A 60,948-nucleotide genomic window follows, 5' to 3' on the forward strand; every position below is an offset into this window, starting at 1 on the left:
GAAACCAGCACTAATTTCCTCCGCCCTCAGATTGCGCTGGTGGGTCCGGTGAATCCTGGGAGCCAGAAGACTCCGGCCTCAGATGGGCACAGCGGGTCAGGAGCATCGCAATCGGATGGGCACCCAGCACAAAACCCACTTTTCAGATTGCCCCTATTCACCGGGAATAGTGGGACTGGAGTCAGACACAAAGTTGCCAGAAAATCGTACCCAACTTGTGCCATCTCTGTTTCTTTCTCTTTGCAGCTACAACAAAGAATATAACAAAAGCAAAACGGCTGATGAGATCTGGGCTATAATCAAAAAAAAGGGAGAAAAATAACTTTTGATGATGATTTTGTGAGCCAGAAGAAAGAATCATTGACAGAGATCCAGACCCATTCACCATCGGGAGTGAGGTCGGAAGAAATATTGTCAACTTCCAAGGCAAAATCATCATTGTGGCAAGTAAAAATAACTTTCAAGTAAATATTTGGAACCATACAGTTTGTAACGGGGTATCGGCGACAGCCGCTAGTGCAAGTAAAAGGGTTTTCAAAAAAAGCTATCGGACAATTACTGAGCGCTTACTTCAAAGGAAAGATGGAAGTTTTCGGTACACATACCATTGTAGAGGCAAGTACTTTGGAGACTGCGCATGAGGCACTGAAACAGGCGCAAACCTACAGGACTGCTGGCTCTGCAGCCTACTGCCCGGGAATCAATAATAAGGCACAGAAACAGTCAGCTGCTTGTGCGCTGTGAGTTTGCTTTAATCAGAGAGAAAGAAAATGGCAGGGAAGACTAGCTGAAGGCTGAGTTGCACAGGTAAGGGAGTTGTAATCCAAAAATGATGGGAAGAAAATGCGGCATGGACGCGTTTGATGAGAAAGAGGAGACATGGAATTCCTTAAAGCCAATCAGACACCAGCAGACCTGCACACTGCAACCTTTCGCAGCTTAGTTGGGAGGAAAACATTCATGTTGCTACAGAATTTAGTACGCCCAGCTCAACCTGGAGACAAGTCATATGATGAGTTAATGACTGTCTTGCAAGAATATTTCTCTCCCCATCCACTATTAATAGCTGAACGATTCCATTCTCATCGTCACGCACAGGAGGAAGGGGAAACATTTCACAATTTGTTGTATCACTGCAAACACTAACAAAGTATTGTGAACTTGGCCAGACTTTGGATGATACACTTCATGACCAAGGGCCTCAGGAATAGATCCATCTAAAGGAAATTGTTGACTTAAAGTGCATTAACCCTAGAATAGAAATAGCACTGTCTATGGAACTTGCTGCAAGAGAAGCTTTGCCGATTGGAGTTTGAGTTAAAGTCCATAAGATAGAGTCTGTGAGAAGCAGGTCCACCAAGAACTTCCAATGTCATTGCTACAACCAAGTGGGACATATAGCTGGACAATGTTGGAGCCGGGAGAAAATTGTGGTAAAGTTGGTTACATTGATAAAGCATGTTGGTCACCCCAACCTTAATCAGCACAAAAGAAGTGCACCAAGAAAGATATTGCAAAGTCTACAGGGCGGGCTAACCAGTTAAGAAATCCAATGAAGACTCACCAAGTACCAAAGTGTAAAGTCATCTTAAGGAATCAAAGCTCGGCATTCTAGCAGGAGACCAGCAATGATTTTGGGTCTATCCAAAATTAAATGGGAACGCTATTAAGATGGAAGTGAATACAGGTGCTGCAGTATCCTTTATACCTCAATCGATATACCATCAGAAATTTAAGTATCTGCCATTGCAACTATCTGATCTGATCTTGAGGACATATACAGAGGAGGTCGTGCCACTGAAGGGCTTCATCAAGGTGACTGTGGACATTAATGAGCAGAACGTTTCAGGGAAACTTTCCAGCATTTTGTGGGAGATCTTGCCTCAAGTTCAAGGAAACTTTCCAGCATTGTTTGGGAGATCTTGCCTCAAGTACAAGGAAACTTTCCAACATTGTTTGGGAGATCTTGGTTAAGGAAAATTAAGCTAAACTGGGTCATCGTGAACCAACTTGTTTTGTAAAAATATTTTTATTCTTCTCCTTTTTCACATTTTCTCCAAAATTTACTCCCACCAATAATAAACACGAAGCAGTAATGAATCCAATGTCAATCCCCATATCAACAACAACAATCCGATCCTCCCACCAAACCCCCAAATAGCAACCCGCAAGGTTTGGGTCTCCATCCCAACAGGATCCGCCTTCGGGCGATCAACGAGGCGAAGGCTACAACATCTGTCTCCGCACCTGATTCCAACCCCGGCTGGTCCGACACCCCGAATCTGGCCTCCGTGAACCAACTTGTTGATTCTACGAACGATCTTCAACCACTTCTGAGAAAGTCTTCAAAGGTATTCGAGGAGTCACTTGGATCCATGGCTGGGAAAACTCAAGAAAAAGGCAGACATTGTGCCTAACTGTTTGAAAGCATTTACCATACCCTAAGCTATTCGACCTAATGTGGAAGAAGAACTCGAGAGGTTACTGAAGATAGGAGTCATTGAGCCTGCTTCCACCAGCAATCAGGAAGCCCCAATTGTCCCAGTCTTAAAGGAGGATGGTTCAATATGAATATGCAGGGTTTCAAAATGACTATCAGCCCTGTATTATGTGCTGATCACGATCCTTGACCACGTATCTAAGATCTTTTTTGCAGGCCTCTCAGCAGCCAAATGTTTACCAAAATTGATCTCTCCCAAGTCGATCTGCAAATGAAGGTAGCTATTGAGTCTCAACCGATACTGACCACAGTAACACACAAGGTTCTGTTTTGGTATTGGAGTATTCCATTCGGGATAACATCAGCACCGGCTCTCTTACAACGATCTATAGATCAGATCTTGAGTGGGCTATCGGATGTGCAATGCTACCTGGGCAATATTTTGCTTACAGGTTTGAACAATGTAGAGCAGGTAAATAATCCAGGAAGTTACTCTTATAAGGCAGCAACTATAGAATCTCAAAAAGAGAAGTGCAAGTGTTTCAAATTTTCCATTCACTATCTTGGACACATCATCGACCAAGGCAGTCTTCTCAAAGAACCGAAGAAGATGTTGGAGATCCTAGATGCTCCACAACCACAGAATGTGATTCAGTTAAGGTTGCTTCTAGGACGGTAGTACAGTGGTTAGCATTGTTGCTTCACAGCACCAGGGTCCCAGGTTCGATTCCCGGCTTGGGTCACTGTCTGTGCGGAGTCTGCACATTCTCCCCGTGTCTGCGTGGGTTTCCTCCGGGTGCTCCAGTTTCCTCCCACAAGTTCCGAAGACGTGCTTGTTAGGTGAATTGGATATTCTGAATTCTCCCTCTGTGTACCCGAACAGGCGCCAGAGTGTGGCGACTGGGGGCTTTTCACAGTAACTTAATTGCAGTGTTAATGTAAGCCTACTTGTGACACTAATAAAGATTATTATTATTAAATTACTATGGAAAGTTTATACCGCACTTAGCAACAAGGCTGAAGCCTTTACACACATTGATTTGTAACAAACAAGTTTGGCTCTGAAGGAGAGATTGTGAGGATGCTTACCAAAATGTCAGAACAGTTACAGGAATCTGAATTATTGATTCATTATTACCCAAAACTGAAGCTGCAGCTTGCTTGTGATGCATCATCTTATGGGGTGGGAGCAGTTGCATATATTCAAACAAAGAGTGACTAATAGCATTTTCTTCCAGGACGTTGACTAGCACTGTGTCTAACTGCCCACCTTGAGAAATAAGCTCTCAGCATTATTATTGCTATTCAAAGGTTCCACCATTATTTGTTTGACTGTCAATTTACTTTATTGACCGACCATGTCCTTAACAACTATTTTTGGGCCTCATAAAGAGATCCATTCATTCGCTGCTAGTCAATTACAAATTTGGGCGTTAATCTTGTTGGCACACAATTATGCTGTCGAATATCGTAGGTGTAAACAGCATGCGAACGTGAATGCTTTGTCTAGACAGCTACTGCAAGATCAACAAGACAAAAAGATAAGCATGAATCTGATGAACACTTCAACGACATATCTTATCTGTGGAAAATTTTCAGGTAAAGTCTTCTCAGGTGCGGAAGTTTACCCGATCAGATCTGATGACGGGGAAGATGTTGGACATGATGCAAAAAAAACATTCTTATACAAGAGCACAGGAAGAATTCGGACCTTAAACCCTATCTTATTAAGCATCTTGAGTTGACAGTACAAACGTGAGTATTGTTGTGGGGTTTTAGAGTCTTCAGCACGCCATATCTACAAGGTAGAATCCTGGAACAGCTGCATGAGGGCCATCCCAGTGTAGTTAGCATGAAGAAATTGGCAAGAAGCTACTTCTGGTGGCCTGGGTTGGATGCCTAAATAGAGGAAAATGTGGGGTTATGCCAATCCTGCGCTGCATTGAGAAATGTGCCTCCACTAGAACATTTGCATTCAAGAAATGGCCTATCACACCATGGCAAAGAATCCATGTTGATTGTGCGACACCATCAAAGGACACACGTTTTTGGTCATGGTCGATGCATAATGTGTTGGATCTGTTAAAGTGTTTGATTAAGTAAAAATGCCGAGGACACTAAAGGTGTAAAGCGGAAGGGGTGTTATTTCTCAGAGTAACACCATTGGCTGGTCCACAGCAACGGCACTTGGATGACTTTCAGTGCCATTCCTGCCCCCTTCCCGATGCATGTCCTTCAGTCACCACTGAGTGTCTGACAATAAGGGAGACAAACCTAACAGCATTTTGCCTTTTGGGCTTCTCGCATGGCGTGCCCTGCCAGTCACTGGATAAATGTATGAAGAGATTGGAGAAGTTGGGACGGTTTTCCTTGGAGAAGAGAAGGTTGAGAGCAAAGGCTATAGCCCGTAACATACTCCAGGCATGATACTGACAGTTGGCACACCAGAACAAGCCACTTATCTAGCCAAACCATTCATGTACGGCACGGTAGCATAGTGGTTAGCACAGTTGCTTCACAGCTCCAGGGTCCCAGGTTTGATTCCCGGCTTGGGTCACTGTTTGTGTGGAGGCTGCACATTCACCCTGTGTATGCGTGGGTTTCCTCCGGGTATTCCGGTTTCCTCCCACAGTCCAAAGATGTGCAGGTTAGGTGGATTGGCCATGATAAGTTGCCCTTCGGTTAGGTGGGGTTACGGGGATAGGGTGGAGGCTTAATAAGGGTGCTCTTTCCAAGAGCCGGTGCAGACTTGATTGGCCAAATGGCCTCCTTCTGCAAGTAAATTCTATGATCCATGTAAAACAATAATGCTGGCATTTCATTGGAAGATTCCCTAGGTAAATATTGGCGATTAAAAAAACAAGATAAATCTAACCCAGCCAACTACAGCCCAATCAGCTTTCTTCCATTATCAGAAAAGCTATGAAAGAAGCTGCCAGTAGTGCCATCCCCGAAACTCTAAACCACACCCCTCTCCTGCTTACCAGCACACAAATTAACTTATGTCAATACTATTTGACTCCAGGCCACACTACAGCTTTGGTACCAGTGTGGATGCAAGGATTGCGTAAGAGAATCTGCCTTCAATACTAAGACCTCATTCAACTACGTACTGCAGCAAAAGAACATGAGATTAATGACGAGGCCAGTCATAGTAACCAGGCATGCAGCTCTCCTCACACCCCTTTGTGGACCTGCTATGGTGCCTGCTCTCTGTTGTTTTTTGTTATTCTTTCATGGAATGTGGGCTTCGCTGAACTGGTTGGTTTGTTAGGCCATTTCAGATTTCAGAGGGCAGTTAAGGGTCAACCATATTGCTGTGGATCTGGGGTCACATATAGGCCAGACAGGGTGAGGACAGCAGACTCCCTCATCCTAAAGGACATCAGTGAACCAGATGGGTTTTCATTATAATTAACAATGGTTTTGTGGTTACTATTACTGAGACCAGCTTTAAATTCCAGATTTATTCATTGAATTTTAATTCCACCAGCTGCCATGGTGGGATATGAACCCACATACCCAAACCCTAGGCCTCTGGATTATTAGTCCAGTGACATTACCATGTCTCCACCATCTCCTCATTGTAATAAATTAAAAACGCATGACATCTACCACCTAGAAAGTCAAGGGCAGCAGCAAGTTCCTCTCCAAGCCACTCATAATCCTGACTGTTCCTTCACTGTCACTGGGTCAAAACCTGGGAACTCCCTCACTAACATCACTGTGGGTGTACCTACACCACATGGACTGCAACAGTTCAAGAAGGCAGCTCACCACCACTTTCTCAAGGGCAATTAGGGATGTGTAATAAATGCTGGCCAACAACACCCACATCCTGTGAAGGAACTTTTTTAAATCTTCACTTTTGTCCTCAAATTCTTCCAGGCCTTGCTTTTTATTTTGCTGCAAGCTTTTCAGGTTTACTTTCTCTCCCACCCCCTTCAGTCTTCTGATGTTGGCATCCCACGACCCTCTGAGAGAAAAATGTTCTCCTCATCTCTGTCTTAAATGAGCGACCCCTTATTTTTAAATAGTGACCCCTAGTTCTAGATTCTCCAACAAGTGGAAACATATTCTCTACATCCACCCTGACATCACCGTAGTGATATCATGGTTGTGTTGTAATTCATCGATTGACCATCAGGAGTCTCATTAATATATAAATGGATGTTAGTGTCAGGTGACCTCAGACTGTCTAGGGAGCTGGGAGAGAGGTTGCTTGTGCACGTTCATACTATTATTCATCTGTTGTCATCTGTTGTTTTTATATATTTGGCCCACAGTTAATGTTAATAATTTGTTTATAGCTTTAGCTACAGGTGTTCTTGTAATATACATCCAGCCATCTGACAAGAACATTGCAATTACCCCTCAGGATCTTAAAGATTTAGATCAAGCTGCCTCTTAATCCATTCCATAGGGCAGGTATCTGGGGGTGCAGATTGCCCGGGAGTGTGGGGGGCTCCGCAGGTACAACATTTCTAGTTTGGCTGGGCGAGTGAAAGCTGATCTGGCAAGGTGGGATGGTCTCCCTCTGTCAACTGGTGGGTCGGGTACAGGCGGTTAAAATGAACGTGTTGCCGCGATTTCTGTTTATTTTCCAATGCCTGCTGATTTTCCTGCCAAAGGCATTTTTCAGAGAGATTGAGGGAATGATTACTTTGTTCATATGGGGAAGGAAAGTGGCCAGAGTTAGAAAGGTGCTGCTACAGAGGGGAAGGGAGGCAGAGGGTTTGGGTCTTCCGAACCTGATGTATTACTACTGGGCGGCGAATGTGGAGAAGGTGCAAAGCTGGGTCAGAGGGGTTGATTCCCAGTGGGTCAGAACGGAGGAGAGTTTATTCAGAGGGTTGGGATTGAAAGCACTAGCAACAGCGCCGCTCCCGATAGCCCTGGGGAAATATTCAGGGAGTCCAGTAATAATAGCTTCATTGAGAATTTGGAGGCAGTTTCGCCAACACTTCGGGTTGGGGGCAGGGTCAAGGGAAATGCCGATTCAGGGGAAACCACAGATTTGTGCCAGCGAAGTGGGACGGAAATTTTTGGAAATGGAGGAGAAGGGGATTAAGACACTAAAAGATTTGTTTCTAAGGGGTCGGTTTGCAGGATTGAAGGAGCTGGAAGCGAAGTATGGACTGGAGCAGGGGGAAATTAGATACATTCAGGCTCAAGATTTAGCCAGTAAGGAGATACTGAGTTTCCCGGTGGAGCCGGCCTCCACATTGCTGGAGGAGGTGCTGACGACAGGGGGACTGGAGAAGGGGGTAGTGTCGGGGTTTACGGAGCTATTTTGGAAGAGGAGAAGGCACCACTGGAAGGGATCAAAGCAAAGTGTGAGGAAGAGTAGGGAGAGGATATGGAGGAGGGGGTCTGGTGTGAGGTGCTCCGGAGAGTGAACGCCTCCGCCTCGTGCGCGAGGTTGGGGCTGATACAGCTGAAGGTTGTATACAGAGCACACCTCACGAGGGCGAGAATGAGTCGATTCTTTGAAGGAGTAGAAGATGTGTGTGAACGTTGCTGGGGGGCCCCCGCTAGTCACGTTCATATGTTTTGGTCCTGTCCAAAGCTGGAGGATTACTAGAAGGAGGTTTTTAGGGTAATCTCTAAAGTGGTGCACGTGAAACTGGACCCGGGCCCCCGGGGGGCCATATTCGGGGTGTCGGACCAGCCGTTGTTGGAAACCGGTGTGGAAGCAGATGTTGTAGCCTTTGCCTCGTTGATCGCCCAAAGGCTGATCCTGATGGGTTGGAGAGCAACATATCCACCCTGTGCCCTGGCGTGGCGGGGGGACTTGTTGGAATTCTTGACTCTTGAGAAGGTTAAGTTTGAACTGAGGAGAAGGATGGAGGTGTTCTACAATTCATGGGCATTATTTACTATGCACTTTCAAGAACTGGATAACATTGAACATTAATTGGGGGAGTGAGTGGGAGGGTTGGGGGGTGGGGGACTGTGTGTGTTAATGGTGACTATGGGTGATTCCTGATTCCTCTTTGTCATTTGTTTATGTGAACATACAGGCTAATGTTTGGGGTTTGGTGGGAGGATGGGATCGTTGTTATTGATATAGGGATTGACATATTTGTTACTGATTGTTGTTTACTGTTGGTGGGTGTAAATTTGGGAGAAAATGTGAAAAAGGAGGAGAATAAAAATATTTTTAAAAATAAAGTTGCCTCTTACTCTTCTAAATTCTAATGGATACAAACCTAATCTCTCCACCCTTTCCTCATCAGACAACTTTATGGCATAAAGTGTCCTTGGAACATTTGTTTGATAATGGCACCAGATAAGTTGTTGTTGCAACTGCGAAACCAGTAGAAAACAGAAATAGCTGAATGTGTCCCAAGTGGCATTGCTAAAGTGACCTTTACTCTTAAATCTGCAATTGACGTGCCACAATTTTTAAAATGATGCACTTGCTGAAGGACATTCAGAGATCATTACAGGCAATGAAATAATTCAGTTCTTTGTTTATACATCGTACATTTTGTAGCCATCTCAGATGGCCACCTGCAAAGGACCATGGGAATTATGGCCAACCCAGGACTCAGACACACTCAGAGCTTGTGTGTTTATTTGCAACCCAGATAGTTAGACTCAATCAAAACCCCCGCTCGTTTGCATTCTAATGGTCCATTTTCCCAGAACACACCCAGCCATCAAGGCACCCGCCCCTTTATTGGCCAAAATCGAAGGCAGTGATCGAAGCCTGTCGAATTATTGGGTCCAAAGCTAAGGACCGCTCCAAAGAGCGCAAAATCCCAGAAGCCTACGCCTAAAACCAAGTGTAGCATTACGACCAGAAGACAAGTTCAAGACCAACGATTGCTACCAGACGGATGAGCCCAGCAGAAACTAAGCCACCTCTTCTCCCCAGCCACGCAAGATCCGAACAAAGGCCTTGTTCATCTGCAAAGAGCCGGTTGCCCTGAAGTTAAGTATAGGTTGTTGTCGTTGTTAGGTGTAGTTTAACTTGTAGTATTTTATGTTGCATGTCAAAGTAATCCTTGTGTGTAAATAAACTATCTTTGAACTTGAACTGACTAACTGGTTGTGTAGTCCTTTGATCGATATCCGGTAAAGCCTTGTGGTCGTATCAATTGATACCTGGGGAAGGAGCAGTGCTCTGAAAGCTAGTGATTTGAAACAAACCTGTTGGACTTTAACCTGGTGTTGTAAGACTTCTTACTGTGCTCATCCCAATCCAACGCCGGCATCTCCACATCATCATAAATTTAGGTAGTTCTGGACTTGAGGTTTATTAGTGCCAAATCTGTCCAGGCTGAACTATGCGGCATGGTAGCACAGTGGCTAGCACTATTGTGTCACAGCTCCAGGGATCTGGATTCAATTCCTGGCTGGTCACTGACTGTGTCGGTGTCTGCATGTTCTCCCCTTGTCAGCGTGGGTTTCCTCCGGGTGCTCCAGTTTCCTCCCGCAAGTCCCCAAAAATGTGCCACTAGGTGAATTGGACATTCTGAATTCTCCCTCAGTCTATCCAATAAGTGCTGGACTGAGGCGACTAGGGGATTTTCACAGTAACTTCATTGCTGTGTTAATGTAAGCCTACTTGTGACACTAATAAAGATTATTATGTAATTTTGACATTCCATTGATACTTTACATTGGGCTCAAGTGTATTTTTTACTGTGAACAGTTATATCATTTTACTGAAGTTTTAACTGGAGACTAATAGATTAATTTAAATTGAATTTCTTGAGCTTGAACTTTCCTTACTCGAAATTGTTCTTTTTGAGACTTCTCCATTTACATTAAATTTACAGATTTCTGAGAAGTGAGAATATATCTGTTGCATTTCACATTTTGTCACAGTTTTTAGTTGATGTTTTTATATATAATGTGGACAGGGCAGCATGGTGGCACAGTGGGTTAGCCCTACTGCCTCATGGCGCTGAGGTCCCAGGTTCGATCCTGGCTCTGGATCACTGTCCGTGTGGAGTTTGCACATTCTCCCTGTGTTTGCGTGCGTTTCGCCGCCACAACCCAAAGATGTGCAGGCTAGATGGATTGGCCACGTTAAATTGCCCCTTAATTGGAAAAAAATTAATTGGGTACTCTAAATTTTTAAAAAAATATCTATATAATGTGTACAGTACAAATTCAGCAATTTAATTTCGCAAACAATTGATTTTCCTGCGAATCAACTGCTTGCTCAACTTGTCCGTAAGTCTGTCTAAAATCTGGTGAGAGGATTTGTGTCTCCCAACTTTATTATAATATGTTAGGAGCTATGCAGTGACCTTTAATGCGCTGCATAATGTCTCACAAGCATGGGAAAGGAACAGCTGGCAGTGAATAGAACACCAAGTGATACTTCTGTAGCTAGCAGCTGATTTCTAGAATGGTTGATAATTGTTAAATTTTGATGCTCTGAATGATTATTTTGGGATTAGCCAGGATTAAACCCTTCTTTAACATTGCATCTTTTATTTCAGTCTGATCTCTATGATCAATTCTTCTCGGTTAATAATTAACTAGCTTCCCAAGGCATGGATACAATGATCAAAGGGGCCCTGCATATCAGTTACCATCACTAATTTTGCTGCTCTAATTGATTAGCGTGGTAACAGTTAATGCCACTTACCAGTCATTCTGTCTTTCCTGCTAAAGCTGTGGAATCGAAAATCCATGGCCTTTCTGGTACGTCTCACCATAAGTCTGCAGAATCACTCCTCAAGAGCTGCACATCTTTCAGGGATCAAACATACCAGGACCTGGCCTCAGACTGGATTCAACAGGCCTTGTAAGAAACAGAGCCTCTGCCCACCCCACAGAAGGCCACGTGTATGAGAGTGTGGAATGGGGAGGTGGCGACCGACTCAAATACCATGAGCGTCTATTCTCCCATCTTCTCAAGGCCAAGAATTGAGTACAAACTCTAGGCTGACACTCCAGTACTTAGGGACTGGCTGCTCTGCCAGGGGTGTCATTGTTTGGATGAGATGTTAAATCCAGACCCAGCTGGACCTCTCATGTGGTTGACTATTTCAAAGAAGAGCAAGGTACGTTATCTGCTGTGTCCTACCCAATATTTATCCCTCAATCACACATCACAGCACGGTTCTTTGTGGGAGCTGTCTACATGCAGATTGACCGCTATGTTTCCTACATTATAACAGTGACTACATTCGGGAGTGGCATGGTTAGCACTGCTGCCTACATGCTGATTGACCGCTATCATATCATAGAATTTACAGTGCAGAAGGAGGCCACTCGCCCCATCGAGTCTGCACCGGCCCTTGAAAGAGCACCCTACACAAGCCCACACCTCCACCCTATCCCCACAACCAAGTTATCCCACCCAACACTAAGGGCAATTTTGGACACTAAGGGCAATTTAGCATGGTCAATCCACCTAACCTACACATCTTTGGACTGTGGGAGGAAACCGGAGCACCCGGAGGAAACCCACGCACACACGGGGAGAACGTGCAGACTCCGAACAGACAGTGAACCAAGCCGGGAATCAAACCTGGGACCCTGGAGCTGTGAAGCAATTGTGCTAACCACCATGCTACCGTGCTGCCCACATGTTTCCTACATTACAAAAGTGACTACATTCGAGACTGGCATGGTTAGCACTGCTGCCTCACGGCGCTGAGGACCCGGTCTCAATCCCAGCCCCGGGTCACTGTCCGTGTGGAGTTTGAACATTCTCCCCGTGTTTGCGTGGGTCACAGCCCAAAGATGTGCAGGCTAGGAGAATTGGCCATGCTAAATTACCCTTTAGTTGGAAAAAAAGAATTGGGTACTCTACAATTATATTTTAAAAGAACAACAGTGACTATATTTCAAAAGTACTTCCTTAAGTGTAAAGTGCTTTGGGACATCATGAGATTATGAAATGTGTATAAATGCCTTTCTTTTGTTTTTGTTCTTTCATTTTCTTTCTTTCTAGAAGTACAAAGTAAGTATTTATAAATTAGATGGTGTGTTGATGTACTTACTAAGCACTGACACACTCAAAGAATATATTGTTCACGCATGCTTACCCTAACTAACATCGAAAGGGGCAAAAGGACAAATTTCTGCTGTTACAATCCCAGTGGGACTCCTTGCCAGTCAAGAGTGCAGAACAGAAATTCTAGCACACGCGCAATGCACCAGATATTCTGAGTTGAACACTCAATAGGCAAAGCACCCCTTAGGAATGCAAAATGGCAAACTCTAAAATATGAACAGATTGCTGACATTGACTCTTCTGCTTCCACACATAAGAATGGATCATGTAGGGTAAAGAATGGTGAACAGGTGAATGGACTTATTGCCCCAGTAAAACACAGCATAATCAGAAGAAGTTATTAAATTTGGAAAGAAATGAAGCAAACTAACAGGCAAGAATTGAAATGCTGAAAGAGCAAATCATTACAAATATAGGACAGCCAAATGCCAATTTTATAAATTTTCTACACTTTTCTATCCTTCTCTTTTATGCCCAGATGCAGTATCACAGGCGCATTGGCTAGGTGACATTTTTTTATGCATGGATGTCGGTGTAAATGCTGCCTGGGAAAGGGGAGTATCGCAACTAAACCTAATCTTATAATTTTATAATAATAATCTTTATTGTCACAAGTAGGCTTACATTAACACTGCAATGAAGTTACTGTGAAAAGTTGCTCGTCGCCACATTCCGGCACCTGTTCGGGTACACAGAGGAAGAATTCAGAATGTCCAATTCACCTAACAGCACATCTTTTGGGACTTGTGGGAGGAAACCGGAGCACCCGGAGGTAACCCACGCAGACATTGGGAGAACATGCAGACACCGCACAGACAGTGATCCAAGCTGGGAATCGAACCTGGGACCCTGGCGCTGTGAAGCCATAGTGTTTACCACTATGCTACGGTGCTGCCAATGTAACCTTGAACTTGTCCAATGTAATTTTCAGCAGGTGTCATCATGTAACAACAAATGGAAAGATTTTTTTGTGCACTATGCATAGCAAAATAATTTTTCATCACAGGTTTACAATGTTGAAACTTATAGTGTACAGACAGCACCGTCCTCCAAGGGAAGGAACCCTGCCTGAATTGCACATTCCTCCCCATCAAGTGGTACTGGTTCACGTTGCAATGCTGCTAGTATCAGCAATGTCCCTTTTAATTGTCTTTACCAAATAAACATTAAAGAACAAATCCAACTCTTGTTGGGTTTTTCATCTGAATCCCTATTTGCACATTGCTCATTAAATCTCACTCTTAGCTCCTATACAGAGATTGGTATCATTGCTTGTTCTCAGTCCTTTGACATCACCAAGATGTTGCTCGTAGGTAAGAATAACCCGGAATAACTTTCCCTCTGAATTTTTCTTTCAATGGAGAGGATGCTCCGTAACATTGCAATATTATCATGATTAAGGCTCCTGAGCCATCGACATGAGGATTATAGACATGAACCTACACCCTGTATACGATTGATGCTCTGATGCACAAGTATCTAGTTTCAGCCAGAATTCAACCCATTTTGTCACTTCGACTGACTGGCTGAGTAACATGTGGTGAAGAAAAACGTATCAACAGAAACAGCTGATCCTCACAATGGCGAATAAAACACCAGTCAGTTAGTATTGCTGGCTCTCACAAGAAGAGGGTACTGGACTGACATCTGCTTCCTTCTTTCAATATCGCAACTATTCCCCTCTGATCACACCTCTCTCAGGAATTCTTGATAGTGGAGGACCTGACTGCTGGAGAGCAGCGGTATTGCTGGGCACAGGGGTACTCCTGTCAAAGGCAGATGCCAGGGTTATTTTTGTTCCCCAATTAATGGATTAAATGTGTTTATTGGTAGGTTTTATGAAGGTGCAGCACACCTCACTCATATAGCTCTGTATGGTGAACAGGAGGGAGAGCTGTTATCAGAGTTTAATGAAACTGCACTTGTAGAATTCGCTAAAGCAGCACACATGGATCAGCCAGGTATAAAACAAAGATTCTATTTATTCACAATATCACTCCACTCCCCAAAGGGCCTCCCTCCCAACCTGCTGTCAGGCCGGGTTTTTACACTGGAGAGCTGAGCTCTCAGTTAAGCAGGAAACCCCGCCCCCTCGTTACCAGGGGAACTCATATTCAGAACAGGTCACCTGTGTCGTGTTGGGTGCTCTGCTACACAGACGAACCAACACGGTTGCGGATGGTACAACTCTGTTTTATTACTATCAATAACAACATCTGTAAACTTGTTACTGTGGTTCGTTCATTACCCTTTAACCTGTGGACCCAGCCCTAACACTATCTTGGAGAGGCACTCAGCACATGGTGAATGTCTGAGTGGCTTGCTGTGAGCTCTGTGCCCTGAGCTGTCTGCTGCTGGAATGAGCGGGAACTGTGGTGTTCCCCGTTTTATAGTGCGTGTGCCCTTGCTTGTGAGTGGCTGTGATGTTGCGTGTGTGTTGATTGGTCCGTTGATCTGTCCATCAGTGTATATGTGTGTTTGCACCATGATGTTTACCAGAATATCATGACAACCTGGACCTCCTCTTATCTTGTTACCTCCCTACCCCCCCCACCCCTCCTCCCACCACCAGGTCCGGAAATGCATCCATGTCCATGTCTGCGACCGGGACCACTGGCTCTTTAGGCGTCCTAGCCGGGTACGGCCGTCGAGGATCAAGCGTGTAGCAGCCAGTAGTGTATACCTGACTGGGGAGCATCGCTTTCTCGTGGAGGGTCTGAGCGGGGTCGTAGGCGCAGCACCGGCCAGGGTCGTGGACACTGCTGGCTCAGGCGTTGGCAGCTTCTTCCCCACTGTCACCAGACTCCTAAATGACCCTCTTATGGACTGATTTCATTAACACTACACCCTGTATGCTTCATCCGATGCCAGTGCTTTTATAGTTACATTGTATATGATTTGTTGCCCTATTATGTATTTTCTTTTGTTCCCTTTTCTTCTCATGTACTTAATGATCTGTTGAGCTGCTCGCAGAAAAATACTTTTCACTGTACCTCGGTACACGTGACAATAAACAAATACAATCCAATTCAATCCAATATGTCCATGTCAATCTCGGAATCAGTGTCCAGTGGATCCTCATCCAGCATTTCGCTGTCCTCTACATCCGAGATTAGTTTCTCTATGGTAGGTACGTCTGGGACCAACAGCGGTGACTGGGGTGGAGGTGACTTTTCGAGCTGGGGGCAGTTTTGGTCCGAAACCTCCGTAATCGGATCCGGCATATCTTGGATGCATCCATTGAGGTGGTCCATGTGCCGGTTCAATTCACATCCTTGTGCCCATACTTATGGAAGCATAGAATTTACAGTGCAGAAGGAAGCCATTCGGTCAATCGAGTCTGCACCGGCCCTTGGAAAGAGCACCCTACTTAAGCCCACACCTCCACCCTGTCCCGTAACCTAGTAACCCCAACTAACCTTTTTGGACACTAAGGGCAATTTAGCATGGCCAATCCACCTAACCTGCACTGTGGGAGGAAACCGGAGCACCCGGAGAAAATCCACGCAGACACGGGGAGAATGTGCAGACTCCGCACAGATAGTCACCCGGGGCCGGAATTGAACTTGGGTCCCTGGAGTTGTGAGGCAGCAGTGATGTGCCATCATGCTGCCGATATGAGACTGGTCCTGTCTGGGCCAACCTATGCCTAGTGCCCACATGGCTCCTTCTCCAAAACTCCAGACATACACTGAGTCTCCCTTCTCAAAGGTGCATAAGGGCAAACGTCATCCAGCGCCAACCTCGGCTCGATCCTGGTCTGGCGGATGTTCCTGCCAATATCCGGTGGATTAAACTTAAACGTGTCAGCAGGTGATGTCCCATCAACTATTCGGCCAAGCGACCCCCGTCATGGCATGTTGCATTGTCCTGTAACAAAAAAAGAACCGTGCAAGCTGTGTTTTCCGAGACCCTGAGGTCTGCGTCTTCATCCCGTTTTTAAAAGTTGCACGCCGTGTTCCGCCAATCCATTCGACGTGAGGTGGTGATCTGGAATCTAATTGTCCTTACCTTGTGACCTCCCTGAGGGTTATAACAACACTCCAGTGACCCAAAACAACCATTAAAACATCTTCATTAAGGTTGTTGAATCTATGCATGCCATAACCCCAGTTCAGTGATGAGTCAATGTGCAGCAAACTTTTTGATATCAGTCCAGGAGTTGCCTTTGCTGGTTACACATGTATCCTCTTGTCATATTCTCACAGTGTAGTGTAAAATTATTTTCTAAGTCTACCTTTTTCACACAGATGCATATCCTTTTGGTTGCATATCTTATAGCTTTCCACGTAGGAGCATAGGGCAGCCAACAGGAGTAAGCCTTTCAGCCCTCTGAGCCTGCTCCGTCATTTAATATGATCATGCTAATCAGACATTTCAATGCCTTTTGCACCCAATAGGAACATATATGCTTTTTTTTTAAAAATAATTTTTATTCAAAAATATTCACAGATTATCACAACAGATAAATAGAACCCCCCCTTTACACAAATAATAAAACAACAAGAACAAAAGTGCATAAATAAACAAATAAACATTAAACAGTAAATAATAGTGCATCCCCTACTAGACACGAACTTACCAGATTTTGAGGGTCGCCGCTACCACCGGGCTCGTGGTGTAACTCGTCGGAGGAAGCGGCAGTGGTGCCATCACCAGCGCCCCCAGGCCCGTGCCCACACAGGACGCCACCTCCAGCATCTTCCACGCCGCCCCCTCCCCCTCCGTTACCCACTTACGTATCATCGCCACGTTGGCAGCCGAATAGTACCCACATAGGTTTGGCAACGCTAACCCCCCACCCCCAGTCCCTGCTCCGCTCCAAGAACACCCTCAGGGTCTTCTTCAACCATACAAACCCCATAATACTCCTGTCAACCCGCTTTGGTAAGGCCACATTTGGAGTACTGTGTACAGTTCTGGTCGCCTCATTTTAGGAAGGATGTGGAAGCTTTGGAAAAGGTGCAAAGAAGATTTACCAGGATGTTGCCTGGAATGGAGAGTAGGTCTTACGAGGAAAGGTTGAGGGTGCTAGACCTTTTCTCATTAGAACGGAGAAGGATGAGGGGCGACTTGATAGAGGTTTATAAGATGATCAGGGGAATAGATAGAGTAGACAGTCAGAGACTTTTTCCCCGGGTGGAACAAACCATTACAAGGGGACATAAATTTAAGGTGAAAGGTGGAAGATATAAGAGGGATATCAGAGGTAGGTTCTTTACCCAGAGAGTAGTGGGGGCATGGAATGCACTGCCTGTGGAAGTAGTTGAGTCGGAAACATTAGGGACCTTCAAGCAGCTATTGGATAGGTACATGGATTACGGTAAAATGATATAGTGTAGATTTATTTGTTCTTAAGGGCAGCACGGTAGCATTGTGGATAGCACAATTGCTTCACAGCTCCAGGGTCCCAGGTTCGATTCCGGCTTGGGTCACTGTCTGTGCGGAGTCTGCACGTCCTCCCCGTGTCTGCGTGGGTTTCCTCCGGGTGCTCCGGTTTCCTCCCACAGTCCAAAGATGTGCAGGTTAGGTGAATTGGCCAATGATAAATTGCCCTTAATGTCCAAAATTGCCCTTGGTGTTGGGTGGAGGTGTTGAGTTTGGATAGGGTGCTCTTTCCAAGAGATGGTGCAGACTCAAAGGGCCGAATGGCCTCCTTCTGCACTGTAAATTCAATGATAATCTATGATTAATCTAGGACAAAGGTTCGGCACAACATCGTGGGCCGAAGGGCCTGTTCTGTGCTGTATTTTCTATGTTCTATGTTCTATGTTCTAGAGAAGGCCTTAGGGATCAGGATGGGGAGGCATTGAAACAAAAACAAAAACCTCGGCAGCACCGTCATTTTAACCGACTGCACCCTACCCGCCAGGGAGAGCGGCAGCATATCCCACCTTTTGATCTCCTCCTCCATTTGCTCCACCAGCCTCGTTAGGTTGAGCTTATGCAGGGCCCCCCAGCTCCTAGCCACCTGAACCCCCAGGTATCTAAAACTTCTTTCTGCCCTTTTTAGCGGAAGCTCACCAATCCCCCTTTCCTGGTCTCCCGGGTGCACTACGAACAGCTCGCTCTTCCCCATGTTGAGCTTATACCCGGAACAATCCCCAAACTCCCTCAAGGATCCGCAACACCTCCGGCATTCCCCCCACCGGGTCCGCCTCATACAACAGCAGATCGTCCGCATACAACGATACCCGGTGTTCCTCCCCCCCACTGCACCAAGCCTCTCCAGTTCCTAGACTCCCTCAAAGCCATGGCCAGGGGCTCAATCGCCAGCGCAAAGAGTAGGGGGGATAGAGGACACCCCTGCCTCGTCCCTCGGTATCGCCGGAAATATTCCGACCTCCTCCTGTTCGTGGTCACACTCGCCACCGGGGCCTCGTACAGCAACCTCACCCAGCTGACGAACCCCTCCCCGAACCTAAACCTCCTCAACACCTCCCACAGGTACCCCCACTGCACCCTATCAAAGGCCTTCTCCGCATCTATGGCCGCCACTATCTCTGCCTCCCCCTCCACCGCCGGCATCATAATTACATTCAGAAGCCTACGTACGTTGGTATTCAACTGCCTCCCTTTCACAAAACCCATCTGATCTTCGTGTATGACCCCCAGAACACAATCCTCAATCCTCATGGCCAATACCTTTGCTAGCAGTTTCGCATCCACATTAAGGAGTGAAATCGGCCTATACGATCCGCACTGTACAGGGTCCTTGGCCCGCTTTAGAATTAGAGAAATCAGCACCCTAGACATCGTCGGGGGCAGGACCCCCCTTCCCTTGCCTCATTGAAAGTCCTTACCAGCAGCGGGCCCAACAGGTCCACGTACCTCCTGTAGAATACCACCGGGAACCCATCTGGCCCCGGTGCCGTCCCCGCCTGCATACTTCCCAGTCCCTTGACCAGTTCCTCCAACCCAATCGGCACCCCCAGCCCCGCCACCTGCCCCTCCTCTACCCTCGGGAACCTCAGCCGGTCCAGAAAGCGACCCATCCCCCCCCTCTGATGGGGGCTCAGACCGATACAGTCCTTCGTAAAGGTCCCTGAAGACCCCATTAATACCCACCGCACTTTGCACCATGCTTCCCCCTCCATCCCTAACTCCCCTGATCTCCCTCGCTGCCTCCCGCTTCCGAAGCTGGTGTGCCAGCATCCGGCTAGCCTTCTCTCCGTACTCGTATACCGCCCCTTGCGCCTTCCTCCACTGCACCTCCGCCTTCCTGGTGGTCAACAGGTCGAACTCGGCCTAGATGCTTCGTCATTCCTTGAGTAGTCCCTCCTAGGGGGCCTCTGAATACCTCCTATCCACCCTTACCATCTCCCCCACTAGCCTCTCCCTCTCTCTCCTCTCCTTCCCCTCTCTGTGGGTCCTAATGGAGATCAACTCACCTCTGATCACCGCCTTCAGTGCCTCCCAGACTACCCCTACCTGCACCTCCCCATTATCATTGGCCTCCAGGTACCTTTTTATACACCGCCGGACCCGCCCACTCACCTCCTCGTCCGCCAATAACCCCGCCTCCAAGCACCACAGAGGGCGCTAGTCCCTCTCCTCCCCCAGCTCGAGGTCCACCCAATGCGGGGCATGGTCAGAGATGGCTATCGCCGAATACTCCGTGTCCTCTACCCTCGGAATCAGTGCCCTGCTCATTACAAAAAAGTCAATCCGAGAGTAGGCCTTATGAAGATGGGAGAAGAATGAGAATTCCCTGGCCCCCAGCCTCGCAAACCTCCACGGATCCACTCCTCCCATCTGGTCCATAAACTCCCTCAGCACCTTGGCCGCCGCTGGCCTCCTGCCCGTCCTAGACCAAGAGCGATCCAATGCCGGATCCAGTACCGCGTTGAAGTCCCCCCCCATTATCAAGCCCCCTGTCTCCAAGTCCAGGATCCAGCCCAACATGCGCCGCATGAACCCTGCATCGTCCCAATTCGGGGCGTATAGGTTTACCAAGACCACCCCCACCCCCTGCAGCTAACCACTCACCATCACATACCTACCTCCAATGTCTGCCACGATGCTCAACGCCTCAAACAACACCCGCTTCCCCACTAACCGCCGCCTTACCACGTCGCCACCCCCCTGATTTTTTGCATCCAACCCCGAATGAAACACCTGCCCGACCCACCCCTTTCTTAGCCTTACCTGATTGCCACCCGCAGATGCATTTCCTGGAGCATGACCACATCTGCCTTCAGCCCCTTCAAGTGCACGAACACCCGGGCCCGTTTGACCGGCCCGTTCAGGCCTCTTACATTCCAGGTTATCAGCCGGATCAGGGGGTTGCCCCCCACCCCCACCGATTAGCCATAACCTTTTCTAGGCCAGCCTCGTGCCCGCACCCCCCGCACTTCCCTTTCCCCCCAGCGGCAGACCCCCGCCCCGACCTCCTCTGCAGACTCCAGCTCCCCCTTGGCCATTCCAGCAGCAACCCTGGAACTAGGTCTCCCATTAGCAGCATTGCTCCCCCCATTGCACTCCCGTGAGTCAGCCGATTCCTGCTGACCCCGGCCACTCCCGCCGCTCCATCGACCCCCCCAGTGTGGGAGTCTCCCCTCCCCCCTCATGTCTGTCAACGGGCTCTCTTCTCCTCCCCGACCCCACCCTCTTCCACTAACATATATACTTATGTGGCAATCTTCAATTTCCTTTTTGAAGGCAGGGAAGTTCAAGATTCTTCAGTCTTTACTTATGCATCTTGGGTGAGGCATTTGCTTTGTACTGTTCTTTGACCTCCAGTGTTTGAAAGTCTTTTACACAATACTTTCTTTTACCTACTAGGCCGATGAAAAGAGAGATTAATCAAGATTGAATAGTCATGACCTGGAAGTGGAAGGGGTGATAATAAATAATTTTGAAATGAAATTGGAAAGGCCCCTGAGGGAAATAAACTTTCAGGATTACGGAGATAGAGAAGGCATAAGGTAAGGTTGGGTCGCATAGTCCCAGATGACCATAGGCTGCTTTCTCTTTGATGGGGAGAGCTGACTAGTGGTGATTTAACCTGAGGATCACCGCACCTTAGGCGAGGGGCAAGGTTGAGAATGAATAACCTCATGATCATAGAACAGCAGAGCGGGACTGACTGAGTTGCTATACAGAAAGCCATGACTCAAAAGGCCAAATGGTCACCTCCTGTTTTGTGATAAGACCATAAGACATCAGCGTAGAATTAGGTAATTCGGCCCATCGAGTCTGCTCCATTATTCAATCATGGCTGATATGTTTCCCATCCTCATTCTCCTGCCTTCTCCCCATAACCCCTGATTCCCCCTAATGACTCTACATGATTCTAAGACTTTAAACTTCTCCAACTAATGGTTTTATTAGTGTTAGTGCAGTAGACGTTTATAGAGAAACATGCAATCATTAAATCAGTAATGCAATTTGAAACTTATAAATGGCTGATTCTTTTGATTCGTGAATATGGAAGGCTAATTCTCAGCTGACACCCTGCATGTGAAAAGGTTAATAATCCACCAACATCCTGAGTCTTGGCTCTTCTGATCTGACCCACACAGTGAACACTGGTCAGTCTTGTAGAACGTCTCTTACATCATGTTTGCTGACAATCATAACTTCTCAGTAATTTTCCATTGCCTTTTCCCCACAGTTGCGCAAACTATAACTACTGAAGGTGTCAGGGACTTTTTTTGTTCTATGACGGTCTCTCAAAGTCTTTTTTGCATACAGCTATCCAGACAGTTTGTGCAACAGCATCAGAGTTCGGTTATGCCTCCCAGCATGCCATTGCAAACAGCCATTTTTGTAGTCTTTAACTGCAAACTTAATTCCTTTAGAAGGCAATTAAACAAGGTACAGTCCAAAAATCCTTCACTTTCTTCTGTTTCAATAACTAAAGAAGGACACTTATTCAAATATATTCCACAGAGCACTAGTCATTTGTCAGTTGCAAGTTTAAGGGAGGTGGTGGTATAGTGGTATTGTCAGTGGACTAGTAATCCAGAGACCCAGGGTACTCCTCATGGGATTCCGGGTTCGAATTCCGCCATGGCGGATGGTGACATTTGAATTCCATAAAAAATCTGGAATTAAAAGTCAAATGATGACCATGAAACCGTTGCTGATTGTGGTAAAAACCCATCTGATTCACTAATGGCCTTCAGGGAAGGAAATCTGCCGTCCTTACCCGGTCTGGCCTACATGTGAATCCACAGAAACATGGTTGACCCTTAACTGTCCCTCATTCAAATGCCCTAACAAGCACCTTAGTTGAAGGGCAATTGGGGATGGGCAACAAATACTGACCCAGCCAGCAAAGCCCACATCCCAAGAATGAATTAAAAAAATTAGGGGGGGGGAAATTACACAGTTATTTTGTCTTTTATATGCCACAAATTTGATTTCCAAACAAGCCATCATTTCTACCAAAGAAAGGTAGGAGCAAATGCTCCAATATATTATTTAATTTCCCTTGAGGGCGAGATTATTCTCACTGTAGAACTCTTGCTTAATCGTCTGATGCAATTTCTGGCGTTTTTTACCATTGGGCAGAATATAGCAACAAATGGTGCGATTTACTACAAGACAATAATAAATTGTAATTATACTTTGAAATGCATTTTTACGAGATAGCAAAGCAACTTGTTGAAACCTGATGGGGGCAGATGCGTTTCGATTTAAAAATGGGAGTCACTGTGTATATGTATCGCAATTTCATGTGTGTTCCGTGGGTGTTAATGATATGATTTTGATCATATCATTTCCTCTCCCAACATGTCCTTGGGAGCGTCCATTCCGCTGTATGCAAACACTCTGAGTGGTCATGTGTGTAATCTGGTACACACACCCATTCCAGCGGGAACAGTCACCCGTTCCATAGGGGAGTTGAACTAAGGAGCGGCTGCAATTGGGGACATGGTGACGCATGGATGTTGGGTCGACGGGTCATGAGCAATGGAGAGGTTTATTTTTCTTCGTCAAGACAAGCAAATGGGGCGGTGGAAATAACAAAAGAACAGATGTAATTTTCCATCCACGTGTTCACCGACAAAGAAACATCTTAATTCACAATGTAAACTACTAACTAGCTGTGCCGATATGTTGGGGGCCGTGATATTAGTATTTTTCTTCGGGGATCACCGGCCAGATTTGATAAAAGTATCGGTACCCCTGTACCAGCTTGACTGACCCTTGCACTGCTTCTAACAATTTTAATTTGTCACCTTTGTAGCTAATTTTATTTTACCGCCTCTTCTGTAAAAAAAAGTTTAATTTATCATTTAAAGTGGATTTGTTGATGGCGATCTTGGGATATTACTGTAACAGAAATAATTCATTTAAACGGGTGATTCCTCCTCCCAACCCCCCACGTTTAACCCTGTTTCGATAGACTTCCTGTCATAGCTTCTATGAACGTATTTTTGAGGTTGGGGTTTAAGGAGGGGATTTGATTCTGATGTCAATGTGAATAAATTAACGTATCGCGGCAGGAAATACAGAAAATTCGTAAGAAAGATTTCTAGTAATTCTACCTCCCCCCCCCCCCCCCCCAAAAAAAAGTCACCTCTGCAATCACTAAAACACGGTGTGAATCCGTGTAAACATTTAATGCTGATCATTGTAAGGTTTTGTTTACAAACACTAAATTCTATATCTTTCATTTACAATTGGGGGGCGAGGCTTATTCTCACTGACGAATGGGATCGAGTCCCAGCTGCCAAGCCCCTCCTCGCCAACTGCTTATATGAGTCAGAAAGATCTGCTTTTTATTCGAGATGAGATACACGCGGGAGTAACATAGATTCAGTAATTGTGCTGGGGATTATTCGGATATTACCTCAATCCATTAATGTACAGTCCTCAAAAATAAATATACATATATAATATTTCAACTGGAACAAGTTTCAAACCAGGCAGTTTGAGAATTAACCGTTTGAAAACAACCTCCACGACTTGAAATAAATCGAGCTCTGTCAATTGCTGCTTTCTGTTTTACTCTGACACTTTGGATCCAAAATTGAGATTTCATATAGCCAGCTGAATTGTAAATAAAGGAGCAAAGAGCCAGATCGAGAAGGTCATCGTCTGGGAGGTGAGATGCGTTCGAGCTATTGTCTATTATAAGATTCTATGTATATGTATCTATAACGAATAGGTTAAATGTATTATCCTTGAATAATTTGATACAGTGCTAAACAATGTTACCTTTAAGCTCTATAACATGGATTGGTTTTTATTACTGGCGGTATTAGATTTATCTATCTATATATATTTACGTTAGCATGATGTGAGGATGTTTAATGCGGATCCTCAAAGGGGAAGATGATGCAATAAGAAGGCAATGTTGCCCATTCATTCCCTGCACCTTAACGATCAGTTTTTTACGTTTTTTGGGGTGTGTTTCGAAGGATATTTTCGTTTTATATGTAAGAATGTGATTTTATTTCGGTCCTGTGTATTTCGACTTTGTTTCCCCGAGTGAATTGGCGCTTTAATCAACCGTGCGGAAAGGAATTGTGTTCGTTTCAATATTGTCGGCTCATGAGTCAGTGAAACGCCACCCACCCCTCCAGGTGGGATTAGCAGACCGTTCATCAGTGCGGAGCAGATACGACATTGTTTTGATCGTGGTATGGTTTTCTCCCACGTTAGATGTGCCTAATCTCACAGCAGAGGAGATTAGCAGAAAGATTAAAATACAGATATTTAAAGGTTAGCTGCGAATGTGGAACTAATTTATCAGGAGAACAGATTTGGGAGATTGCAGAATTATATTTGTCAATTAAGTCTACCTAAATGTCAATACATTGTACTGGCTAAGTATCGGTTTGAATGTATCCAGTTTTTTTGGGGTGTTTCTGTTGTGTTTATGGTGTGTTACATTGTTTAGCACAGCAGCACAATGCCACTCGTTCAGTATTTTTCCATTCGAGGTTGCTCCTACCCATTGCGGGGTGACGTGTGGAGAGACAATGAAGGAGGTGATTCTGCCGGTTACTTGGTTATTGATGTTGCTCTATTTCCTTAGGGGGCCACACGGACAAAACACAGGCAAAAAAAAGAGGGGAGGAAAGGGACAGGATTCCCAGCAGCAGCAGCAACAAGAGGAGAAGAACTCAGTACAAAATTAGCAGTGTTCCAGAAAATCCGCTGGCGATACCATGACTATAACGGAGATGAACAAATTTAACATCAGCCCTGATGACGACAGCAGCAGCACTAACAGTAATGAATACCATTACACAGAAAATGCTACCACTAAAAAGGCTCCCATCAGTAGGTAAGGGATGGCTTCTACTCTCTCAAAATGAGAAATCTCAAGTTTAATTTTATAAAATGCTGCTGTCGGTTATACTTAATGGAACATTATTTGCAACACCAACTATTTTATATCACCTCTACAGCATTGAAATGGAAAGCCCATCACATGGTGTAATGAATAATTCAAATCTCTTAACTCGTGATTTGATGCATTAAAAATTAATGATTTACATTTAATATAAGAGTACCAACAAATCAGTTTTGTGTAATACCACAATTTTATTTTATTTTTCCTTTCCAGTCAGTATGTTGACATTGATGCAGAAAGCCAGAATTTTCTGCCAAATTTATACTATGGCAAAAAGAAATTTGAAGAAGAATATGTAAGTGTTCCATGTTTTGTTTACCATTCCCTTCAAGTGTCGGGAATATTACATACCCCAAGAACCTGCTGCTGCAGAGCAGCTGTGACTCTGGTAACCTGTTTGTTTATCTTCTTTCTCCAGAGAGCTGGCAATACCTCATTTGGAATTTCTGCATTTAATCTCAGCAATGCGATCATGGGCAGCGGAATTCTCGGACTGGCATATGCCATGGCTAACACTGGAATCGCACTTTTTGTGTAAGTGTTTGAAATACGACAAAACAAAAAGCACGTGCTTTGTAAGATGCAGTTCTTAACCTGCTGACACTGCAGTGCAGCACTGACTGCAGCAGAACCTAATGCGGTCCTTTATTGTATGCCTTACCTCCTGGTTAATCACATGCCCGGGGGAGGAGAACACTACCAGAACTTTAAAATCATGAGATTTCAATATGCAACAACCTTTGGCATTTGGATTGACATTTAAACTACTATTGCAGACATATACACTGGCAGCAACAATATCCAGTGTTGCATATAAGAATGTGAGGTCTGGTAAATTAAGTGCTGGTAGCTTGATACAAATAGGAAAAACAATACAGAAAATAGCTGTTACTAGTGAATTAATAATTTAATATATAGATTTTTAATAAGTGGGAAAGTTGAGGCATGATTTTCCTCTTGTCATTGTCCCTGTGTTTTATGGTAGCTTTAATATTTTAAATCATCCAGAAGTGTCATTTTAACTGTCATAAATTACCCAAGATAACAATGAGTCATGGGTACATCTGTATATGTTGGGATAAGTGGACGAAAGAAGCATGGAACAGTTCAGACTTGGTTGCTGGTTCAATGAGTTCAAGATTAATCATTTATAAATAGAACTCGAGATGGCTTCCTTCAGTTCTTATCAGTTACTCATTAAACGTAACCTTGAATAATTGTGCAAGACGGCCTGGGAGACGTTGACATGTTTCCTTGAGGGGAGGAGGGGTGTGTGGGCAGGGGGTGTTTACAAACAAAGCATTCAAAAGTGACCAGTTGGATTCAGTTGAATGAATTAATTAGTGGAATTATATTTTAAGCCTGTCTAAGAAGGTCAGACTTGTGATAAATACTGTAATTGTCTTAATGGTCATACAGTGGATTATGTTGTAGAAATAGATAATCATGTGATTGCAGTTAGCCAAAATGTAACATGGGAAAATATGCAGGCTGTGGTGTAGCAAACCAATTATTTATTTGATGTCTTTCTAAGGGATGGACATAAATTAAATATGTGTTAAGTAGTATTAACAAGGGAAAGTGTTTAGAGTGCCCTTTATATATTAAACGTATAACCAAGGGGCATTTAAAATATTTGGCCTCAAGTGACTCATTTTAATAACAGTGTGATTCTTTGAATCAACAAAGTAAACAATAGAGCTCCTAAACTTCTTGTTTCAGACAAATGATCTTGTGACAATCCCAATGAATGAGGATCAAATCTTTATCCCAGTGAGATTAGTCATGTGCATTTAACAGTAGAAGCTTTAACTATCAACATAGTGATTCATCAATGAGAATACCAACATTTTCTTAACTGTGAAGTGCATCTGAGTTCGAATAAATATTTTAAAAAGCCAAATATGTTTAATGGTAATGCTGTTGTAGTGTGCAAAGATACAGTTAATTGACATTTGCATGGGAAGAGTGGACAAAAAGAACACAGAATAGTTCAGACTTGATTGCTTGTTCAATGCATTCAGGGCAATTGGAGGTACTATTTCTAAAATATAAGGCGGATAGTTGTAGAAAGTAACTTCCTAGATTTAATTACATGTACATAGTGATTTTCAGGCTGTTTAAATCTGAATGTGTCATTAAAAGAGCAACTGTCTTTTAAGGGTGTCTGAAGTCCTGTATTGATCTGCTTATTTTGAAATGCAAACCGGACAAAGCAACTGAAAAGATTTAATGTGAATGTGTATCTTTAAAATGGAGTCAGAAAACAGGAAGAGAAGTGTCCAGTTTTTCATGCCTCTTTGTGCTGGCTTAATAATATCATGAATGATCATAAGATTTGCTAAAGCCTTACAAAGGTTTGAACAAAGGAGTGAGTTCAATCTTGGTATGTAGCCCATAGTTGTCATGCCATTGGGGAAGAAAAAACACATGAGACATTGGCCACAAAGACAATGGATTACACTTCATCCCAAAATGAGCTATCTATAGTTCGAGTGTAGTATCAGTTGATTCACATTAGCCACTACTTGATCTTCTCTGGATGAGAGCAGGCCATATTTAAAATGTCAGATGCAAAGAAAAGATTGTGAGGGAGTGTCCCCTGGTATGTGAAACTCATTTTTGCACCTAATAAGGAAGCCATAATGCTGAAACCTATGAAATCAAATAAAGATACTTTTCTAATATTAGATTCATTGGTAAAGGTTGCAGAGTTAATTCTGCTTTACAATATATTCTATTCTTAATCGCCACAGTTTAATAATGATTAATATTATCAAGACCGCCTGTTTTCTATCCAAATTCAAACCTTTAACATTTTAAAATTAATTTTGTGGATGCCAAACAGTTTTCAAATCGGCTAACTAATTTTTCTTTCAAGCCAAATAATGAAAAATTGATTACAGTCACTTTATTTCATTACAATTAAAGACATGTTTGTTAATGCTACAGTCAGTCATTTTGATTTTAATGTAAATTCAATTCCACATACTACTTAAGGAGGATTTGGCCTGCTGTTTTTGATTCATTGCAAGGTATCATATTAAAAAAAGGGCATTGCTGAAAAAATAAACATAATATCAAAGCTTTTCATCTTACACTCATCAGGACAGCAGTGCAAGATAAAACAACAATAAAGAGAACAACAATTCATACTGCATGGAAAGAGAGTGCTGATTGATTGGCATGTGGACTCTGATTGGTAGAGACTTTGCCATGGAGAATGCAGAGAAGTTATCTTAACTGGCAGTCTTTTGTTTCAAATATAATCAATAATAATTATCTTAATATTTTCATTACAATGTGTCTTTCTTCTTTTTCCAGGATCCTTTTGAGTGCTGTAGCAATATTTTCATTATATTCTATACATCTTTTGTTGAAGACTGCAAAAGAAGGAGGTAATGAATAAGCCCTTTGCTTAAATGATTAATCTAATCTGCCAATTTCTACTAAATATTTCCTTTGCCATGATTTATTACACGTTTTTGTTTTATTCTAGGTTCGCTGGTCTATGAACAGCTGGGACTCAAAGCATTTGGGCTGCCTGGGAAATTGGCAGCATCTATTTCAATTACGATGCAGAACTTTGGAGGTAAAATTCTACTTGCCTCCCTAAAATTGCATTTTGTTCATTTAACAGGACAACCTCCTCTCTAATGTCTTACTTATTCCAGCATGAACACATTTAGACTAAATACCATAGCGTAGAGAGTCTATAATTTTTTTTGTTTTCTCCTCCTTTTGACTGCAGCTACATCAAGCTACCTCTACATAGTGAAATACGAGTTGCCAATAGTCATTCAAGCTTTCCTGGGACTTGAGGAAAATACTGGGTATGTTGAATCAGTTGCTGAATAATATTAGGCACATCTTGGCAAAGACATCTATATATTTCAGCACTTTTCCAGAAATATTAATCTTTTCAATAACTCCCTTGCCTACTAATAATTGCTACTCAAGTTAAAGGTCTTAAAACACTTAATTAGATGAAGAATGTAGACTTGGATTTAAGGTGACAGCATTCTGGTTTCTTCAGAATCTAGCTCAGACTCTTGCTTTGTATCAGTTTCTTGGGTAAGTAGAATGTTTCATTTGACTCAAAATATAAGGATCTTGATACCGCAAATTTTGTTAGTTGTCATTATTCTAATAATGCTACTTATTGATTGTATCCCATGCTTTGTGAAAGGCTAATTTTCATTGGCGTCGGAGGATATCCAGCCACTGCCCGGGAATGTAATATGGTGCCACCTTTCTGTGTTTCTACTGTGCTAGCCAGGCAGTGAAGGATAAACTGGAGCATAATCTTTAATGTGTATATATATGCATATATGAGTACATTCTTTATCCCCAGTTAATTCCAACCTCATGATTACAATTAAACACTCAATTAATATACAATTAATAATTTTAGTTTCTATCCAAAACTTTGTTAGCCAAAACTCAATCCAAGTAGAACGGTATGTGGGTATGTTCCTATGATAGATTGCATGTAGGGTGCCACAGGCCACTGATTTATCTTGACCATGCTGTCAAAGGTAAGGAAGGAGCAGTGGGGTTTTTGTGCTCCTGGCATACATAACCCTCCTCCCCAGTGAAATCTGAGGTCAACAACAGCCGCATTCATGGCTTTAGACCTACGCCAAGCTTGTGTAGTTGCTTTAAATTCACACTTGTGATTATTAACTCTACAAGCACAATCATGTCCAAGTGAGAAACAGAAAAACAACGGTTGTGGGAAATTTACAACAGGGTTTGATTGAAATGCTCTGTTAGTTAGTCGGCTTCTGTGGAAAGAACAGGCAGGTTGGATATCAGCTATGGAGCCCAAGTGAGGTTGTTTCAAGATTGCCGTGAAGTCAATCACAGAAAGTAAACAGATTGAATTCAGACCACAGATCACATTGATAGCTTAGATTTTTCAGTTAAAAGTAAAGGTGAGGTTAGTAACACAATGATCAAAATGAAAATCAGGCAGCAACGTCCAATGATTGTACATGTTCAATTAAAGGTGGAAATCAGGAAATTGGGTCCACGTTGCTCTGCTCCTCCAAAAGCTTTGCTATGACAATAGCTTACAAAATGAATTACATTTTTGTTTCACTTTTTTTTCTGTCTCTTCAAACCCTCTCTCTCTTTATTTCACTTGTTTTATATGTTTTGACATTTAAGTAACTATTCCAACGTGCACCATCTGTTTCAAGCTACTCAGTCCTCTGTAACAATTTTTTAAGTCTGGTTAAGAAGATAAATAGTTGCTTGCCCTGTTCACACAGATCACATGTAACGGGCGCTACGCCAAAATGGCTTTCTAATCATTGTAAGTTCTGATGCAAAACCCAACATTAAGTCTATGGGCAAGTGTAATAAATAGCTGGTGCCGCTAGTTCACCACTAACTGGAAAACTCAACCCACTCTATTGCCAAACTGGAAGTTATTCTGCAATGCAGATATATAATGTAACTCATAAGAACATAAGAACTAGGAGCAGGAGTAGGCCATCTGGCCCTTTGAGCCTGCTCCACCATTCAATGAGATCATTACTGATCTTTTGTGGACTCAGCTCCACTTTCCAGCCCAAACATCAAAACCCTTTATTCCTTTATTCTTCAAAAAACTATCTATCTTTATCATGAAAACATTTAATGAAGGAGCCTCAACTGTTTCACTTGGCAGAGAATTCCATAGATTCACAACCCTTTGGGTGAAGAAGTTCCTCTTAAGCTCAGTCCTAAATCTACTTCCCCTTATTTTGAGGCTATGCCCCCATGTTCTACTTTCACCCGCCAGTGGAAACAACCTGCCCGCATCTATCCTATCTATTCCCTTCATAATTTTATATGTTTCTGTAAGATCCCCCTGCATCCTTCTAAATTCCAACGAGTACAGTCCCAGTCTACTCAATCTCTCCTCGTAATCCAACCTAAATTAAATTAAATTTCAAATACACAATCATGGGAAGCTTGTGAATGTGTTATGGAGCAACGTAATGGAAAAAGACAACAGTGATTGGGAAATCACATTAAAATGTGTACGTTTATCCTTCCTGGCATTTTCAACAATTATTGTTATTTGGTATGTTCTAATTACTTTTAGAAGAGATAATGTAACATTTGAATCAAAAACCGAAAACACTGGACAATCTCAGTACGTCTGACATCATCTGCGGAGAGAGAAGGGAGCTAACTTTTCGAGTCTGGCTGACTCTTGTCAAAGCTTTCACAAAGAGTCATCAAGATTCAAAACATTAGCTCTGCCCTCTCTCCACCGATGCTGTCACTCCTGCTGAGATTGTTCAGTATTTTCTGTTTTTGCTTCAGATTCCAGCATCCGCAGTAATTTGCTTTTATCATTATATGACATTAGCATTTTGGCTTATGTTTAGCTTTTGGCTGACTGTTGTAAATGGTATTATAAAACATGGGTGCCTTCAAACAGTAAAGAGTGGCACTGCAAATTTTACTAAATGGATTACTTTTGCACTTTGTTCTTAATGTAACAAAAAATAATTTCATGATGACATGTTTCTGTCCTAGCCACTTTTAATTAAATAACTCCTGCAAATTAATATTTGATCAATTTTTGAGTCATTTGATGTACCATGCCACAATAACAATGACAAATCAATTGATGTAAAGCTTGCATGAACAAGTTTACATGAATATGTATGATGTTGGAGGTTAAATGAACTGATGCATAATCCATGGTTACCTGGCCATATGCTAACAGTCAAAATATCAGTCACTGTTCCATTTGTTTAAATTCATCAGGGTGGCATTAGGAACAATAGGTTGGCAATGCCACCAGTAATTACAATCTCCCTTTCTCCATGAAAGAGGGCACCATTAATTATGATGAGGCACTTCATCAATTAAAAATGCTTGGCAGCAAAATAACAAATTGGAACCACTAATCCTGGACCAGGAAGGCTCAGATACCATAAAGTCATCCAGCTGCCTGGCAATGATTAGAAGTCAACCTGTGCCAAGAGTAAAAGTAATTTCTGTATTTTTTTAAAATAAATATGTTTGTGCAAGCGGTTAAATGAATTTTGGTCATAATTTTTGATATTAAGCCAAATAACTGTACATCAATTTTAGTTATTTATCTTTCCATTTAAAAAAAATGCAGTGGAGGCTTTCAACTGCATTAGGAATGGCTCCAAACTGTTTGCGCTTTTTGTTCCACTTGGTCTCAGGTGTCACCTGACTAATGAGTGTTTTGGACTGGTATCATCTCGTTCCATTTTCATGTTTTTGTTTTGGAGTAAGCTGACAAACTGGTTCTAACCAGTTCCAACTCCAGTGTCTTGCAGCACTTTCCCTTGGCTGGAAGGAGTGAGAAAACAGATCACAGTTGCATCGCAATAACGTTGAATTTAAACTGCAAAAGCTACTCTGACGTCAAAGCTTTAAACAATATTTCAAAATTTCGGAATGTATTACACCTTTAAGGATGATGTAGAATGTTAAAATGACAATGTTAGGAAAGTTCAGTCATTCTATTCAAAACAATACTAATTTGTTTATTTTCTTTTGCAGGCATTGGTACCTGAATGGTGACTACTTGGTCCTTATGGTGTCTTTCATCATAATTCTTCCTTTGTCTCTTCTGAAGAACTTGGGTGAGCAATTTACACTGCAATTTTGTCACCAATAAGAGCATAAAAGCCTTGATTTATGGCTTTACTTTTGGAGCGGATGGTTTGGGTTTCATGTAGTTTGTCTAGAAATTTCCAAAATCGTAATCTTGGCACCAAAGATCGGGAATTCATACTTTATTCATTTATATCTGCGTGATAGGAGTGCACAAGTTAGTCAGTAATAGTATTGAGACTGTCACTGAACTTTAGCCTTCAGCAAAGCAAATGACGGAACTCAAATCATGTGTGTCTAGCCCTCGCCCTATCTGCACTCGGGTTTTGATTTGAATATTGCATACGTCAGCACAGTATTATTGTACATTAACTCGAGGAGCGATGTTAACAATCAGTTGATTTCTTCTGCCATGTTTTATCTGTTCACCATTGGGGGGAAATATTTGAATAGCAACTTTACTGAAGAGAAATCAGAGAGAATGTCTTTGTGTGGCAAACTTATAAATCATTCGAAAAATACGTTTCTAATTTTGCTACACTTATTATGCACAAGTATTAAATCATTAATTAGAGAACAGTTGAAAGATATTGCTGACTCCCAGTCATCACAATCTTTTGTCTTATTTTACAGGTTACCTGGGCTATACCAGTGGGCTGTCTCTTCTTTGCATGCTTTTCTTCCTAATAGTTGTAAGTATGAGATTGGCTTTATATTGTTAGAAATGATAAAGCAAACAGAGTAAAATATTGACTGCCAGACTCAGTCTTGCAGAGGGTCTGTTGAGTTTGATTTTTTTTTTTCAACTATTGCCAAGTTGCATTGTGTTTCTTTAATTCGTAGACAAGTGGAAAGTACGTTTTAGCTCATAATTTCCCCGACATTACACAGACTCCTCCCCATTACTAAAATGATAACTCTTGCAAAGGCCTTGGACACAATCCTTTGGCCTCGCCGCGCCCGACTCGGGATGAGCAGAGGCCGGTAAGTCTTGCGAGAGGCCTCATGTGAGATTTACCAGTCTCGTAAACGTTGCAATCTGGGTCCTGACCTCAATGCATATTCAAGTGAGCAGTTAGTGTCACTTGAATGTGCCTACGCTGAATCTACCCAGCCCATGAGACATAACAACCTCCCCTCGGACACCACGAGCGGCACTGTTTAGCACTGGTTTCCACAAACGTGGACCAGGCGTACCGATATTTGGGGGGTGGGGAGGGTCTGCTAGGTGATCGGTGGTTCCTAGTGGTCGGGCTCTGGGCAGGGTGGTACCCTAGCATCCTTGGGCACCATGGCACTGCCAGCCTAACACACTGGCAGTGTCATAATGCCAATGCTCAGTATTGGGCACCGGGGTGCTCTGCCCTTATAAGATGAGGTGGAGGCGGGCTCACTGACCCCTTTATTGGTGAGTTGGAGCATTTGGGGGAGTCCCGAGGCCACAGTGGAGGATCTAGAGATCAGGGTGTTAGCAGGAAATGGGACTAAGTGCGGCTTTGGCAGGACATTCCTCGTCGAGGCCGAGAAATGAAGCAGAGTCCTGTTTAATAGCGGGATCAGAAACGCCCTGCTTAACACGATCAACACGGGACTCATTTCCAGTAAACGCACCCCTTGCATCCTTCTTATATTATGTCCAAGTGAGTTTTTATATCTCGAAACGGTGAATATCACATTATTCTATTTGGAGCGAATCAAAGGTGAGTCCCAGAATGACATATGCCAAAATGGGACATCCCTGGGGTTTCCTCATCTGGGATGACTAATGCAGCACAGACAAATATTGTACCAGGGATCTCACGTCCTGAACATCTGACTACTTGAGTAGGTGGTGTTCTTTTACAAAGCCCTGGGGAAGCCCCTCCATTACTAAATATTCAGGGGAGTAAAGGTGGATAGGCAGTCACTCGATCTGTCTCATGGTCTCAGAATATTTACATGGACCTCAGATGTCACTGTATTCTGTCTCGAGACAGTGAATAACACTGGGTCATGTGGGTGTTCCCCTCCAGTATCTTACACAAATGTCCACTCTTCATGCATGAACCTGGATAATGAGAAGCAGGGCGCTGCTGTAAAAGGGACTGTTATAGTCGAGCCTACTCTGTTCTCTGGGCAGGAGAATCAAAAGAGCTTTCTGAGATCGAAGTATCTTTTAGCCGCAAGTAAATGTGTTTTCTGTTAATCACCATTCTGTATTATAATCATTCATTTGTAGCCTTTTAACTCTTAATCTCACTTTACAAAAACCTGCAGGTGATTCACAAGAGCGCTCATATCCCTTGTCCATTGCCTGACCTGGAACAAGATCTAGAGAATGTTACCTTGAATGCCACCATAATGGCGACTGCAACGGCTGCATATAAAACAGTTACAAGTGGATCCGAGCCCACTATAATGTATAATACAACAGATGAAGACATCTGCAAGCCAAAATATTTTATCTTCAATTCACAGGCATGTATGAACTAATCATATAATGTGCACTTTCACACTTATTGAAAGGATCGTGATATTATTGTACGCCGACTTATGACCCATGATATTTGTATGTATTTTGATAATATTAAACATGATATTTCACAATGCAACCGCCACTAAATAGAGCAAAACATCCATAATATCTGCTATTGAAATTATGTTGAGTATTTTCTATTTTTATTGATGTGTGATTGACCCATCCATTCTCCTTTTATTTTGCAGACTGTCTATGCTGTGCCAATTCTGACATTTGCATTTGTGTGTCATCCAGCTGTACTCCCCATCTATGAAGAACTTAAAGAGTAAGGATACATTACTTTTTATTGTTGCTCCAGTCTAGCATTAGAGATCTCTTTCTGAGTTAAATGGAAGTGTCCTCCATTAAACTCGTTGGGGATGGTTCTGATTCAGTTCCTAGGCTGCATAGATTTGCAGATTTAATTTTAATTTTTTTAAAAAATCTTTATTGTCACAAGTAGGCTTACATTAACACTGCAATGAACGTACTGTGAAAAGTCCCAAGTCGCCACATTCTGGCGCCTGTTCGGGTTCACGGAGGGAGAATTCAGAATGTCCAAATTAACAAATGTCCATAGTTTTGGAGAAATGGGCACTGACTAAAAGAGACCTCTGGTTATATGTACCTGGTGAAGAGAATTGAGAATTCGCAACAGGGCTCTTCAGAAGTTAACATTGAAACACCTCACAGGGGCAGATTAAAAAGAACTGTTGTCTGTGTTTGGCATGTGTTGCACCGAAGCTTGCAATATCTGATTCTAACACTGGGTTCCCAGAGAGAAAAAAACATTCTGTTCTTAGCATTCTTAACACAATCCACACTAGCATTTGCCAAAAAATTAATACTTCTTGTTGATTTCCTAGACAAGATATTCAGTGTCACATTTTGAAGCAGTAGCTAGAAGTGCATGATCATTTACGAATGAGTTATTATAATCGACTTCAGTGAATCCAGTAATTTCAGCTTTCTGCTAAAATTAATATTTATACTCTGTTAGGGGCTAATGCACCTTCTGAAGTGAATGAATCAATCAAAGCAACATTTTCTTTCCCTTTCAGCCGGTCCCGCAAGAAAATGCAGAGAGTGTCAAACGTTTCATTTCTCTTTATATTTGTTATGTACCTGTTGGCTGCTCTCTTTGGCTACCTGACGTTCAATGGTAAGTTCTACATAACATTCTCTACCCTTTTTACTCTGATGTATAAAATTCAGTAATTACATCTTTTTTTGTAAGAGCTTCAACAAATGTTCACAAACATTTTATGCAATTTAAAGCTACATACATTAATTTCGGCTGAAGTAAACTTTTGGGATGGCTCTGTTGCTTTTTATGCACTTTTTTGAGTTGTTGCCTGTTTTACGAGCAACTTAAGATACTCCAGTAAATGTAGGACCGGGGCAGTCTGGTTGTCGTACAGTTTAATCCAAAGTGGTGGTTCTAATAATGTTAAAGAGCCAAGGAATCAGTAAAATAGGTTTTAAAATTAAATAAATGTGCTGACAGTTCAAGTTTTCGTTATATGATTTATAGCATAGGTCTCTGAGCTCACATCTGCACAGCATTTGCTAATCTGGTAATGGTAACTTGGCTATTCATTATAAATGATCAAATAACCATTACGAGACAGGAATTGACAAATTAGAGTCAAAACATTAAACGCCGGTTTTCAGAGCCAGTCACAAAACGATTGCTGTTAATTAAATGAGATGGACATTTAACAAAATAAATGACTGGAAATGTTTCTGAATTGACCCTGAGGCATTTTCTTTCACTACACATTTCAAAACAAAAGTAAATCAAACTTTAAAATGAAAACTAATGATCTGAATCCTTTTTGCAGGAAACGTTGAGCCAGAATTGCTTCACACTTATTCAAAAGTGTATCGATTTGACACTGTCCTCCTTATTGTCCGTCTGGCTGTGCTCGTTGCTGTCATACTGACAGTTCCTGTTGTTCTCTTTCCAGTAAGTAAATCGGTGAAAATAAACCTTCTCTTCAATATAGTCTAGTGCTTTCAGTTGTTTCTGCCACTAAAATTGGGCTCCTGATTCAAGTTCACAGCATATATATTTTTACATAGATTTTTTAAAACCATTCCGGTTATGTCTTTGTGGTACATTAAAGGTTAGGCAATATTACATTTCATTCAATTGGGAAAAGATGCAGTCCAAGTATTCTTGCTTTTGTGACTGTTACAACTGATGTTATTGGCCAATATACCTCATCCAGTTTTTTTTCCTGCTCTTCTTTATTTAACAACTCTCTACCACTGTGAAATGTCATGAGGATATTAAATTTTGCTTCAGAAGAGCAGTTTGTTCCAGTAACCAAAGCATTAAACCACAATCCTGATGAGGATAAAACTGTATTGCCTCATTGTGCATGGACCTCAACCTGAGTGCAGGAACACTTGCTGCATCAATGTGGTTTTTAAAAACCCGTTATCCTTATGGCTTTGAATGAGTTTCCAAATTTACTGTCAAGAGTTTGGACATGTGAAGCCAAGACCAACATCTCTGATATTCCCTATCTAGTCTTACTTTGAATCATTACTCTCATTAGAGAAGTAACTTTAATTCCCAGTATTGACAGACTTGAATCCATCCCCACTTTATCCCATTGGATTGCCCTTTTCCTTACGCAGTTTATGTCAGGGTGAGAAATTAATAATGTTGCAGCAGTGATGTAACACCAGCTTTGACATTACTTGCACATCACTTGTTGGTGGCATGATATTTACTATTTTTACTTTTTGGTGCTTTGATATATGTTGTGTAAGATGAGGAATATGGAAATGATGATAATCTTTTCCCACAGATTCGTACCTCTGTTCAGCAGCTGCTATTCCCCAGTAAAGAATTTAGTTGGATACGTCACACTATAATCACTATTGTGATCCTGGGTTCCATTAATTGTCTGGTGATATTTGTTCCTACCATTCGGGATATCTTTGGGTTCATAGGTAAGTAAATATATTAAACAAAATTTGTCCTTTTAATGCCATTCACCTGCACTTCGGAAATGAACTGAGGTTTCATGTAGGTTCATCTGTTCTAACTTTGTTCCCCATTTCGCCCAGGTTCCTCTGCTGCTGCTATGTTAATCTTCATACTACCTTCTGCATTTTACCTCAAACTTGTGAAGAAAGAGCCTATGAAGTCAATGCAGAAGATTGGGGTATGTACCAAATTGGCTTTTGAAGTACAGTGAACAGTTGTGTTGATAATAGCAAACATCTGATAATTCTGGTCATATTTAGAGATAAGCAGATTCCTTGATAGATGACAATAAATTTCCGCTGTTCTATTTTACCATTGCATTTTAGCAGCCAGTAGTATGCCTTCTATAGGAAATTGTAGTTGTTATATAATTCGAAAGGTTAAGGGAAATAACACCACCTGAGATCTAAGGGAAAATGGAGCGAGGTGGGCATTGGGAGGCCGACCCATTACCACCCATTGTGCAGCCCTGACGAATTAAATTTTAGTGTTGAGAAATACCAAGGGGCAAAAAACATTAGTGGGAGTCATTTAAAGACTCCCAAATTGCACTGGTGACATTGGGAATGGCATTAAACACAAAATTAGCGATGCATGTAATAAGGGAATATCGGTGATCGTGGGTGATTTTAATCTCCTCATAGATTGGACAAATCAAATTAGCCACAATGCCATAGAGGAGGAATTCCTGGAGTGTATACGGGATGGTTTTCTTGACAAATATGTGGAGGAGCCAACTGGAGAGCAGGCCATCTTAGACTGGGTACTGTGTAATGAGAAGGGAATCATTGCCAATCTGGCTGTACGAGACCCCTTGGGGATGAGCGACCATAACATGATGGAATTTTTTATCAAGATGGAGAGTGAAGTAGTTGCTTCGGAGACGAGGGTGCTGAATCTTAATAAAGGAAACTATGAAGATATGAGGCATGTGTTGGCCTTGATAGGTTGGGGAGAGTTACTTAAAGGGATGACAGTGGATAGGTAATGGCAAACATTCAAGGAACGCATGGGGGAACTGCAGCAATTGTTCATTCCTGTCTGGCACAAAACCAAAATGGGTAAGAGGGCCAAACCATGGCTTACAAAGGAAATTAGAAATACTATCCGATCCAAGGAAGAAGCATACGGATTGGCCAAGAAAAATACTAGGTCTGAGGATTGGGAGCGGTTTAGAATTCAGCAAAGAAGGACGAAGTGATTGATTAAGAAGGGGAAAGTATAATACGAAAGTAACCTTGCAGTGAACGTGAAGACTGACAGTAAGGGCGGGATTCTCCGGAATCTGGCGGGCGGGCCGTACCGGCGGCAAAGAGTGGGCGTATTTGGTACATACCGCCAAACCACTCCAGCGTCGGGCCGCCTGGAAGGTGCGGAATCCTCCGCACCTTCAGGGGCTAGGCCGGCGCGACGGGGTTGGTGCCGTGCCAGCTGGCGGCAGCGGGGTTGACGCCACGCCAACCAGCGACGAAGGGACTTCGCCGGCAGCCGCGAGTTGGCGCATGCGCGGGAGCGCCAGCGTGTTCTGCCATGATCCCAGTGCATGCGCAGGGGGGTTCTTCTCCGCGCCGGCCATGGCAGACCGTTACAGCGGCCGGCGTGGAGGGAAAGAGTGCCCCCACGGCACAGGCCCGTCCGCAGATCGGTGGGTCCCGAATCCTCAGAATCTGCATCCCAGAGTGCTTAAGGAGGTGGCTCTGGAAATAGTGGATGCATTGGTGGTCATCTTCCAGGGTTCTATAGACTCTGGAACAGTCCCTGCAGACTGGAGGGTAGCTCATGTCACTCCAATATTCAAAAAGGGAGGTAGAGGCAGGGAATTACAGACCAGTAAGCCTAACATTGGTAGTGGGGAAAATTCTTGAATCCATTATCAAGGACTTTGTAGTGGAACATTTAGAAAGCAGTGACGGGATCAGTCAGAGTCAGCATGGATTTATGAAGGGAAATCATGCTTAACGAATCTGTTGGAATTCTTCAAAGATGTAACCAGTACAGTTAACAAGGGGCAGCCAGTCGATGTAGTATATTTGGACTTTCAGAAGGCGTTTGACAAAGTCCCACATCAGAGGTTATTGTGCAAAATTAAAGTGCATGGGATTGAGGGAAGTGTATTGAGGTGGATAGAAAACTAGTTGGCAGAGAGGAAACAAAGAGTAGGAATTAATGGGTCCTTTTCAAATTGACAGGCAGTAACTAGTGGGGTGCCACAGGAATCGGTGCTAGGAGCCCAACTAATCACAATACATTTTAATGATTTGGATGAGGGAACAAAATGTAACATCTCAAAGTTTGCAGATGATACCAAGTTGGGTAGGAGGGTGAACTGTGATGAAGATGCAGGGATCCTACAGCATGATCTGGACAGGTTGGTGAGTGGGCAAATCAATGGCAGGTGCAGTATAATTTGGATAAGTGTGAGGTTATTCACTTTGAAAGCAAAAACAGGAAGGCAGATTATTACCTGAATGGTTGAAAATTGGGAGAGGGGAGTGTGCAGCAGGACGTGGGGGTCCTTGTGCACCATTCGCTGAAGGTAAGCATGCAGGGGTAAAGAAGGCTAATGGTATGTTGGCCTTCATTGCGAGAGGTTTCGAGCATTGAAGCAGGGATGTGTTGCTGCAATTATACAGGGCCTTGGTGAGATTACACCTAGAATATTGTGTGCAGTTTTAGTCTCCTTTTCTGAGGAAGGATGTTCTTATTCTCGAGGAAGTGCAGCGAAGGTTTAGCAGACTGATTCCAGGGATAGCGGGACTGTCATATGAGGAGAGATTGACTAGGTTAGGATTGTTCTCGCTGGAGTTCAGAAGAATGAGGGGGGGATCTTATAGAGACTTATAAAATTCTAACAGGACTAGACAGGGTAGATGCAGGGAAGTTGTTCCCAATGAAGGGTGTGTCCAGAACCAGGGGTCACAGTCTGCGGATTCAGGGTAAACTATTTCAGACAGAGATGAGAAGGCATTTCTTTACCCAAAGAGTGGTGAGCCTGTGGAATTAATTACCACAGGAAGTAGTTGATACTAAAACATTGAATATATTCAAGAGGCGGCTATATAACACTTGGGGAGAAAGCAGAATTAGGCTATTGAGTTGGATGATCAGCCATGATCGTGATAAATGGCAGAGCAGGCTCAAAGAGCCAAAAGGCCTCCTCCTGCTCCTATCTTCTATGTATCTTTGTATGTATCTCATATCTCTCTTCATTGTGAACAATAACCTTTTTTAAAGACTTCAGAATTAGGCAATGCAGCATGCTTAATTAATCGTATGGCGTTGAATGTTACATCCCATAGAAGAATTAATGGGCCCACTTTTAACTTCATGCAAGTAGTTGGGTTTGGCTGAGTTAAAATCATGACCAGTGATGTCTTAGGGGCTGTTTAGCACAGGGCTAAATCGCTGGCTTTGAAAGCAGACCAAGGCAGGCCAGCAGCACGGTTCGATTCCCATAACAGCCTCCCCGAACAGGCGCCAGAATGTGGCGACTAGGGGCTTTTCACAGTAACTTCATTTGAAGCCTACTTGTGACAATAAGCGATTTTCATTTGTTGTGAACCATGTCACACACGTGCAGAACACCTTTATTTTAACTGTATAAATCATGTAAAACAATGTACTAAATCTTTTTCTTTTTCTTTTCTAGGCATTAATTTTCCTTATCAGTGGCATATTTGTTATGATTTCAAGCATGACACTCATCATTCTCGACTGGACCCACCATGCACCAGCGAGCGATGGTCACTAAGCTGCTAGAGAAGTAAACCACATACTCATCTGGAAGGAAAAAGGCATTCTATGAATCTTTCTCCCTAAGAACAACAACTGTATTTATTTCCCCCTTCAAAATTCCAAGAATTCAGGAAGGCAAACTTCACATTTGCTGTCTTCTTAGAAGATAGGAATTGTTTTCCAAAGAGTAGATTGTATATCGTATAATCATTATTGAGTAATGTGGGACCCAAGCAGTAATAATACCATTCCTAGAGAATGGACTAATTGGTGTACAGTATGTATTTATAAGGCCACATGTTTGGCAGAACAAAATGTTACAGATCCTTAAAAAATTGACTTTTGTTTGTAATTACAGTATCTAAAGTCCCGTAGGTGTGCCTGAATAGTTCACTGTATATTGGTAGGTTAAAAAGTAGCACGTAAACATATAATAATATTTTTGACCTTTTTTAAAGAAAGGGTATTTGTGGACATTGGCTTGACTAGTTCAATTTTGAGACCGTAATCTGAATTTTTAGTTGAGAGTTGTGTTTACTTCAGTTCAGAATGTAATGTTTTTTTAAAAACACATTGACAGATAAGGCACAGTAGAAAGCTCTTCCTCTGAAACAGCCCGGCTTTTCTTACAGACGTGCTATAACATCCCTTAATTGGCAAGAGCTTGAGGAGACAGTGTATGGAGTCAAGCATGGTACCATACCTTGTAAACTAATTTAGCATGGTCAGAGGAGTATTTCTGTGAAGCTGGGTTTTCTTGTTTAACAACGCTGTTTGTTACAGTGCTACAATGTGTATAATAAATAGGAGAAAATTAGCATCTAGAATCTGAATTAACACAAACCGATTGAAATAGATTTTACACCTTTTCAAATAACTTTTGTACCTTGTGTTCATCACAGTTGTGGCATTTAATCAGATCTGTAGGTTATTTATTCCACTTCGCAAAAATTAGACCGTATTTGCTAAACTTCCTGCTTGTTGTCTGCAGTTGCTGGACATGCGATGTAAGTGGGAGAATGGTCCTTGTGGAGTGCCATTTTGTTTTCTGCTAATAAAATCAATGGTACACTTTTAGTACCTGTATTTAACCCTTCACAAAGTGAACTCGTGACAATGTAGGAGCAGAAAAACATCACTGCATTGTCCCTTCTATATCACATGTCTGAAACCAAGCATCAATTGTTGGGAGTTGAAATTGTGTGATTGTAATGAACAATATGGTACATTTATCAACAACGAAAGCTAAAAAAAAGGCACTACACTACTCACTTTTGGTCCCCTTGCATATCCCTTTGCCATCTGTTATCAGTATAAAATAAATGGTTGAAGTTTTTAACATTGTCACTGATAATTGACACAAAGTAATGGGATATGGCAGCAGTGGAACTTAGAAAGAGGGACCTAAAATAACAATTTAAGATTGCATTAAAAGTTATGTTATATTTCAGTATTTGCCTATCATCCCTTACTGATTTTCTGCCTCCCAGTGTTTTGGTGTTATCCTGCTGTCACCTGGTTACTTGAAAGAAAACTTACACATTGTGCTTCCTATGACAGTTAACTTGCTATGATGTGTTTTTTTTATTTGCTGTTTGTCATGGAATATTTATAGACCTGGAGGAAATCAGTATAATTTAACATATTTATGACTATGTAAATAAAAATGTACATAATCTTGGATAATGTGTACATATATTGTCAATATTTAAGAGGTATTATGGATCCATGAAGTCCTTATGAGAACAGTTAATGGACTCTCATTTAAGTCAAATCAAAGCTGCAGCAATGGCTGTTTGAAGTACTTAGGCTGACGACTGGTAGAAGGAACTCTGTTTCAGTGCTTTGTGCTTACTTTGTTCAATGTAACTTGTGTAACACAATGTCAAGTGCTAAAACAGTGTGATCATGCCAAACCGGTGAATGAACTGGCACAGTGTAGTTGTTTATAATGGGTAAATGAACGCTCGTAAGTTCTGGATTACTGGTTACTGCTGTCAAACAGAACCTCAGTCCTTCAACCTTGAAACCATACCTGAATTAATGGAAAGGATTTGAGTAAATTGTAGATGCTGAAAATCTGTTATTTGAAGAGTTCACTGTTACAGAAAACTCAAACCATTGCCCCTTCTAAAAATGTGAAACAATGAATCAATTAACATGATCATTTTTAATTCTCTTTGGAAAAATGTTACAAAATGCACTAGAATGAACTGTGACTTACTACTGAAGTTCATGTTTTGAAGACAAACACCCCAGAACTTTAACAAAAGAGTTTGTGCATTGATATTGTATAAATCACCTTAAATATTTGTACCAGTGCAAGCATGCAGTGCAGAAAGCTTATGAAGCATGACTGCTGCCTTTAGCATATCCCTTTAATTGATGTGGGTAGAATGCCTTCATGTATGTTGCAGTTTTAGACACTAAGGCTATCCCTGACATTATGTAAAAGTCATCTTGTATGTATGATTCTATACCGTTAACTGTGAAAGGCTGACAATGTGAATGGAGGGATTTTGATTGTTAGCAAAGAGAGTCCATTATTGCCAATGCTACACTCTTGTTTCAATGAAACACTGACTGTACTGTATATATTGTAAATAAAGTTATACTCTGAAACAATTTTTCCATCTATGAGTTTTGATATTGTTACAATTTAGGGTCTGCCATGACTGCCTGATGATGTTAAGTCCCTTGGTCCCTCAAGTGTATTTTATGGTAGTTGTTGGTACACATTTCTAGTGTAACTTGATCCAGGGGTGTAAGAGCAGTGCCATCATGTGACTTGAACCAATGCCTGTGTCTTTCAAACAAGAGTTCAAAACCGGCCTACAAACAATTATGTGTTCATTAAGCTACGCAATTCATTAAGCTACGTCATTCACTTCAATGTAACATACAATAGTTATGATTAATTTCACTCATTTCCATCAACATATATTTTCACATTATAATCTAAAATAGTGAGGATACTAGACTTTACAGCACAATAACATATTGGGCAGTGAAACATCAATCCCAGCAATGGGGGTGGGGCAGTAAAACCAAATTTGTGGAGCGGCCTTTGCTACCTCGGGCTAGATTCTCCGTCTGAGAGACTAAAGACGCAATTTTCCCACCATGTTGCGCCCGGCGCCGATCCCGTTATGTCGAGTGCATAGCGGGAGAGACCAAAACTGGTTTTGCGCTGAGCTGCACAAGATGCACCCGTCCACTATGCCGGGATCATGCCCAGATCTACGTATTTATTTGAGTCAGTTAAATATGTGCAATCCCGGCTCTCGGTATTCTTCAGCCCCACCGGCAAGGCCCGGCACGGGCACAAATTAATACTGGCCTCCAAAAAGGGAAACCTGATGTGATGGCCATGCCGGGGTGGGGTTGGAGGACATTGGAGCCCCCAGGCAGCTGGGGACAGGGTAGTTCAGTGCCCTGCCACCCTGGCAGTTCCAACCTGCAGGGGTGCCAGATTGGCACTGCCAGGGCCCATATGGGCAGTGCATGGGCCCAGCCTTGGGGTGGAGCCTGAGCAGGCCATGCCCATTAAATGGGGGGAGGGGGGGTGAAGGAGTATAATGCCTGAACAGCGGGGTAGTGGCTTAAAGGTGAGGGGGTATGCTCACTTTGGGAGAGGGGGTGAATCCCCAATCCCGATGAGGATTTTTGGCTGTGGGTCCGGGTCATCTTCATGCCTGGGTGGTGTGAGTGGGGGGAACTCCCGCTGACATTTAGTGATGGGGGTAGGTTACTCCTCCCGGGTCAAGGCTTTGGGATGTCCATGTCTGCGGCGGGGTGGGGGGGGGGGGGGGGGGGGGTGGTCGCGATGTTCATGGGTGTAGAATGTGGGAACCTCAATGGCATGTTCTTGTGCACTGGCCAGTGGGAATGCTGCACAATAGAACATCTAGTTATTGACTAGTTAAAATGATTTATTATAAAACAAATGCATGATAAAGATAACTGGAATAAATATATTACAAACTAATAACACTAACAAATTATCCTAGAGCTACTGCAAGTATGACTATCCATCAACACGACTAACTCCCAACTCCCCAAGGCACAGAGTCACATGGTAGAATTCACTGCTACCTGCTGGTTGAAGGTCATGTACATCTTATATGCAAGATTGCTCATGCATATCATCACACTCGACCTAACTTTGAGATTGGGCAGCCTTCAAAATTGGCACCCCGATCTCCGAGGAGCTGGTTTTGCTGCAATCTTTAGTCCCACACTGCAGAAAAAAATTCTAAGGGTGTGATTCACCCGAAAAATTACTAAGTGTCATTTTGGGTGAGATAAGCAGGGTATTTGGCGCTGGTTTCAATGGCGCGATTGAGATTGGTATTCACCACACTTAGTGCAAAAAATGGGCCCCAACATGACACTCGCCATGCCTGAGTCCCCAGGCATCTGATTCGCCCGACTCGCGGCCCAGCTGCTTGCTGTTAACAAGGGGAAGCATCATTCAGATGTCCCTCAGCACTCACTCGCAGTCAAGCCAGGAGGTTGGCAGCGTGAAGACCTGCTCCTCGCTTTGGGGATGCCGACCTGGCCAGGCTTCTGGGTGCCGTGGCAGAGAGGCAGGGATTTTCACACTAATTTCATTGCAGTGTTAATGTAAGCCTACTTGTGACACTAATAAAGATTATTATTAAACTCTGTAGTGCAAGAGGGTCAGAGATCCAGCAGCACGGTGACTAATGCCACCTGTGAGGCAGTGGCAGCTGCAGTCAGTGCAGGCAGCATGACCAGGGGGACTGCCGTCCAATGAGGGAAGAAAATGAATGACCTCCTGGAAGCCGCAAGGGTAAGTTGCCACCTCCTGGCGTCAGTCCCACCTGCCACCCTTCAATTCCAGGTCAAAGTGGATATAGTCCTGAGCCCGTGCATATTGTGCTCCGTCACCTCATGGATGTACTTTTGGGTGGGCGCCTATGAAGTCCCACAGAGGTCCCCCATTGAGCCCTGGACGGAGCCTGTAGCATAGAAGTTGAGGCTGTCATGACCTTGATGGCCACAGGGAGCGGTGGTGTCAAGTCTGCAAGGATATGGCACAGGTGCTGCACAGCCTCCTTTGTGAGGCGGAGTCTTTGACGACAGATGGTGTCAGACAGCTCCATGAAGGACACCCGAGTCCAGTAGACCCTTGGCCTTCTTCAGCGCCCTTGTGCCCCTTGCACTGCCGGTGAGGCCTCCGGCATCTGATCCTGCTCTGCAGCCCCCTGAAATTGTTCTACAGGGTCTTTCCTTGGAGCTACTGCACATTACTACTGAATCTGTGCTCCACCGTAGCAAATAGTAAGATTGCCAGCTCCACTGGCTTTGTCCCGATATCACTTGGAATCCTGTGAGGACGAAGAGAGTGAGAGAGAGTCAGGATGATGTCACAACTGCTGACCATCATTTTCCCCCTGACCCATTGGCCTTCCTGACCTCGAGGCAGCAATCGCACACTCACAGGTCAGGTGCCTTCCCATATCCAGACCATGACTTGCCCGGCCTATGCCCTCGCCCGCTTAGACTCATCAGTAGCCTTCTGTCTGGGTTTTCTCTCCCTTAAGCTCATTACCATTGGGGGTTCTTACAGGAGGGTCACGTACTCCTTCATCCCGATTGTTCAAGGTCAACTGTACAGTGATGTCTGCCTTGTGGTGGTTGCTGGATCCTGACTGGCAGGAGTTAGGATCTGGCAGAGAAGTGACCCCATTGCCTCTTGCTCCCATGCCACAAAGCTTTGTGGTCTGAACCCTGAAGATTCATCCCATTCCTTGACTTTTGAACTATTTTAAGTTCTACCAATTAAACACAAACAAATAAATTGAGGGACAAATTAAAACGGGCCGCTCCTTAAAGGGACACGGCCCTAAATAAAAACAAAGCGCAAAGGAAACTTAAAAAGATCAAATCAAAAGGTGATTAAAAGGGTCAATAAAGCACCCCAGATCCTGTGGTGCCCACCAGGCATGGAAGGCCTCAATGGCACCCGTGGACACCGCATGCTCCCTCTCCAGAGACACCCGGCTGCGATTGAAGCTATGAAAGAGGGGCAGACAGGCTGGATGATCCCTCGGTTGCCCACTGCCTGGGCATGCCTGGTTTTGCCAGGCTGAGGAGACGATTCACAAGGAGTTCCTCATCCTTCCCCGCCCCTCTCCGCACCGGGTGCCCGTAGATCAGGAGCATGGGGCTGAAGTGCAAACAAAACTGCAATAAAAGGTTTGTCAAATAAAAAATATTATTTTTTAATATAGCAGACTATATAATCTTCAGTGTGGACAGGTTGCCCGGGCAGCAGGATTCACCACCAACACTGGCATGCCCCAGTTCAGGGGATGATCGATGAAACACATGTCCCCCTAAAGGTACCGGTGGATGAGGGGGAGCCCTTCATGAATAGGAAGGGCTTCCACTCCATGAATGTGTAGATGGTGTGTGACCACTAGATGCAAATCATGCATGTCTGCACCCAACATCCAGGCAGCATGCACGACGCATCTATCCTGGCACACTCGATATGCCCGACACCTTTGAGGTAATCCCCCTGGTGACAGGAGTTGTCCACTGCGGTCGTGGCTAATGTAGCCTGTCCGGAGGCCCCAGGCCGACGCAGAGAACCATTACACCGATGCCCAAGCAGCAAACAGGAGCATCATTGAGCGGTGCATCGGCGTTCTAAAGATGTGGTTTCAATACCTGGACCTCACTGATAGGCCCTCCAATATCGCCCGAGGAGGGTCTCCCATATCGTGCTGGCCTGCTGTGTCCTGCACAACATCGCGCTGCAGAGAAGGGATATGCTGGACAAGGAGGAAGCGGAACGCCAGACATCATCTGACGAGGAAAATGTGGATAGACAGGGCATTGAGCATGAGCAGGCACAGGAGGCCGCACAACGTGCCAGGGCCACCATGCTTGGGAGAACCTCATAACTTCCAGGTTCGTTAACTGGAAGTCTGACAACCGGCAGCCTAACCTCCCTGTTCCACCTCCCCTTACCCCCACAAACAACACCCACGTCCTTCCATGTCCCCCCTTCCTGCACTCCATCTCCCCCCCCCCCCCCACAATAGCACCTGCACCCCCCCCCCTCCCCCCCCACCTCCAAGCTTCCCACCAATGTGTTGACCTGGATTGGCAGTATCAGTGGGTCTGGTCCATGGGACCGAGGATGATGATGACCCGTTGTGCGATGGGCTCTGGTGCTCCACATCATTTGGCAAAGTCTGACTCCTGCCTTCAGTACCACATTCCACTGTCCACCCAGGTGACTCCTGCATGCGTGCTGGCCATTCCATCTCACGGGCCCATAGATCTTCTGAGGAGGCTGGGGTGGGGATGATATTCAGGATGGAGGGGATGGTTATGGGGGTGTTGAGCAGTGATGGGTCACTCACAGTAGGGCCTACCCTACCACATGGAGTCCCAAATATCTGGCACGTCCCCTGCTGCATCCGAGGGTGACCCCGGGAGGGAACATCAGACTGTCCTGGGGGCTCTGCCACATGCCTTCCTCCAACACCCACATTCCACACCACTAGCCTCCCCCATTCCCCCCCACCTCCACTTTACCCGGCACACCCTGTCCATCCAACCCAGTCCATCCCTCACACCCTTGAGATAGAGGACCGAGGCAGTTCAGAACATCAGTGAACAGGTTTTTATTGTGCTATTGACAAGTATTGTGCCCTGGCCCTGAACGCTAACCTGTGTGCTGCACCTGTGCCAACTCAACTGATGACTAACTTTCTAATGTTATGTGATCTAATGCTCCTTCTAGGTGGGTTTCTAGGCAGTACATCAGGTGTGGAGGCGGCCTCCTGCATATCCTGCTGTGACCTGGGTCCCTTTTGACAGACGTCCTCTAGAGCGACCAGGCCTGGATGGGCCTGGCGGATATGTGACGTAGTGCCACTTTGTTCTGCCCGCTGTCCACGGATGCACCAGGAGGGGGGAGACTCAGAGACACTGCGGTGTTTCAGCATCTCCTCCTCCCTCTGAGTGCCCGATGGCCCCTGGGCTACTCCTCGGGACTGTGGGGTAGCCAAAGTAAGTTCCATAGGCTCCACTGTCACCTGGTGCAGCCAGTCCTGGGGGCCCGCTGTCGTCTCAACCAGGGTCTCGATGCTCGCGGCCATGGAGCACTCTGTCCCTCTGTGACTGGCTCAGGTCAGCCAGTGACCGGCCAATGCTCTGAGGCGCCGCAGCAATATCCATGTGGTCTTGGTGCATGGCTGTCTGTGACAGGGCTGCCCTTTCCTGCGCTTCAGCCAGCGCCCGCATAGTGTGCCCCAGGCCTTGGACACCCTGACCCATGGCCGTGACCATCGCACCCAAGGGTTTTGATGTGTTGAGTGTTCTGGATCACAAACAGGTCACCAACACTGGAAGTGGTGCAACTCTATTTTATTATAAGGTAAACTATATTAACATACTTGAACTGTGGGTAAATGCAATACCAGCTTTAACTGTTGACCCTTGCCTAGTCCTAACCAGGTGATGCACTCAGCACATGGTGAATGTCTGTGTTGCAGGCTGTGAGCTCTGTGCGCCGAGCTGGCTGCTACTAGAATGAGCGGGAACTCTCCTGCCCCCTGTCTTTATAGTGTGTGTGCTCTCACTGGTGATTGGCTGCGGTGTTGTGTATGCTGATTGGTCCTACTGCATGTCCATCAGTGTGTGTGTCTGCACCATAATATACTGGTGTATATTATGACATCCCCCCTTTTATATAAAGAACATGTGCCTGCGTGACAATAAATATCGTGTAGTGAATGTACCTGACTATGTGTGTGCGTGTTATTTACATGACTATGTACATGAGGCTAATCTATTTACACGGGAAGGTGCCTGGTGCAGAGAAACAGGGTGTCACTACAACAACGAAATGAACATTATATACAAACTACTGGAACGATGAAACAGGATAACAGAACAGATCAAAGAGTCCAACATTGTAAAACTCATAAGTCAAGTCTCTGAGGTGGGCGCCGAATTCTGGTTGACCGCCTCAAGTGTGGGTCAGGAGCCACCGGCTGAGGAACGGGCTGGGCCATGGCAGAGTGAGGAGGATGCAGAGTATTAGGAATCTCCACATAGTCCAGGTTGGGGACAACAGGAGGGCGTGGCACCGGTGGAGGATCACGTAGCGAGCGTGGAACGAGACGAAGGGCACGCCGATTGCGGCGGCGAATGGAACCATCTGGCAGACGAACCAGGAACGAGCGGGGAGACACCTGCCGAAGAATGACAGCAGTTGCAGACCAGCCACCCACTGGAAGATGAATCCGGACGTTGTCATCCGGCGCCAGAGCAGGGAGATAAGTCGCCCGAGCGTCATGCGCCGCCTTGTGTTGTGCACGAGACTGTTGCATCCGCTGAAGGACCGGAACATGGTCGAGATCTGGGACGTGAATGAACAGCACCGTCGTCCTGAGGGTGCGACCCATGAGCAGGTGCCGGGGTGCGTGAAGTCTCGGATCGTGTTTTCGGGATCCTTAAGGTGGAGTGGGAGCAGCCCCAAGTCGTGGTCCACATAGGTACCAATGACATAGGTAGGAAAAGGGATAGGGATGTAAGGCAGGAATTCTGGGAGCTAGGGTGGAAACTTAGATCTGGGACAAACAGAGTTATTATCTCTGACCCGTGCCACGTGATAGCGAGACGAGGAATAGGGAGAGAGAGGAGTTGAACACGTGGCTACAGGGATGGTGCAGGAGGGAGGGTTTCAGATTTCTGGATAATTGGGGCTCATGCTGGGGTCGGTGGGATCTCTACAAAAGGGATGGTCTACACCTGGACCAGAGGGGTACCAATATCCTGGGGGGGAAATTTGCTAATGCTCTTCAGGAGGGTTTAAACTAGTACAGCAGGGGCTTGGGAACCTGAATTGTAGCTCCAGTATACAGGAGGTTGAGAGTAGTGAGGTAATGAGTAAGGTTTCAAAGTGTACCGGCAGGCAGGAAGGTGGTTTAAAGTGTGTCTTCTTCAATGCCAGGAGTATCCGGAATAAGGTGGGTGAACTTGCGGCATGGGTTGGTACCTGGGACTTCGATGTTGTGGCCATATCGGAGACATGGATAGAGCAGGGACAGGAATGGTTGTTGCAGGTGCCGGGGTTTAGATATTTCAGTAAGCTCAGGGAAGGTGGTAAAAGAGGGGGAGGGGTGGCATTGTTAGTCAAGGACAGTATTACAGTGGCAGAAAGGACGTTTGATGAGGACTCGTCTACTGAGGTAGTATGGGCTGAGGTTAGAAACAGGAAAGGAGAGGTCACCCTGTTAGGGGTTTTCTATAGGCCTCTGAAAAGTTCCAGAGATGTAGAGGAAAGGATTGCAAAGGTGATTCTGGATAGGAGCGAAAGCAACAGGGTAATTGTTATGGGGGACTTTAACTTTCCAAATATTGACTGGAAACGCTATAGTTCGAGTACTTTAGATGGGTCCGTTTTTGTCCAATGTGTGCAGGAGGGTTTCCTGACACAGTATCTAGATAGGCCAACGAGAGGCGAGGCCATATTGGATTTGGTACTGGGTAATGAACCAGGACAGGTGTTAGATTTGAGGTATGTAAGCACTTTGGTGATAGTGACCACAATTCGATTACGTTCACTTTAGTGATGGAAAGGAATAGGTATATACCGCAGGGCAAGTTATATCTGGGGGAAAGGCAATCATGATGCGATGAGGCATAACTTAGGATGCATCGGATGGAGAGGGAAACTGCAGGGGGTGGGCACAATGGAAATGTGGAGCTTGTTCAAGGAACAGCTACTGCGTGTCCTTGATAAGTATGAACCTGTCAGGCAGGGAGGAAGTGGTTGAGCAAGGGAACCGTGGTTTACTAAAGCAGTCAAAACACTTGTCAAGAGGAAGAAGGAGGCTTATGGAAAGATGAAACATGAAGGTTCAGTTAGGGCGCTCGAGAGTTACAAGTTAGCTAGGAAGGTCCTAAAGAGAGAACTAAGAAGAGCCAGGAGGGTACTTAATAAGTCTTTGGCAGGTAGGATCAAGGATAACCCTAAAGCTTTCTATAGATATGTCAGGAATAAAAGAATGACTAGGGTAAGAGTAGGGCCAGTCAAGAACAGTAGTGGGAAGTTGTGCTTGGAGTCCGAGGAGATAGGAGAGGTGCTAAATGAATATTTTACATCAGTATTCACACAGGAAAAAGACAATGTTGTCGAGGAGAATACTGAGATTCAGGCTACTAGACTAGAAGGGCTTGAGGTTCATAAGGAGGAGGTGTTAGCAATTCTGGAAAGTGTGAAAATAGATATGTCCCCTGGGCCGGATGGGATTTTTCCTAGGATTCTTTGGGAAGCTAGGGAGGAGATTGCTGAGTCTTTGGCTTTGATCTTTAAGTCATCTTTGTCTACAGGAATAGTGCCAGAAGACTGGAGGATAGCAAATGTTGCCCCCTTGTTCAAGAAGGGGAGTAGAGACAACCCCGGTAACTATAGACCAGTGAGCCTTACTTCTGTTGTGGGCAAAATCTTGGAAAGGTTTATAAGAGATAGGATGTATAATCATCTGGAAAGGAATAATTTGATTAGAGATAGTCAACACGGTTTTGTGAAGGGTAGGTTGTGCCTCACAAACCTTACTGAGTTCTTTGAGAAGGTGACCAAACAGGTGGATGAGGGTAAAGCAGTTGATGTGGTATATATGGATTTCAGTAAAGCGTTTGATAAGGTTCCCCACGGTAGGCTACTGCAGAAAATACGGAGGCATGGGATTCAGGGTGATTTAGCAGTTTGGACCAGAAATTGGCTAGCTGGAAGAAGACAAAGGGTGGTGGTTGATGGGAAATGTTCAGACTGGAGTCCAGTTACCAGTGGTGTACCACAAGGATCTATTTTGGGGCCACTGCTGTTTGTCATTTTTATAAATGACCTGGAGGAGGGCTTAGAAGGATGGGTGAGTAAATTTGCAGATGACACTAAAGTCGGTGGAGTTGTGGACAGTGCAGAAGGATGTTACAAGTTACAGAGGGACATAGATAAGCTGCAGCGCTAGGCTGAGAGGTGGCAAATGGAGTTTAATGCAGAAAAGTGTGAGGTGATTCATTTTGGAAGGAATAACAGGAAGACAGAGTACTGGGCTAATGGTAAGATTCTTGGCAGTGTGCATGAGCAGAGAGATCTCGGTGTCCATGTACATAGATCCCTGAAATTTGCCACCCAGGTTGAGAAGGTTGTTAAGAAGGCGTACGGTATGTTAGCTTTTATTGGTAGAGGGATTGAGTTTCTGAGCCATGAGGTCATGTTGCAGCTGTACAAAACTCTGGTGCGGCCGCATTTGGAGTATTGCGTGCAATTCTGGTCGCCGCATTATAGGAAGGATGTAGAAGCATTGGAAAGGGTGCAGAGGAGATTTACCAGAATGTTGCCTGGTATGGAGGGAAGATCTTATGATGAAAGGCTGAGGGACTTGTGGCTGTTTTCGTTAGAGAGAAGAAGGTTAAGAAGTGATTTAATTGAGGCATACAGGATGATCAGAGAATTGGATAGGGTGGACAGTGAGAGCCGTTTTCCTCGGATGGTGATGTCTAGCACGAGGGGACATAGCTTTAAATTGAGGGGAGATAGATATAAGACAGATGTCAGAGGTAGGTTCTTTACTCAGAGAGTAGTAAGTGCGTGGAATGCCCTGCCTGCAACAGTAGTGGACTTGCCAACACTAAGGGCATTCAAATGGTCATTGGATAAACATGGACGATAAGGGAATAGTGTAGATGGGCTTTAGAGTGGTTTCACAGGTTGGTGCAACATTGAGGGCCGAAGGGCCTGTACTGCGCTGTAATGTTCTATGTTCTATAGGCCAGCAAGGCAAGGTAGAAGTCGTATCCTGCAGCGGCAGCCTTGCAGAGGAGCCGTTTGACGATGTCGACTCCCTTTTCCGCTTTGCCATTGGATTGAGGGTGCAGGGGACTGGATGTCACATGCACAAAGTTGTACCTGCTGGCAAAATTGGACCATTCTTGGCTCGAGAAGCAGGGGCCATTGTCCGACATCACAGTGAGTGGGATGCTGTGATGAGCAAAGGTCTCCTTGCAGGCACGGATGACCGCCGATGATGTGATGTCGTGCAGGCGTACAACATCCGGGTAGTTCGAAAAATAGCCTACAATCAGAACATAGTCCCTGCCGAGTGCATGGAATAGGTCAACGCCTACCTTAGACCAAGGGGACGTGACCAACTCATGGGGCTGTTGGGTCTCACGTGGTTGGGCCGGCTGGAACCGCTGACAGGTGGGGCAGTTGAGCACTGTGTTGGCGATGTCCTCATTGATGCCGGGCCAGTACACAGCCTCTTGGGCCCTCCATCGGCACTTCTCCATGCCAAGATGGCCCTCGTGTAGCTGTTCCAAAATGAGCTGGCGCATGCTGTGCGGGATCACGATGCGGTCCAGCTTCAGGAGGACACCATCGACTACTGCCAGATCGTCTCTAATATTGTAGAACTGCGGGCATTGGCCCTTGAGCATCCCGTCCGTCATGTGGCGCATGACACGCTGTAGTAGGGGGTCAGCCGCAGTCTCGCTGTGAATGTGGATAAGGCGATCATCTGTGGCCGGCAGATTGGAGGCCGTGAAGGCCACATGGACGTCAACCCAGACGAACCCCTCTGGGTCACATGGGGTGTTGACTGCCCTGGACAGAGCCTCGGCCATGATCAGGTCCTTGCCCGGGGTGTATAGGAGCTGGAAATCGTACCACCGGAGTTTAAGCAGAATGCGCTGGAGGCGAGGGGACATATAATTCAGGTCTTTTGTTATAATGTTGACCAGCGGGCAATGGTCGGTCTCGACAGTGAATTGGGGGAAGCCGTACACATAATCATGAAATTTGTCGACCCCAGTCAACGGGCCCAGGCACTCGTTTTTGATCTGCGCAGAGCGCTGTTCCATGGGGGGTCATGGCACGTGACGCATATGCAACAGGGGCCCATGATGAGGCCTCATCGCGTTGCAGGAGCAATGCCGGATTGGCTGGCGTCCGTTGAAATTTTTGTTTCCTTCGTGGGATCAAAAAATGCCAATACCAGGGCCGTGGTAAGCTTGGTCTTAAGCTCCTCCCATTCGCGCTCGTGGGGGGGAAGCCATTGGAAGTCTGTCGTCTTCCTGACCAGGTTCCCGAGAGCTGTGGTATGGGAGGCGAGGTTGGGGATGAACTTCGCCAGGAAGTTGACCATGCCCAAAAATCGGAGGACCGCCTTCTTATCCGCTGGCTTCTGCATGGCCGTGATGGCTGCCACCTTGTCCGCATCTGGCCGCACACCCAACCGGGAGATGTGGTCCCCTAGGAACTTGAGTTCCGTCTGGCCGAAGGAACATTTGGCTCTGTTGAGGCGAAGGCCTTGGCCCCGTATTCGTTTGTAAACGCGCTGGAGGCGACTGATATGCTCCTGCGAGATGGTGGACCAAATGATGATGTCATCAACATAGACGCGCACACCCTCAATGCCCTCCATCATTTGCTCCATGATCCGGTGGAATACTTCTGATGTTGATATAATCCCAAACGGCATCCTGTTGTTGCAGTATCTGCCAAACGGGGTATTAAAGGTACACAGCTTTCTGCTGGACCTGTCTAGTTGAATTTGCCAGAATCCTTTCGAGGCGTCAAGTTTGGTGAAGATGTTGGCCTGAGCCATCTCACACGTGATCTCCTCGTGCTTGGGGATAGGGTAATGCTCCCTCATTATGTTGCGATTCAGATCCTTTGGGTCAATGCAGATCCGGAGCTCGCCGGAAGGCTTCTTTACGCACACCATGGAACTGACCCAGTCGGTTGGTTCCGTCACTCTGGAGAGCACTCCTTGGTCCTGGAGGTCCTGCAGCTGCTGCTTAAGGCGGTCCTTGAGGGGTGCTGGGACTCTGCTAGGTGCATGAACCACAGGCGTGGCGTCTTGTTTGAGCAGGATTTTGTAAGTGTATGGAAGCGTGCCCATGCCTTAGAAAACGTTACGGTGCTGGTCGATGATGGCATTGAGTTGCGCCCTGAAGTCCGCATCCTGGAAGGCAGACGTGTCCTCTGGAGAGAGAGAGTGTACTCGTTGAACGAGTTTTAGGAGTTTGCACGCATGTGGGCCTAGCAGAGAGTCCTTTGAGGAGCCCACGATCTCGAAGGGAAGGATGGCTTTTCGCGAGTTGTGCGTCACTTCGAGTTGGCATGAACCGGTAGCAGGAATGACGGTGCCATTGTAGTCCACTAGTTGGCAGGTCGACGGAAGAATGGTTGATTTAACCCCAAGGGTCTGAAAGTCTGACCACGCTAGGAGATTAGCGGAAGCACCAGTGTCCAGGTCGAATCGTATCCGGGATCGGTTGACCGTCAGGGTGGCATACCACTCGTCGTCTGGATCAATGCTGTGCACCGACAGCGGCTGGTGGTTTTGATTCAGGGACAGCCTGTTCTTTGTTATAACAGCGACTCAAAAAGGCACCCTCGGGTCCTCGGTGTCACTGATCTACGGGAAGTCGTAATCGGACTCGGTGAACGTGGGTTGAATTGCCCGAACGTTCCTGCGAGGCTGGCTGAAGCGATGCGAATTGGCAGGCTGAGCTGCTTGACAGCAGGCAGCATAGTGGCCAAGTCTGCTACATCGTAGGCATGGTCGCGATTTTGCAGGACATTGCCACTTTAAATGGGCGGAGCCACAGTTGCCGCACGTTGTGACGTCAGTACGCTCGTTGCGCTACCGGGCATGCGCGGTGCGATCCTGCGTGGTGCACGCCTGCGCATCACGTTCCTCCACGTCACCGTCCCCTCGTTTGGCGCGTACAAGCGCGGGAGGCCGCGAAACGCGCGCGAAATGACCGCCCTCATCACAGGCTGCAGCCTTGGAGGTGTTCCATTGTTTGGACCCGTTCCGCCTCATGGGGACCTTGCCGCGCCGTTTCAGCCGCCTGTATGTGGGAGTACCGGCCGGTGGCATTTTCATGCAGGACACAGGTCTCAGTGGCAGTCGCTCGGGTGAGTTGCTTAATTTTGAGGAGCTGCTGATTCAGGGGGTCCGACAGAACACCAAATATGATCTGGTCGCATATCATGGAGTCGGAGGTGGGCCCGTAGCCGCAGGACTGCACAAGGATGCGGAGGTGTGTTAAAAAGGATTGGAAAGGCTCGTCCTTACCCTGCAAGCGCTGCTGGAACAGGTATCTTTCGAAGCTTTCATTGACCTCTATACTGAAGTGGGTATCGAATTTGAGGAGAACCGTCTTGTACTTTGTCTTGTCCTCGTCGTCTGTGAATGTGAGGGAGTTGAAGATGTGGATGGCGTGTTGCCCGGCCGTGGAGAGGAGCAGAGCAATCTTCCTGGTGTCCGAGGCATTCTCCCTGTCCGCGGCTTCGAGGAAGAGCTGGAAGCGTTGTTTAAAAATCTTCCAATTGACCCCGAGATTGACGGCGATGCGGAGCGGCGGCGGCGGGTTGATGTTCTACATACTTCAGGATGCCGGAATGCTGATTAGTTGCACGTGGGTCTCAGAAGTACTAGTATGCAACCATTCCTTGTACCATGATGTGTTGGGTGTTCTGGATCACAAACAGGTCACCAACACTGGAAGTGGTGCAACTCTATTTCATTATAAGGTTAACTATATTAACATACTTGAACTGTGGGTAAATGCAATACCAGCTTTAACTATTGACCCTTGCCTTGACCTAACCAGTTGATGCACTCAGCACGTGGTGAATGTCTGTGTTGCAGGCTGTGAGCTCTGTGCTCCGAGCTGGCTGCTACTAGAATGAGCGGGAACTCTCCTGCCCCCTGTCTTTATAGTGTGTGTGCTCTCACTGGTGATTGGCTGCAGTGTTGTGTATGCTGATTGGTCCCACTGCATGTCCATCAGTGTGTGTGTGTGTGTGTGTGTGTGTGCGCCTGCACCATAATATACTGGTGTATATTATGACAGGTTTCACCGTGGACTCCACTCATTCAGTTCTGGCCTGGTGAGCGCGCATTGTCAGCACTGTCTTCTGCTCGTGCAGGCGTTTGAACTCCTCTAACTGCACCTGCAGATGGTAGAAGGCTGCTGACACCCCTCCTGTGGACCCGGGCTCTGCGTCTCAAACTCCAGAATGGATAGGACCATCCTTTCCAGAAGTGCGAGACCCACCTGGACTGCAGCTAGTCCCTGGGGTTGGGCCGCCCTCCAACTGTCCACCCCCTCGGGGGTTCCTATGTCCAACTGGGTAACCGCTCCATGTGTGACATGTGCACCAGGGAGTGTCCCAGGAGCCTCTTCACTATAATAAGGGTGAGGTTCTCTGGGATGGTGGAGGGTGCTGGTGACAGCAGTGATGAAAGGTGAGTGTCGTCCCTGGACTGGGGCTCCGGGGTGTTGTGGTGTTGCGACTGGGGATGAGGGACCGCGGAACTATCAGAAGGTGATCCTACAAGACACAAAGACAAGACATTTGATGAGTGGTGAGATCTCAGATGGGTGTGATGTGGGGGAGAGGGATGCTTCACATGCCATAGAACATCGCAATTCATTGGGGGCTCACTTGTCCCACGCCAACCTCTGCCTGGGTGATTGTTCGTTCTCCTACCCCACCGACCAGAGCCACCACCCTGTGCTCCATGACGGTCAGGACCCGCAGGTTCGGCAGGCCTCCTCCGGTCTTTTCCCATTCCCGGCAGTTGTGGGTCAACTCCTCCTGGGGGGCCAGATAATGCACAGTGTGAGACACTTGGACACAGGCTTCACCGGGGGTCCGCAGTTGGTGTCCTGTGTGTGCAGGGCACCCGGCTATGGCGGGTTTTACAGATGTTTGCATGTGCAGGGTGGGATGCGAGGTGGCTGCCGGCGGCTGGGATTCGATCGTCCTCTGGGGCGGCAGGAGGGTGCGGGGGTAACACTTGCAGGGTGCAGGGTGGGGGTGGTGCCAGGGCACAGAGGTGGTGACTCACCCTGGCTGGCCTAGGGGGTTGCCCATCCTCACACAGCACTGTCTACTTGTCCGTCTGGTGGGGCTACATGTGGGGGGGGTGGAGGTGGGGTGCGGGACGGAGATGGTACCAGGGGCACTGAAGTAGCGACTCACCCTGGCTGGGGGGTTTCCCACCCTCACACAGCACTGTCTACCCATTCGCCTGGTGGGGGCCGCATGGGGTTGGGGGGGGGGGGGGGTGAGTGGTTGGGGGAACGGGGCTGGTGTCGGGGGGGGCGCTGCCAGGAGCACAGAGGTGGTGGCTCATTCAGGCCATCCTGAGGACATTGTGCAGCTGCTTGCCGCAATGCTGGTCAGTCCTCGCAGTGGGGCCTACAATGCTCACCGCCTGTGCCAGCCCCGCCCAGGCATGTCCGGGCAACAGACAAGAGCAAGGAAGTGAAAGGTGTGCAGCAGCAGCCCATA

General features: G+C 45.2%; 1 protein-coding gene across 2 annotated transcripts; it reads left to right on the forward strand.

The window, feature by feature from the left end:
- Nucleotides 1–24,145: 24,145 nt before the first annotated feature.
- Nucleotides 24,146–45,200, forward strand: LOC140396433 (sodium-coupled neutral amino acid symporter 2-like). 2 transcript variants are annotated; one of them, XM_072485054.1, is made up of 16 exons: nucleotides 24,146–24,486; nucleotides 25,423–25,674; nucleotides 25,957–26,038; nucleotides 26,162–26,277; nucleotides 29,068–29,141; nucleotides 29,243–29,335; nucleotides 29,495–29,576; nucleotides 33,286–33,368; nucleotides 33,973–34,031; nucleotides 35,596–35,796; nucleotides 36,043–36,122; nucleotides 36,898–36,998; nucleotides 37,681–37,805; nucleotides 38,659–38,803; nucleotides 38,921–39,018; nucleotides 42,490–45,200. In XM_072485054.1, exons 2-16 carry the CDS (start codon nucleotides 25,556–25,558, stop codon nucleotides 42,589–42,591), a joined length of 1,560 nt encoding a protein of 519 aa, XP_072341155.1. In that variant the 5' UTR covers nucleotides 24,146–24,486; nucleotides 25,423–25,555; the 3' UTR covers nucleotides 42,592–45,200. The 2 variants fall into 2 exon arrangements, with proteins under 2 accessions (XP_072341155.1, XP_072341156.1); XM_072485055.1 differs by lacking the exon at nucleotides 24,146–24,486 and adding an exon at nucleotides 24,991–25,106.
- The last annotated feature ends 15,748 nt before the right edge of the window (nucleotides 45,201–60,948 follow it).

The sequence above is a fragment of the Scyliorhinus torazame genome, chromosome 19 (assembly GCF_047496885.1).
Source record: "Scyliorhinus torazame isolate Kashiwa2021f chromosome 19, sScyTor2.1, whole genome shotgun sequence".
NCBI classification, from domain to species: Eukaryota; Metazoa; Chordata; class Chondrichthyes; order Carcharhiniformes; family Scyliorhinidae; genus Scyliorhinus; species Scyliorhinus torazame.

Coding starts and splice junctions, on each gene's coding strand:
- LOC140396433 (XM_072485054.1), top strand. CDS start 25,556: ATGACTATAACGGAGATGAACAAATTTAACATCAGCCCTGATGACGAC. Junction 29,142..29,242: donor GAAGACTGCAAAAGAAGGAG/GTAATGAATAAG, acceptor GTTTTATTCTAG/GTTCGCTGGTCTATGAACAG. Junction 29,577..33,285: donor GGACTTGAGGAAAATACTGG/GTATGTTGAATC, acceptor TTTCTTTTGCAG/GCATTGGTACCTGAATGGTG.